This window comes from Panicum virgatum, chromosome 4K (assembly GCF_016808335.1).
Source record: "Panicum virgatum strain AP13 chromosome 4K, P.virgatum_v5, whole genome shotgun sequence".
Taxonomy (NCBI): domain Eukaryota; kingdom Viridiplantae; phylum Streptophyta; class Magnoliopsida; order Poales; family Poaceae; genus Panicum; species Panicum virgatum.
In genome coordinates this window covers 28342205-28412571 of record NC_053139.1, presented here as the reverse complement: position 1 = coordinate 28412571, position 70367 = coordinate 28342205, and the positions used below count along the sequence as shown (strand labels likewise).

The following is a 70367-nucleotide window of genomic DNA, read 5'->3' as shown; positions in this document are numbered from 1 at the left end:
CCTTCTTGGAGCCCCCGAAGTGCAGGAGGCGCTGCTGGACATGCTGGAGGAGTACAACAACGCGAGGAAGGAGAAGGAGCAGGAGCGGAAGAGGCAGCGGGACCAGAGGCGGCTGCAGAGCGTGGCACCGGAGCGGGACGCGTCACCGGTGGGCGGTCCTTGACGCACTCGTCGACGGTGCTCCCGTCGATGCCGGCGGCCGCGGCGGCCGTTCCCGACGAGGTGCCTCTGCGCGGCGACGGCGAGGCCGAGCGCTTGGCCGAGCCACGCGGCGCTGGTGCACGGCGCCAGCGGGTCGCCGCGGAGCTCGTCGATCTAGGCGGCGAGCCAGCGGTTGTACGCGGACCGGACCGTACGCGACGAGCCAGCGGTCGTACGCGGCGGCGGGGGCGGGGTGGGGGCGGCGGCGGCGTGCGGAGCGGGGCGCTCGCCTTGGCGTTGGGATCGGGCACCGTGGAAATGGAAAAAAAAAAGAAATCGGTGGGGTCCACAGTTGGCAGCTCAAATAGAAAGCCACTAAATTAGAGGGTGGGGAGAGAAATTTGGAAGGCCTACCAAAATGGTAGTCTATTTGCTCCCCCTATTGGAGATCAAATTTTTGCACCCACTGAATAAATATGGAAATAGAAGCTAATTTAATTACCCTGCTAGAGTTACTCTAAGTAGCAGGTCTCGCCGTCGCGCCCGCAGTCCATGCTGCGAACATGAACAACACCTACTGCTGCTGCCTCCATTGTTGTTACTACAGTAGGCTTGCTGCTTTTAATTATCTTCCTTCTTCCTGTTTTCTTGCCTTTTTTTTCTTTGTTTCGTTTCCTTTTCTTCTTATTTCCTGCATTTTCCATTCCTTCCAATTCTTTCTGCTTCTTATTTGCTTCCTGCGCCTGCGGGAGGAGAGAACGGAGTGTGGGGTGCGACGCGAGGGCGGGAACGGGGCGCGGTTCGAGCGTTCGGCGACGTTTTTTTTCCGTAGCGCGAGCGACCATGATCAGCCCCCGGCAAGAGCGACTCGGAGAGGCGGACGAAAGAAAACAGATTTAGAAATTTTCTCACTTTCTACAGCCTACTTATTTTCAGCACGGCAAGGAATCACGGTCATAAGCAGATATGCTCACATGTTGGGGTGTTTGGTTAGGAGAGGCTTGTTATAAACCTCTAAACCCTTCACATGGAGCTGACTTATACTATACTCAAATAGGTATTTGATTATATGGGCTTATAATAAGCCTATTCATACATAATGACCTTTTTACCCCTCATTTGACTTTTTCCTCCCCCTCCCCCGCCAGCTCTCCTGCACTACTAAAAAAGAGCTATATGCACCGGTTAAAATGAGCCTTAGGTACCGGTTCTATAACCGATACCCGGAAACCGAGATCAATGAAGTCTGCTTTTGGCATCGGGTAAATCACCCGGTGCCTATGACCTCCTTTAGTACCGGTTGGAATACCAACCGGTACCAAGGACCGCTACGCCATTCGCTTGCATCCTCCCCCGTTCCCCGCATTCTCTCTCCGTTCCCACAAAATACTGAATTATTCATAGATCCCACAAATTATTCAAAAAATTGTTCCCAAGATAGATGCAATCCATACAACATGCATCTCTATTTCAGAAATCAGAAAAGTAAAAGAAAAAAGAAAAAAATCACCCACGACCGTCGAGGTGGTCGCACTTGCCGTGGGCGTTGCAGAGCACGGCCGCGTTCTAGCTGAAAAGTGGGTAGGGCGGGGAAGCTCCCGCAGCTCGTCCGTGACGGGTCCCAGCTCCCGCAACCAGGTCGTGGTGGCGAGGAGGACGCGGCCGTGGCAAGCGCCCATCAACTCCTCCTCCGCCATGCTGCCTGCTTGGCCAGACCCGGACCCCCGGCGAGCGCCCGGTAGCGGCGGCCGGCGGCGTCCTGCGTCGGGTCATCGCGGCCGGTGCCGGACGCGCCCGCCCACGCGTCATGTCTGTCGAGGCCGGCGAGGAGCTGGTCGACGAGGACGACCCGCGAGGCGGGCAGCAGGGAGCCGAGCTTGGGGGCGAGCTCGGCATTCGTGAGCGCGAAGAAAGGCTCCGAGTCGCGGGCCTGGTCGGCGAGCTCGCCGGGCGTGAGGAGCGGGTTGGCGGTGGAGAGCACAGCGCCGAGGGAAAGCACGCCGAGGGAGACGACGGGGAACTGGAACGAGCTGGTCGTGAGAAGCAGGGCGACATGGCCGCGGCAGAGGCCCTGCTCGTCCATCAGCGCCTCCTCCGCCATGCTGCCTGCTTGGCCGGACCCGGACCCCCGGCGAGCGCCCCGCAGCAGCGGCCGGCACAACCCGCAACAGCACTCGGCAGCGGCGGCCGGCGCGGCCCGCAGCAGCGCCCCGCAGCGGCGGCCGGCGCGGCCCGCAGCAGCGCCCCGCAGCGGCAGCCGGCGCGCCCCGCACTCCAAAGGATAAGGTAGAGAGATGAGAGGCAGAGAAATGAGAGTGTGGAGAGATAAGAGCGGCGCCCAACGCTTAAAAATATCTGGAACGGCCGCCCATAGTCTTTTGGTACCGGGTGGTTGTTTCCACCGGTGCTGAAACTCGACTTTTGGCACCGGTGCGTGCTATCACCCGGTACCAATATACATCTCTTTTATTGGTTCCGGATTTTGGCATAAACCGGTACCAATTTTTAATGATTTGTACCGGGTTGTGCCATTACCCGGTGCCAAAGGCTCTTCTGGACACCTCGAGCTATCGGTCCAGATCAAAAATTACCAGTTGTCATTGCACCCGGTACTGATGTTCGTATTAGTACCGGGTGAAACAATAAGTGGTACTTTTGGTCTAGACCGATGGTTTATTTTCTAGTAGTGCTGGCGCCCACGCCTCCAGCCTGCCGCGCGCTAGCTGCCGACGTCGACGTGCCGCCCATCTCTGTCCATCTCCCGACGAGGGCACACGAAGGCAGTGGGACCGATGCAGCAACAGACAGCTGACTTCTCATGTGACGGGCTACGGCAGGGGCGGTGCCAAGGGTATGCCCCTGTATGCCTAGGCATACCCAAGATTTAGACAAAAATACCAATGTGTATTCATACATGTATACTATCCTATACAATTTATGGGCTCCATTGAACAAAGCCAAGCTGCTCAGCAAGAAGCCCAAGAATGGGAATCGATCACTGCCTCTAGCTCTCACTCGTCTCGCTGCGAACTGCGCCCCGTCCATTCCCCCTCGCTCCAGTCCGCGCCGCCGTCCGTGTAGTCCGGCCCCAGCGCGCCTCCGCATTCGTCCTACAGCCCTCCGCCTGTCCGGCGTCCGGCGACCTCCCCAACTCCGGCAGGGACAGCCAGGCAGGACCCTCGCTGGTCGCCGCGATGCCGCCCCGGCGCCTGGCGCCCCAACAACAGTGAGGAGCCAGCGCCCCTGGCGGCTTCCTGCTCCACCCTCGGCCTGCAGCTTGCAGGACTGAGTCCCTGCACCCAGGTGCACCTCGGCCCTTCAATTCAAGCAAGCCAGCAAAGGTAAGAGGAACATCCTAGATCCACATCAATTCACTTATCAGTGTAATATTCAAGATTTCCTTTTCTAATTCTTTTGATTGTGTTCTTAATTCTTGTAATGTAGATGAAGAAGAAGAGTAGATTTGGAAGCACTTGAGCATGGTCCTGGGAAGCGGATTCCCATCTCAAGGTATGATGTCAATGACCGAGATAGTGTTAGAAGGAGATATATTGAGTTAGGGCCGTGTCAACCAAAAAATCATGATTTTAAATACAGAAATATAGGTGGCAATCCACGTCGCTTTTGCCCAGTTTGGTTTAAGGAGAATAAATGGCTCGAGTATAGTGTAGAAAAAAATGCAGCCTTTTGCTTTGTTTGCTATTTGTTCAAGGATAAAATACAATGCCCTGGTGGAGATACATTTGTGAATGGTGGATGGAGGAACTGGCACCTAAAATCAAGATTGAAAAAACACATTGGTGCTGTCACTAGTGCTCATGCTGAAGCTCAAGAAAAATACGATAGGTTCACTACACCTAGAACATCAACTCGGGAGTCTATTGCTTTGAACACCACCCAGTACAAAGCTTTATATATACTCCGTTTGACATGGACACTCAAGTGCTTGAGATTTTTGTTGCGCCATGGCTTGGCATTTAGAGGGCATGATGAAAGTGAAGAGTCACTGAACAAAGGAAATTTTTCTGAGCTTTTAAATTGGCTTGCAAGAAATTTTGATGAGGTTGACAAGGTAGTTCTAAAGAATGCTCCACAAAATTGTAAGATAACATGCCATGAAATACAACATGAGCTCATCAAGTGTTGTGCCCAAGAAACTACTAAGCTAGTCATTGAAGAACTTGGCATACCCACCCGTAAATTTCTAGCTCCGCCACTAGGCTACGGGAGTAGGCGGCATGTGCGGGAAGGGGGCGAATGAGGATAGGGTTGTTTCGTGGAAAGGGTAGGGGTAGGGTTTTGAAAGTATTTGGTTGTTATGGGTCACACTAGAAAATAAGCCATATATCACCCCTAAAGGGGCCTATGGAGAGGCTTATAATAAGGCTCGCCTTTAAGCCTTGATATTAGGATGTTTTGGAGCTTATAATACACCTCTCCAAACCAAACACCTCATGATTGGATGTTTTGGGGCTTTATAGCCGCTAGTGACCTCGTGCACGTGGAATTGACCGCCATTTTTTGCATTTTAACCCTTCTTGCGAAAAAAATTCACATTTAAACTCCTGAGGAAACTATATGCGACTTTGGAGCCCGGGGTCAGCCGTAACTCACGGTCCTGACGTAACACAGCCAGGGTTTTTTTATCCGACCGTTTGGACCGAACCGCCGGCGCCCGGTTCCGGCTAACCGGTCCGGGTTGACCGGTTACCGGTAAAAACCGGTCAAACTCAAATTTGAATTCAAAACCCGTAGTTATACCGGTTTCGAACGGCTAACCGGCCGGTTAGACCGGTTTACCAGTCCGGTTTGACTGGTAACCGGTCGGTTTGACTGGTAACCCGCTAAATTCAATTTTTTTTCTTTTTTTGTTTAAATTCAAATATCCGCAAAGTATACTAAATGAATGTTTGTATAACATGTTTTAGCCTAAATGAACCCTCCAACCCTTTTTTGTACTACTTTTACATTGTATTTGTATATTTTTGTATGCACGTTTTTTTGTTTAACTTCAAATGCTCGCAAAGTATACTAAATGAACGAATATTTGAAAAAATTTGACATTATTAAATTCGTCGCAACTTGAAGTATTTTTAAGATTTTTTGGGATTTTTCTATTTTTTAGAATTCAAATTTAAAATTTGAATTTGGGCCGGTTTAAAACCGGCCGGAACCGGAACCGGTCCGGGCCGGTTAGACCGGTAACCGCGGTAACCGGACCGGTTCCGGCCGGTTTGGTGAACCCTGAACACAGCTCGACGCCATAGGCTATGGCGCTGAGCCGCGCGACACAAGCCAGGGTGGATACTACATGGCTGATGGCTCGGCGCTATGGATCATGGCGCCGAGCTTGGCGGCATGCCTCAGTATAAATAAAGCCGTTCCAGTATATGAGCACAAGCCTCATCTAGCCCAGTAAATAAAGCTGTTCCAGGATAAATAAAGCTGTTCTCAACTTGGCAAACTATTAATTTTCAACCTCTAGTTTAAATATGAGTTCAAAATAATTTTGGTCAAAATTTGATAAAAATAGGTTCTTCATGGCTTGAACTATCCTCATGCCAAGTTTGAATTAAATCCGAGGTTATTTGCTATTTTTTCTAAACACTCAAACATTTAAAAAAAAGCTAAAAATGTTTTAAATAAAGGGCGCCTGCGTTCAAACCAAGGACGTTAGACCCAGAGGGAAGCGCCTCCACCAACTGGGCTAGATGAGACTTGTGTACACATATTGGAACAGGTTTATTTATACTTAGGCGTGCCGCCAAGCTCGGCGCTATGATCCATGGCGTCGAGCCATCGACCACGTAGGATCCACCCTGGCCCGTGTCGCGCAGCTCGGAGCTGTAGCCTATGGCGCCGACCACCGGGGTCCAAAGTCGCATATAGTTTGCCCAGGGGTCTAAATATGAATATCTTTTGCAAGAAATGCTAAAATGCAAAAATGGCGGTGGAATTGAACAAGCCAATGTTTGGATCCAAGAGATTGTTTCTAGCCCGCCTCTTTTTAGCTCAAAATCTCCAAACATGAGAGCTACTTCTTGGCCTTTTGCAAATAGCCAATCCTAAAAAACTATCCCACCGAAGTGTGATTACTTGGGCTATTTTGGATGGAACCCACACATTTCCCTCTTTCCCATGTACTTTTGTGAGAGGATGAAGGGGACCAAATGGTTGAAAAAAGTGAATTAAATACAAAATAGCCCTTGAATCTAAACATCTCAAATGCTAGTTTATTGGAGAGCTAGGCTAAATAACTCTAGCCCAAATAGCCAAAGGCCAATGGTTTGGCATGGTCGTGTTTTGGACGTACAGGCTATTCTAGGCAGCTAGCAGGCCCATTTGTTGTGTCCTGTGTGAGAGACGGGGAGGAGGTACGGGCCTGGGGGCCATGGGAACGTAATCGTTTTCGGTTTGGCGAGCGGAGAGGTTGAGTTGGTCATGATGTCATCAGGGATCGGGTGAGTTGCATGTTCCCCTTTGATTTGGTGTTTGTTCCTCTCATCCCGCCTGACTGTAAATATTGCCGAGTATCCGTCGTAATCATTGGTTGAGCCAAGAACACGCTACAATCGTAATTGCCTTACAATTACACGAGGAGGTAAGGCCATGGTGGATGAGCTGAATCTGTAGGAAACTAAAGCCAATCATGGCCGGCCCCGGCCGTGCCGTGTGGTACTTTGGGTCTGCAGGTCCAAGAGTCCGTGCATGAATTTTCATGCATGTACAAAATCTTACCACTTCTGGGCTGTGGCGGTGCCGTGCCAAATGGTTGCGGCACGTCTGTAGGATAGGTTGAGTGGGTGGAGCTAAGCCAGCAAGATGGCTAACCGCTCTCAAATAGGGGCGACATGCAACTCGCGCACGCGTTACCGGTGCGGCGGTGCTCTCAAACGCTCGACCCCTGGCGGCGGTGCACGTACGCCGCGCGCGCATCCAATCCACGCCCCGTGCGGGCGCTCGCGAGAACAGCAAACGCGCTTGCGAGCCGGGGGCGGCGGGTGCGTGGGCAGGGCGTACCGCCCGCGGCCGCCGGCGCCGGGCTTTGGCGTGCGTGCCGTCCGGTCCGGGGACAAAGTCTGTGTCCGGCTTTGCAGTTGTTGCAGGAGCAGTACGGGGGTGTCACGAGTGAGCCAGGCATCAGGCATCTCGGAGAGAGGAGGGGAATCAGTTGTGTCTTGTGTGTTTTGGCCAATTGGCCACCGGCCGGCGCCCTTTGCGCGTGTTTTTTTTGGGTGGGAGGGGGGGGGGGGGGGGGGGGCACCCTTTGCGTATTTGCGTTGGAGGACAGGATCTCATCGTCCCAAAAGAAAACCTTGGAATAGGTGCGGCTCTGAGCGTTTCGTAGGCTTGGAAAGTTCGTAGTCTTTTTCCACCCAAAAAGAAAAGGGGCGCACTGTTGGGCACAGCAGCGGCAGACGCCAGGGCTAGGCGGACTTGCGAGCAAAGGTATATGTCAGCCACATCCTGCCTGCTGCCGTGCTCTCTATCCAGCCCCCAGCCCAGCCAAAAAGAAAAGGGGCAGTGAGCAGACCGGCAGAGCAGCCCCTCCCCCGTGCCCCCCACGTTCCATCTCTTAACGGGGCGGGGAGGAAGGCGGCGACTCTCTGTTCTTCGCCACGGGCGCGCCGCCGTTCGACAACAAAGGTTCGCAAAGCGTAAACCCTGCTTCCCTCCCATTTCTATCACAACACAAATGTTCGATGAATTGCGCAGGATGTGCCGCCCTAATGGACTCGGTGCCGAAGGAGGCGGCGGCTATGAGGAGTGCGGCTACGCGGACGGCAACCACAACGGCGGCGGAGGCGGCGCACCCACCGGACAGAGCCAGAGCACCTACCTGCACCAAGCCGATCCGCCCGTCGCGCTGCGGAAGGAGTTCGGGGCGCTACGCGTCCAACTCCACCTCATCGAGGCCATTGACAACCCGTCCCGCCTCGGGTACGGCGCCGCGGGGAGGCCGTGCTCCATCAGGGCCAACCGCTTCCTCGCCCACGTCACCGACGGCGGCCTCCACCACTACGAGGTAAGGCCTCTTCCCGCTCTTCCACTCCCCGTCCTCGGAGTTCACCGCGCACCGTTTTCGGGTGTTGCGGTGCCTGTGGTGGTTCGTTTGATTGTTTCGTTGCAGGTGACCATCTCGCCGGAGCGGAAGCCGAAGGGCCTGGTGTCCGAGCGCGCCAGTGGACTTGTTGCTGAAGGAGGAGGATGCTCCGAGGACTACATCATCGGGGAATGCAACTACAACGGCGGCGGAGGCGGAGCGGGCTACTTCCGCAACGGTGACCGCAGGCGCGCCGGACAGAGCCAGCGCACCGATCCGCACCAAGCCGAGCCAGCCATCACGGCCGCCGCCGCCGCGCTGCTGCGGAAGGAGTTCAGCTTGCTACGCGTCCACATCCGCCCCATGGAGACCCTTGACCCGTCCCGCCTCGCGTACGGCGCCGCGGGGAGGCCGTGCGCCATCGGGGCCAACTGCTTCGTCGCCCATCTCACCGTCGGCGGCCTCCACCACTACGAGGTGAGGCCTCTTCCCGCTCTTCCACTCCCCGTCCTCGGAGTTCAACGCGCACCGTTTCCGGGTGTTGCGGTGCCTGTGGTGGTTCATTGATCGTTTCGTTGCAGAGCGGCGGCCACATCCCCGTGTACGACGGCGGCGACTCTCTGTTCACCGCCGGCACGCTGCCATTCGACACCAGGAAGTTCGAGGCCATTGTCTATTCTGAAGACGACAAAAGGTGCGTAAAGCGTAAACTATTTCGCTTCTCTGGATCGCTGAAGTGATGAGATGCCAATATTTGATGAATTGTGCAGTAAGGGTCGGCAGTACAATGTGTTGATCAAGCACGCCGCTGCGATCAGCCTTCTGCAGCCGAGGATGCTCTTGGCGGGCTACCCCACGGACATCCGGGAGGAGGTGCTGCAGGTCCTTGACATCGTGGACGACATCTTCGTCGTAGGTCAGATATGACTTCGCTTCTGAGTTTGAATTTTGTTTCAATTATCTTCAGTACGGTAGGAACGCAAATAGGATTTAAAGTGGGAGCTGTAATTTAGTGATTGCTTCAAAGAAAAAAATTCCCAGCTACCCTTCACGTGCAGTTCAGATCTTGTTTCTTTGCTAGATGTTAAACTTTACATTTTCCACTGCAGATGTATCTTCAACAGTACCCATTGAACCCTTGCTACTGATTGACTTCGTTCAGAAGATTTTTAAGATTGATATCTTGAATGGAAAGTTCACTAAAGCTGAATATGCTAAGGTACACATTTTCTCCTGCCTGAGTACACTATCCAAAGTTGAGCTTGAGAGTTAAGATGTATATGCTGTTATCTGAATGTGCAGCTTTTGAAGGCCCTCAGTGGCATGAGAATTGAAGGTACAAACGAAGTAGTAATCCAAAACTACAGAGTTGTTGGGTTGTTGTCGTCCTCGAATTGTACTAATGATTCGAGGTTGGATTGTTCTCCTTTACCTTTATATTGAACAAAATATCCTAGTCTCTCTTGTTCAGATATGATGGCATCAATTCTATTGTTGGCACTTTGTTAATCAGATGTTTCTTGGACCCTTAATATTTCAGTTTCGAATCACCTCCTGGACCCATGAAAAAGTTCATAGATGATTCTAGAGAAAAATAAAGTTCATAGATGATTCTAGAGAAAAATACAATCTGGAACTGAAGTACAAGTTTCTCCCATGGCTTCAAGTTTGCAGTGAGCAGAAGATGAAATATCTTCCTATAGAGGTTGGATTTCTATACTCTTTACACTTCATATATTCTGCTCCTATTTCTGAACATCCATTTGGATTCAGGTTTGCAAGATAGTTCCCAGACAGCTTTATCAGAAGAAGCTGGAAGCCAGTCAGGTCGCAAGTGTAAGTCAACCTGCCTGCTTTGGACTGAACTCAATCAGTCGCAATTTTGTGTCATCTGTGAAATTTTCTCTAGCCCAACTTAACTTCCTTAGGTTCTTGATCTCAACCAGTGCAACAGCAACAAACTTGCAAAAGTTGATGCTAGAGTTCTGCCACCTCCAAATGTACTACTTCCATGTTTTCTAATGTAGATTTTGTCTAAAGTAGCTTGTGATTGTCTCGTGTGCTCTCTCTTTTTTTTCCTGTTGTTGTAGCTTGAGAACCTCTTCCAGTATAGCTACTTACTTTACATTATGTTCTTTACCAAAGGAATATATCAAGATAACATTTGCTTTAACTTTGCATGGGGTTTTGATTGATAAATATTTTTTTTCTTAATATGTCACCCTTGTTTGTCAATTTCATTTGGACTGTTTTTAGAAAGTAGAAAATGCTGTCCAAATCAGCAACTGGGCATGCATTAATTTTCTTTTAAGATTTGTCTAACCGTGTTGTTGAATAACTCTGCTCTAAACTGGCTGAAATGTCTCGTATTACTGGAGTGGTACTCAACTCTATTATTATTCTTTTTAGATGTCTTTTGGTTTTCATCTTCTTCTTCTTTGTTTTTTTTTCTGGCAGTGCTCCTAGCTTATCATTTTCACTTTTATTTCAGGACTTATCTGATTGGAAGCTTCCAATATTCATTGAATGCTCAGATAAAGTGGAAGATGACCTTCATTTGCGGTATGGAGAAGCTCAGAATGAGGTGAGCGATAAAAAAGATTGCAAATATTGCTATTGACATCAATGCCAACATAAACCTCAGCATCACCTCTTGTGAAAAAAGAGCTGCCGATCAAAATATTATGATACGTTTACCATCTTGACAGGGCGGAGGGAGGCACTCGGCCTTTGATGATGTACAAAAGAGTTTGCCGATTGTTTCGAACAAGCCACCAGTTATATTTGGTGCTGATGTTACCCATCTTAAACCTGTAGATGATTCTGCCCCCTCCATTGCATCTGTAAGTTCTCATTTTCTTTGAACAATGGACAATACCTTCTCTAATTTCATGACATTAGATTAAAAAAAGTTGCCTGGTGTTCCTTTAGGTCGGTGGCTCCGAAGATTGGCATGAGGTGTCCAAGTATAGTGGTATCCTTCCACAAATTTACCGTAAAACACTCACTGATGGCCTAGAAAATATTTTCAAGTAAGAACATCACTCTATTTGTCTGTTTGAAATTTCGTGAAATGTGATGTCATCAATTCTGTTGCTGGCACTTTGCTAATCAGTTGTTACTTGGAACCTTACATTTCAGAGAAAAATGCAATCAAGAGATGAACAGGCTCAACCTTACCACTGGCTTTGAAGGAAATGAGTTTGGACAATCCAACTCTGTGTTTGAAACTGACTGTGAGCCCATCAGAGTAAGAAAAATGCATAAAAAATGTAAGCAAACTGTTGTGTTCCTTTTGTGGCTTTATTCTTACATTTTTCTTAATTAACAGAATACAGTAACGATGAAACTTGATGGGAACAAAGAGAATGACTGGACAAGCTATTGCCAAACGATGGCTCAAGTTAAAGCTTGGTTCATGTCCAATGGTACTGCTGTGGATGTAAGTGAACTGGTGGGCGAAGAAAAGTACATCCATGTGGTGCCGGATAATGGAACGTTTCATCTTACGCTGACACACAGGGGAGAGTCCGTTGACTTAATCATAGATGCCCGTGAAGCATGGTTGAAGGGCGAAGCAAGCCCAGATCTGATATGCGAATTTAATAGTTGTGACAGATATATCTCCCATGAATTCGGCCAAATGCTGAAAGATTGCGATGGTTCTTACTCATCAGTGGCACCAGACCATCGCATTGAGTTAATTCCAGTTGGAAATCAAGCTCTGCTAGAGGCTTTTAGGATATTGAAGGCAGGACCAGGAGCAGATATCAAAGGAGAGCTGGTATCATCATTCGAGGAAGCCTGTGGCGTAATCATAGTTCACTTTCTTGAGCCTTTAAAATACCATGAGATATTTGACTTTGTTTGCGAGGCTTTGAGAGATGATAAACCAAGTTATTTGCCAAAGTACCTGGTCAAAGCCCTAAAAATATGGGGCAAAATGGGTGAGACTGCTGGTAAGTATGTCTTTCGGTCACTCACTGGATCCCAAGTTGATAAGTTCGATATATCATGGAGGGGGCTGAAACACTTAAATCATTTGAGGATGTGGTAAATAATGTATTCATTATGCCACAAGTTTTCCTTGATCATGTGTTCTTTAAGAAAGTACAGTTCAAGGATACCACTTTCAGACCAGTGGATCCTGGCCTAGGTGATCCTGATTCATTCCTAATGGTCAACTTATACAGAAGAATTGTGAACAAATCAAATCTGAACAAGAGGGAGAGGCAGTTCCTCCTGGATCACGAGTTCTATTTCGGAAATAGAACTGGAGGTCCCCCCGTGCAAGCTTGCAGCGGCAGTCCTTGAGAAGGGGAAAGATTCCAAACCATGGAAGTCTGTTCTGCCCTTCCGGGGCCAGGTAGTCCGCAACAGTGCCAGACTGTTGTCCATCTGGAAACATCATTTCAAGTGAGCATGCTGGAAATGCTGTAAACTTTTGGTCGCAGTAAGAACACATCAAATTTCTGTACATTTTGCTCTGAGTTGTACTGATTAAAATTCAATGGACAAGTTTTTAAGCTGTAGTGATTGAGTTGTATTCTTTCATGGTTACTTGTATGGGTTTCATGAATAAACTTTTGGTCGCAGTAAGAACACATCAAATTTCTGTACATTTTGTGTTGGATATTGAGGTGGCCCTAATACCCACTAAGTTGAGGATCTACCCCTATGACACACCAACTCACTCCAGAGTCGGTCAGCTTCTAGTTACTTAGTGTACCGGGTCCTTTTGATGGCAGAGCCGCCTTTTGCTTCCGGGAGGCAGAGCCTACCAACAGATGAAGCTGGCTTTCGGGTGACAGAGCCAATCTTTGATGAAGCCCAGACCCTTTTGTGATCCCGGGTGACAGAGCCAACCTTCGATGGATCACAACTTATACACTAAGTACTTAGGCTTAACCGGGAGACTAACACTTATAAATACACTTTATTGGAGCAACAAAGTTACAAAGGAACACACACCTTTAAGTGGCTAGCCTAGCACTCACCCTTCTAGCCCTACCACAACTCATCTACCTTGCTCATGGATGGATGCCATGGCAAGGAGGAGCTCTCTATTTATAGGGTTACAAGGCCATTGGATTATTGACATGTGGCAAAATCATAGCCCTTGATCTAAATTCTACACTCTTCCATGAAAATATCTAGTTCTAGAAATATCTTTGATTTACTTTATTTAGATATTCTAGAGAACTCCATGGAAAATATCTTATCCTTGAATTGTGGAGAAGAGTGTAGAAATTTGACTTGCTTCCTTCAACACTCCTCCTCAAGGAAAACTTCTATCCAAAGTAGTCCTGCAGACCATGCCGAGTGCTTCTCGAAATTTCTCGAACTTTTCTTTGTGAAGGCCCTTGGTGAGGATATCTGCAATCTATTCTTCTATCTTAGTAGGCACCATCTCAATTTTCCCTTCAATTACCTTTTCTCTTATGTAGTGATAATGAACTTCTATGTGCTTGGTCCTTGCATGGAATACCGGATTTTCCGCCAATCGAATAGAAGATAGATTATCACAGAAAATCCTTACTTGGTATTCTGCCGACAGATGAAGATCCTCCATTAACTGCTTGAGCCAGGTGCTTTCTTGTGCTGCCATTACTGCCGATCGATACTCTACTTCAGTACTAGACAATGCCACAGTTGGTTGTCTCTTATTGCATCATGATATAGCTCCAGATCCAAGACTAAAGAAGTATCCTGTAGTTGATCGCCGTGTGCAACTATCCCCAGCATAGTCGGCATCGCAATATCCCATAACTTGGTAGTCTATTGTCTTCTTATACATAATACCAAAGTTGATGGTGCCCTTGACATACCTAAGGATACGCTTGACTTCATCAAGATGAGGCTTCTTTGGTTTGCTCATGTATCGAGTAACTACTCCAACTGGATAGGAAATATCTGGCCGGGTTAGCGTAAGGTAGATTAGACTCCCGACCAGCTGTCGATACATAGTCATGTCCTCCAAGTCATTTCCTTCATCTTCCTGCAGCCTCACATTGGGATCCATAGGAGTAGATATAGGCTTGCAGTCAAGCATTCCATACCTTTGTAAGAGATCCTTGGCATATTTCTGTTGTCCCAGAAATAGCCCTTCCTTTGTGCGCTCCACCTCAAGTCCGAGGAAATGTTTCAACTCTCCAAGCTCCTTCATTTGAAAGCGGACTGAGAGATTTTCTCTTGTCCTTTGTATTTCCTCAGAGTAATCACCCGTGATAATCAAATCATCAACATAGACTAGTACTATTGCTAGTCTTCCTTCCTTCGCCTTCACAAATAAGTTAGAGTCTGATGGAGCGACTTTGAAACCACTCTGTACGAGAAACTCACCGATCTTCCCGTACCATGCTCGTGGAGCTTGCTTTAAGCCATAAAGTGCCTTCTTTAGTTTGAATACATAGTCGGGGTGGATCTTGCTCTTGAAGCCTCTAGGTTGCTCTATATAGATATCCTTATCAAGCTCACCATGTAGGAATGCATTCTTGACATCCATTTGCCACAAGCTCCAAGACTTACAAGCAGCCAATGCTAGCAAGACTCGAATAGTTGTGATTTTTGCCACCGGGCTAAATGTTTCTTCATAGTCTAGCTCATACTGTTGAGAGAAACCCCGAGCAACAAGTCGAGGCTTATACCTTTCAATTGAGCCATCCGAACGGGTCTTTACCTTGTAGACCCATTTGCAATATATAGACTTTACTTTATTTGGCCTTGGCACTAAATCCCATGTTTGATTATCATTTAGTGCCTTAATTTCTTCCTCCATCGCCTTACGCCACTGAGGACCTTTTGATGCTTCTTCATATGAAGATGGCTCAACAAGTATAGGCTCATCAACAAAGGCAGCATTTGCATACCTTGGATTAGGTTTGATCTTCCTTGTTGTCCTCTGTAGTTTTTGAATAGGCTCTTCAAGCTCCATTTGTGGCAATTGAGGGTCTTCTGGTGTCATATGATGTACACTGGTCTTCCATGGGCTCTTGGCTTTCACTGATGAACCCTCTTTATTTTCACTTGGAGTTTGTGCCTCCTCCTTGTCTTCTATGATTTCTTCTGGAACCTCCTCCAATCCTTGAGAATCAGGTAACTCAACCTTTTCAGACGACCACCAAGTAGAAGCTTCATCAAACACCACATTTCTTGAGGTATGGCACTTTCCTGTGGTTGGATCGCAGCATCTCCAACCTTTTCGTGCATCATCATATCCGACAAAGATGCACCGAATTGCCTTCTTCTCAAACTTGTTCCTTAGATGATCAGGCACAAACACGTAGCAGACACAACCAAACACTTTGAGATGGCTTACCACTGGCTTCAGTTTCCATAGCAACTCATGGGGAGATTTGAAACCCAGCTTTGGTTGAGGTAGCCTATTAATGATATAGGCTGCCGTCCTCATACACTCAGCCCAAAATCTTCCATGTACATTCTTGGCATGGAGCATACTTCGGCAAGTTTCAGCAAGGTGACGATTCTTGCGCTCTGCTACTCCATTCTGTTGTGGAGTATTTGGGCATATCAATTGCCTTCTTATCTTGTGCTCCTTGAGATAGATAGTGAACTCATTTGACAGATACTCCCTTCCATTATTAGTGCGGAGGCATAGAATTTTCGTGTTGAGTTCACCTTCTATCTTCTCCTTGAACTCCTTAAACTTTGTAAAAGTTTCAGACTTCTCTTTCATAAAGTAAACCCAGACGTACCTTGAGAAGTCATCAATAAACATCACCTTGCATCTCATTCCTCCAATAGATATTTACTTGACTTGGCCAAAGACATCTGAGTGTATGAGCTCCAAAGGTGCCTTCGATCGATGCTCTGACTCCTTGTATGGCAATTGATGAGCCTTGCCATACTAACAACCGGCACACACTATGTCTGTCCGGATGTCTATTTGAGGAAGCCCTTTCACCACTTGTTTCTGCATCATCTCCTTCAATTTATTATAGTTAACATGTCCAAGACACGCATGCCACAGATCACCAGTGTCATTTCTTCGAGTCTTGTCCACATAAGCAGATTCAGCTGAGAGGACATAGACCGATTGTCTCCTCTTTCCTTCCATGATGGGTGTGCCAATCACCTTTAATTTTCTAAAAATCGCCACACCTTCTGGCCCAAAGAGCACATATTTTCATTCTGCTGTCAATTGAGGGACTGACAGCAGATTTTTCTTTAAACCCGAAACATGATAAACCTTCTCAAGTTGGAGTTGCTGAGGACCATACCTTGGAATGACCACCTTCCCAACATGAGAGATAGATAATCTCGAGTTGTCTGCCATCAATACTACTCTTCTTCCCTTGTAGTCGGTCATATCTTCTAACTTCTTGTCATCATTGGTCATGTGATTAGAGCACCCAGAGTCAATGATCCAGTCCTCCGTATAATTAACTGCCGGATCAGTTATTGCTGCAAAAGCAGCTGCCTCCATGTGCTCGTCCAACTTATCTTCTTCAATTTCTTGAGAAAACCCAGCTTCAACATCCCACTCTTCTTCGCTGATGTATGCTTCCCCCTTCTCTTGTGTGGTAGTGGTCATATTCCCTTCAAAGCACCTCACATTCCCTTCAAAGCGCCTCCTAGGCAATCGACATTCTCGAGCAAAATGACCTTGCTTAGCGTAATTGTAGCATCCATCATTCTTTCTTGTTGGCTGTTGTTGCTGTTGGTCTTCTCATCCATGGGCTCCCCCTGAAGAACCACTTCTTTCCTTTGGGTGATGCTTGCCACCATCTGACCACCTTGGTTTCGGCTTCCATTGACTCCTAGGTGGACCCTTCTTCTTACTTGTGAAGAGCGCCTCCTCCTGCTCCTTTATAGTAATGGTGCCCATCTTCTTGGCTAACTCCTCCTGATTAGCCAACAAATTTTCTAGCTCCACCAATGAAGGTTGAGTAGGCCACCCTCTTATTGCGGCTATAAACCCATGATATTCGGGTCTAAGGCCATTGATGATAATTCTCCTCATACGAGACTCACCAACCTTCTCATCTGGTGCAAGCTCGGATATCTCTCGACAAATAGATTTTACTTTTGTGAAATACTGACCAATAGTCAGAGTGTCTTGAGAGATACCTGATAACTCCTTCTCTAAGAGTTGGAGGCGTGCTTCATTCTTCTTGGAGAATAATTTTTCCAGAGTCTCCCAAGCTTCCTTCGGGGTCTCCGCATCCCGTATGTGCTCTAGTAGATCCTCTTCAATGGTCGTTTTTAGCACAAACATAGCCTTTCCAGTCTTGATGCGCCATTTCCGCAAAGCTTCGGCTCCATCCTTCTTTCCAGAACTATCACCACTCTCCTTTGGTGGAGGCACAGTTTCGGTTCCTGCAACAACCTCCCATAGGTCCTGACCTTGTAGGTAGGACTCCATGCAGGTCTTCCAATAGCCATAGTTATGACTATTGAGCTTCTTGATCCGATGTCGATGAAATTTGACAGGTGACCTATTTAAATTACAAAGAATCAATTTTTCCAACCGAACTCAGAATTTGAATTTAAAATTCAAATTTGAATTTGAACCAATTTGTTAACTTTTTTTAAGGAAAACCGTGGGGGAGTTCCCAATAGCGCTTCATTTTCTCATTTTAGGAAAAAACAACTGTACAGGCAAGCAAACATAAGAAAGAAAAAAGAGACTTTCAACTTACAGCTAGGGGGGGAAGAAAGTGAAGAAGAAAATGAAATCTACACAATTTGTTAACTCTTGACAACAAGGCTCAATTAATTAGGAATTTCGATCCCAATTTAAATTCCAAGTTCACATGGAAGCAATTGAACTTGAAATTCAAACTTTTGAGACCTTTTTGCCACCAAGCTTATGCATGTACACAAGTGTTACAAGGCAATGTGACACAGGGTGTCACATGAGGGGTCCTATTTATAGCCTATGGAGGTTTCTTGGCCATGTGGAGATGCTTGGAATCAAAGGAGCATCTTCCATGCATGCTTGCCATGTGTCTAAGGCGGCTCCAGCAGTTTCAACGGTTACTTGGCGAATCCCCAACCGTCACTGACCTACAACTGACCTAACGAACCGACACGGAAAAAGGCCGGGCCAGAGGCCTTACCCCTGGGTCGGCTGACCCCTCAGGTCGGCTGACCTGGGGGTGGCCCCCTGGCCCAGTCCTTCAGCCGGTTGCCTCCTGGGCTGATTCTAGGCCAATCCAACCCGAGGATTTGTCGGATTTCCGGGATTTCTTCGGAATTTGGCCTTCACCCTTTTTGGCTGAATTTTAGGTTTTCCAGTGTCAATGGTTATATGCAATTTAGCCCCAGAACTTCCTGGAAATTACCTGCAAGCCAAAAATCACCAAAACTTGTGGAATTGGTTAATAAAAACCCCTACCACTAAGTTAGGTATTACTTTTATGCTCTTTTTGCAAGAGTTGACGGCCTAAACTAGTGCGATAAGAGCCATCAACAACCGGCTAATCAATCCGTCCGAGGGCATCGATATCCCCTTCGGAGAAACCACGCAGCGGGGTTCCGGGGGGGGGGGGGGAGAAGATGGGTCTTGGATAGTCCCATTTTGTCGAAAGTGCTGGCGAACAAGAGGTCGGTGGAATTTCTGTTGTCCAAGATCCTCCGCCCGTCTACTCCTTGGATGTTGGCGGCGATGACTAATGCGTCGGTGTGTGGGAAGAACTTGGCACACATATCGTCTTCCGAGAACTCGATGGGGACGTTCATCCACCGAGTCCTAGTGACCTGCGGGGAGGAAGCGACATGCATCACCTGTCGGAGGTTTGGATTCGAAGGTGTGCGAAGACCCTCCGGTGATGGTCATGATAACGGTGTGGAGTCCCACGATATGCTGGGTAGGTCGGGGATCCGCGGCGGGGGGCTCTGTCTTCGGGATGACCGGCAGCTGTGGGGCCAGAAGCGTGGCGAGGGAGGGAGGGGGGTTACTCCCGGTGGTGGTGGGGAGCACTGATCGCCAGCACCTAGCTTTGCGAAGGCTGCATTCCGGGCACCTATCCGGAGGCGGCGACGACTCTGGGTGAAGAGTGTAGGACGACTCTAGTTTGGGGTGGCCTTGCCACCACTCTTTGTGCCGCAACAGTGAGACATTGCGGAGTGGTGTGTGTTGACTCCTGCTAACGCACGCGACTAGGAATAGGGTAATTCCTAGCAATGGCGCCAGACAGGAGTCATGTGGGGTAGGTCGATGCAATTACAGAATAAATCTGCAAGCGGACGGATCTACCGCTGCACATTTCACCCGGGAGTATTCCACATGTATCGTATTTTTAATCCCAAGGGAAGATTGGTAAGAAAGCTGCATTGCTATTCTAATGCAAAACATTGATGTAAGACTTAATGTTCATACAAGGGTAAGTGATAAATAATATTGCAAGGGTAGGTGACACTAAGATAGGCGATCAAGCAGGCTCTAATAAGATTCTGTACTTCATTATATAAGTCAATTTTAGTATACAGTTATTAGTCTACTAAGGCATAACCAATACCCCCTAACAGTGCCCTCTTGGTTGATCGAGAAACCACCCCGGACTGCCGAGTTCCTTACGGCAGCCTGTCATGGCCATCCGACCGGATCCAGTACGGAGGAGTACCTTCACCAGGAAATTGTTCTTACGCCCGTAAGCAAACGTGGGGGCGCACACGTCCCGAGCTATCACCATCGGCGCCCAGACCCCACTACTCCATGGCCTATGGCCCCACTTAATGATATTTACTAATCTAGGCACCACGCCTACATTACTAAATAACACTCTATGCCCCAGCAGCTGGGTATGAGCTAAGCATAGAGCACCTACTTTCATAGGCATTAAACCACAACCAATGCACCTCTTCAGTAAGCTACCTATACCATTCGAGAATAACTTTATACTAATGTCGCTATTCGACGGCATATGGAAATAGAGCAAAGTATATTGACTATATAACGAAGATAATTATATTAAATCAGAGCAAAGTCTTACAAAGGAAGAACTGAATACTAGAGACATACCCAGAACTCCGGCGAGGCTTCTGCTCGATGAACTAAGACTAATTCTAACTTCTATCACACTAGCACTAGAACTATATGAAAGTGGAGAGAGCTTCTTTGCTTGGCCTTCTTGTTGTGTGTGTTGAAGAGAGGAGGGGGTCCCTTTATATAGCCAAGAGGTAACTTGGGGGAGTGGGTGGAGTAGCATGCACTCCACCTCAACTCACTCTCCAAGTGACAAGTGGCATGGCGGTTGCATGTAGTTGTGGTCGTTTCCCGCCAGAAACACTTGCTCAACCACCATCCCACCGACTTGGCGCACCGCCTCACCGAAATTGGGCCCGGTTGGCCCCATCGGCAGGTCGGCCGACCCAGCCTGGGCTCGGCCAGGCCTGGGCTTTGGCAAGCGCCCCTCTGGATCCAGTACAAGCCCACAGGTAAGTGTCTTTTTGGTCCTGGGCCTGGTCCACTTCAGGTTTTGGGGTCCTCCAACTTCCGGGCTTTGTATGTTGAGTTGAATTCGGCCCGTTTCTCTTCCATTTTGCGATAAAGTCCCTGCACTCAAATAAAATTTCAATACAAGTGGAACTACATTATTTTGTACCTCTATGCATTGCAAGCATTGCTAATTTCTCTTGTTTTGTAGACATGTTGACGGGCGAAATCGTGCAATAACGACCATCAACAGTGTGCCCCCCGTGATGCTCGTGGATGACGAAGAATAGGAGAGGATCCTGCGGACGCCGCTCCCCATCGCCGCTTTCTCTTCCTCCCGAGGACTGACCGCACTCCTTTGGGGCGAAGGGAGGCCTTCTGTCATACCCCTCGGGTCATTCCTTCTGGTCGTCCCTCTGTGGTGAGATGCAGTCTCGACTTTCCTCCCATCGGGGATGGCTCTGCTCCCGGCTAGACCATTGCACGTGGGAGACGTTGTGGTACAATCGGTGAGACTTGTCGACCTACCGATACCTTTCGTCTTTCTCGCACCCCTTCTCCTACCTATCTCTAGTGCTTCATTCAGCCTTTTCCTGCGCCCGCTCCTTGTCAGCGATGCGCATGTCATCGTCTTCCGCCCTGGCATATTCTTCCATTTTCTGGAGAAGGTCTTGAACATCGGTGAAGGGCTTGCGGGACATCCAGCTCCAGAGCTGTCCAGGTTGAAGGCCTTCTTTCGCGGCGTCGATGATGGACTGGCTCCAGAGCTCCAGAGCCTCCATTTCACTCTAATGTGTGCAATTTGGTTTTTTATGCCTAATTTGGGAGTTCAAAACCCTATCCACATATTCAAGGGAAGCTCCAACATCCAATGATCAAATCTCGTTTATAATTGATTATTTGTTGTAAGCTCTCATAGTGTTTTCATCAATCACCAAAAAGAGGGAGATTGTAAGTGCAATCAAGCTCTAAACGTGGGTTTTGGTGATAATGACCACACAATGAGGGGACTAACGAGATTTATCAAGTTGACAAGTAGGGATTAAGAAAAAGAGGTACATATTGAGGTGGTGGAGTACCCCAATCCAAAAGGATGCTTTTTGAACGACAAGGCTTTTTTGTTTTCTCTATTGTTTTACTCATTGAGTATAGGAAAAGCTGCACTATCAAGGGGGACACGGTCGTTTGCTAAAATGCTAGATCAAGTGCTCAAGCTATTCCACCACATATCCTCCAAAAGCATAGCCAAAGCAACAAGCCACAAAATTCCTATTTCCACTGTTGCCAGGCAGTGTGGCAATGCCACTCTCACTCGTGGAAATTCCGCTCCGCGGAAGTGCCGCACTTACGGTTTCTAGAAAAATCAAAATAGCCGTTGGGAGGCTGGATATACACCCCATCCCTCCCCCCCCCCGCCAGAAACACTGCTCTTCTTCCTACTCGAGCTCTCCACTCCCTCTCACTCCATTGGAGCATCCCCAAGCTTTCCAACTCAAATTCTTGAGAGATTAAGCCTCTAATCATAATTTGAGAGCTCTCCCATCTTCGTTCTTCAAGCAAGAGCACTTTGTTTGCGTGAAGGCCGGCGGTTGTGTTTGTTACTCTTGGAGCTCTTGCTCCTAGCTGGCTAGGCATTGCCTGGCGAGCTTCCCCACTCTTGTGGTAGCCCCGGGAGGTTTGTAATCACCCCATCTTCATAGTAAACACCTCTCATCTCTTAGGGTTCATCCCTTTGACTTGAGACCGAGGAAAGCTCTTAGTGGGTGATACCTTCATGGTCACCTTAACAACGTGGACGTAGGCAAGCCTGTGTGGCGAGCTGAACCACAAGCTAAATCTTGTGTCCTTTGTGCTTGAGATTATTGTTTGTGTTTGGCTTACTCTTGTGTTTCTGGTGATCCTAGGGTTTGGTGCCGATCTACTCGCTCAAGTAATTCCGCAATCATTCAACTGGTAAAACAGGTTCCTACCCTTCCTGGCAACACTTCTATTCAAGTGAAATTCTCAATTGCTACTCAGTTTTTGAACTAAGATCTCGGGTTGCTAGCGGCAGTGCCGCATAAGTTAGCGGAACTTCCGCACTGCGGAAGTGCCGCTTGGTTGTACGGAAGTGCCGCACTTGCCAACTGATAGAAAAGTTGGAGTTTTTAGTGTGCAGGCCTATTCACCCCCCCTCCTCTAGGCACAGCGCAAGATCTTTCAGGATAGAAGTCCAAACAAGTAAGAAGAGGGGCCCCGAAACCCGGAGGGGAGTTCCGAAGGGCTCTAGGAAAAAGAGTATGAAACTTCCAGTAGCGCTTGAATGTATCTCTTATTGAACTGCCCCCTTACATACCCCGGGAGGGGGGCTATTTATAGTTGGGCGGAGGGGGCACCCTCTATCAATTTACAATTATACCCTTGCCTATGCTCTTTGTGGAAACTAGAATCCTATGTTGTCCTTCCATGACGTAAGTTGAGGGTACATTTGTCCTTCTGCCTCCCTCTGTTGTCGTATATCGGCCGCAGTGCGATCTGTCATCACCATTGTCTTTAGGGCATAAGTCGCTTGTACGGAGCGGAAGGGTGGTCGGAAGCCCTTCACCCCCTTAGGTCTTCCGGCCTCCGAGCGTTCCTCATAGCTTCTTGTGAGCAATGTCCCCCGGTAGTCCTCCTTCCCTTCTGAAGTCTACACTGGAAGGGTCTTCCTCCTTCTGGGTACTTCCGGGATTCGGGGGAGGGGGGAGGGGGCGTTGCTTGCCTTCTGGTCATCCTCCGTAGCCTCGCTCCAGGTCTGGGGCCAACCTACTCCCTTATATCTGGCGGAGGGGCCTTCCAGAACCCCTTCCCGGGCTGATTTCCCAACAGCCGCGCCAGCCGGCACAGCCACGCCAGCCTCCATGGTCAACCTCCGTGGCAAGCCAGCCGGCATGGCAAGCCCCTACCACAATGCCAAGGTGTCGTCCAAGGACAAGCCTGCCGAGCTTGACATAGCGGTGCTGTCCCCACCGCTGAAGCCGCACGGTATCCTGCGCGCCACCCATCGTCGCTCAGACGTGGCGTCGCGCCGGCCAGCCGTCGCGTTGGCAGCCCGGCACGCCGTCGTGCAGCCCTAGGCCCTGGCGGCAGGATGAGGAGGCGAATAGATAGGGTTGAGAGGGGGAGTGAGGAGGTGAATAAGGCTGGCAGAGTGGTGAATAGATAAGGTAGAGAGAGACGCGGGAGGAGAGGCAATAAATGGATGGATACGGACCGAAGCGAAGAGTGAAAAACGAGCACGGCGCCAAACATATATTTGGATGTTAAAATAATTTCAAATAAAAATATTATTAACTGCAAAGTTATAGATCTCGGCAAGCTTTACAATTTTGATATGGATTTTATTTTTATCCGACATTATGTACAAAAGTTATGATTTTTTTAAAAGTTTTAGCTTCTCTTGATTTACAAAGGCGGACCAAAAGTTGTCCACCTCTGTAAATCGATTTATAGAGGTGGGTATATTTTGGTCCGTCTCTATAAATGGCTTTATTTACAGAGGCGTATCTAAATGTATCCGCCTCTGTAAATAGATTTACAGAGACATGTCAGAGAAGGTTGGCTTTCCCGCGAATTGCACAAGCGGTTATTTTCTTGTCCGCCTGTAGCGTCCGGGGCTAAGTGCCTAGTAAAATAGTTTTTCACGTAGTGCCGTACACGAACTTGCCTAACAAAAAATATCTAAACTAAAGGAAATATTAAGATACATGGACTCTAACTTCCTTTATGTAGAATCTTTTTGATGAAGCCAATCAACGTGTGTGATTAGCATGGGCTTCTCCTTCCCATGCGGCAACCTTGCTTTCTTTATTCTAAGGGTGAAGTCCAATTTACCCCCCCTGAACTTGTCAAGGAGTCTGAAAACCCCCCCGAACTTGAAAACCGGGTAAACTGCCCCCTTAACTACTCAAAACCGGACAAATTAAACCTCTAGCTGGTTTTCATGGTGGTTTTTGCTGCGGGCCCACATGTCAGCCCACGGCACCCACATATCAGCCTCTCTTTCTCTCTCTCTCCCTTTCTCCTCTCTCCTCTCTGCTCTCTTCTCTCTTCTCCTGCTCGCCGCCGCTCCTGACCCTCAGTGCCGCCGCCACTTCCGTCCCTCAATCCCGCCGCCGCCGCCCCTGGGATGCCGTAGGGCGGCGCAGCCGGCTCTGGGCGAGGCGTAGGGTGGACGCCGTGGCTCAGCTCGTTGCGGCGGCCTCGCACGTCGACGATAGAGGGCGACGCATCCATGCGCTGCGGCTGCCCAGCGCATCGGCGGCACAGGCTGGGTCGTAGCTGGCGAGGTGAGCCGGCAGCGTCAGGTGGGCGACGCCCGGACGCAGCGGCGGCGCGGTCCGCAACGGCCTGGGCGGCGCTGCCGAATCCCGTGAGGCGGGGATGATGCTCGGACGCGGCGGCGGCGCGGTCCGCCTCGAGCGGGCAGTGCGGTCGGAGCTCGTGGGCGGGGCAGCGGGGAGGCAAGATGCGGGGGGGGGGGGGTGGAGAAGTGCGGTGCCGGACGTGGAGGCGAGGCGCTGCGCCGACGGCGGAGGCGAGGTGAGGCGCGGCGCCGATGGGAAGAGCACGTGGCGGTGGTGACGCCCGGCTGGTCTGGGCGCGGTGAGGAGCTGGACGAGAGGGAGAGAGCGCGGTGAGGGGCTGGTGGGAGCTGGCCCGCCGCCGCCGCCGGCCGGGATCCGGCGCACCTAGGATTAGCGCGAGGGGAAAAACAAAGAGAGCGGGAGCGAGACAGAGAGGGCGGGCGGCTGACGTGGAGGGAGGCTGACGTGGAGGTTAAAACAGGGGAAAATAGGGTCAAGGGGGGTTGGTTACACAGTTTTGGCAGTTCAGGGATGTCTTTTGCCTGGTTTTGTAGTTTCGGAGGTTTTCTAGACTTCGTGACAAGTTGAGGGGGTAAAGTGGACTTCACCCTAATTCTAATCACCTTGCCATGCATGTGCTGCCCCTATCTTCTTGCATGCATCTTTTCTTTATTCCACGGACTCATCAGCTCTCGCATCTTTAACTAGTAATAGAATAATCCGGCCATGATGCTAATCATATTTGATTCACGGAGGACCCTTCGTGATATGACCATATATGTGCATGCGAGTCTTACTTTCTTTCCCTTCTCGCGTGGATCAACAAGACCTCATCTCTATCGGCAACTCCATCGGCTCCCATGTTGATGCTTAATTAGAATAAATTCAAATACGATAGAAGGCTCGCTGCCCACGACTCATGCGGGGACTCTTCTCTTCTCGGAATAATCTGGATTTGTTGGCCAAAATCCGGTGTCAACAGTACCCACTTCAAGTTTATAAAGGAAGTCGTTTTGGACAAGATTTAGATCAAATTTGGGAATATAAATCATGAATAACTTCTAAGTTATTGAGCTTCAAAATGTAAAAAACCACGTGAATAGATTTATCTTTAAAAATACCAAACTGGGAGCACATGAGGTTGTCATGCCTGTTCTGCAGATTCAAATTTAACAGCAAATTAATTTTACACATTAGTTTGATATAGAACCGGCCAATTGGTAGCGAGGATGGAACCCTATCGACAACAAAATGACAAACAATCACATGAATGGTGTTGGCCTACTGTTCAATATATATTATTCCGCCAGTTCCAATGATGATAATTGTATTACGCATTGATATATTTTGTGAAACATGGGAGAAGAAGAATTAATATATATTACTAGTATATAATTGCAAACTGCATTATAAACTCACATAAAATGTTAGTCATGAAATCTAATTTCTGTTGGCGAGTATAAATTCAGAAGAGCAGCAGCATCTGTCTAGTACTCCTTCCATTTAGGTCTATTGTGCAGTTTTTCACTTTGTGCTGTTTCCTTCATGAATGCAGTATTATGTGCCACGATGCTTCTGCTTTTCAATATATGCCTCTGTTATTTAATATTATCTTCACTATGGAAACATATATTGACAAACATTAGCACAAGCAAACTATATAGAAAGTAAAATACATTCATACAGTTTTAACCCATAACAATGTACGGACATTTTTGCTAGTCAATACAAATGTGACATTATTATTCTCTTCAACCAGATTACATCACACTGTTCTCATTAGTTTATTCCAATGTCGACCCTGTGACCTTCACTGAGATAGAGACGACTTCAAGGTCTATTTGCTGTATAGCACATCCATGTACCTTAGCTTCAAAGAAACAGCAACGTTCTAGTACTCCTCTAATTGTGCTTCTGGCTCCACCCATGCTCACTTTGTGCTTCTGCCTTCATACTGTGTTTCATTATTTTCAAATTTTCAGCACACGTTTTATGCACATACTCTAGCCTTGAGGATTTGGATATAACATGGCATATCCCATAATTATTGCTATATTTGTTATGGCCTTCTCTGATGTAGAAAGATGTACCTGACTGTTTCATTACATTAGTTTTTGGCTATTGTGAAGGGGGGTAGCGACAAGGAAAGATAATAGAGAAAAGGCAGGATAACTTTCTGATTGCTGGCCTGCTACCGCTTCGGACTAGCAAAATTGGTAGCCCATGCCTTATCTCTTCAATGACATTTGATGTTGACCACCTTGCTAGGCTCTCTGGTCAAACTCCCCTCACTAGTTCCAGTGCACCTCACTATGTCCATGTGTCGATGTGGGAAAAAAAAATGTGGACACGTGAGTTCGTGTAATGCATGTGCAAGCTATGCAATAAATACGAGACCTTTTTGAAACCCGAAAAGGGACTGAGACTTGAAATGGCTTCAAGTTTCTTCATGATTTTGTGTAACAAAAAAGGGGAGATATTCACATGACAAAGTATGTACAACACAAACAGTAGTACACCGAGTATGAGCCTATAGTTCTGTGATAAGAATCACTTATTACTCTGCATAGTTTATCTTCGTTTATGCTTACAGCACAAAAAGCAGTAAACCAAGCATGAGCCTATACTTGTGCAATAAGTAACACTGCCCTCTGTCCAAGCTTTTATATTGTTTAAAAGACACTATTAGTAGTATGCCAACATAAGTAGTAGATTAAAAAGTCATTTGTTCTGTGCATGTAATGAGTTATTATAAATGTATAGATATTTACCTGCTGCACAATGATGGGGTCATCCCTACTACGATTGAAAACATAATTAAGCATTAAATCCAAATCATCTCTTGCTGCTATGTATCCATAAAATTGCATTGAACCACTCATTATAGGAGATTTAGCCAACTTCAATGAGAAAATCTGCATCATTGTACATGGAAAATGGTATCTACAATCCTCCGGATCCGGATAGCAATTTTCAGTCACCGCAGTTCTCCTCATAGGACACAGCATAGCTTCACCAAAAATGAAAATGTTACAATAGTTACTTATTGTAGTAGAGAAATGAAAACTACGAAATAAACTGTTTTTAACCCACATATTAAATGCTAGCATCGGGATTCTAATTGGGTCAATGAGACAACCCATAAGCCATAGCCTCACAGCCACAGAAGCAGCAACAAAGACCACTGCTCGGGCCTCAGCAGCAACGTGGGAAATGCATCCACCTATTTCCAAAGTTGCCATAAACCACCTTTCCTCTCCAGTTTGCACTCACCAACAGTTATATATATTATTAATTTTCCTTTCAGTTACATTATTGTGTTGCACTCTACTAAGTTGTCTATTTGAATATGACGATTTATCAGAAAATAGAGGGAAAGGGTCAATAATAATAACAAATAAGTCAGGGGTTCCCTACCTATAAATATAAATTGTATATCAGTACCATGTATGAGAGGCAAACACCAAAATGACTCAAAAATTCAATGTTCAACTGATTTGTTCTTATCTCTTGATGTACATGTGGCTTTCCATAACTTCGGAAAAAATAGCTAGGGCCAACTGTGACATTTTAATGAATATAATGAAAATAATGGGAAGATAAATTCAAGTTTGTAGAAAATACACCAAATAATCACATAGCCTTTCCAAATGTTCTAGAACAAGATTGATAAAAATAGGAAAAGAGATGCAGGTCACTTACTCTCATTACGATCATTGACATCGACACAATAATATTCTTTCCAAAAATGGCTGTTCTTGTATATAATACCATCACGGTGGCTACTATATCCAAGGATCCTTGGAGACCATACACTATCTTCTGCAATGTCCTGGGTATCTTCCTCAGTGGTTTCTCTAACTGGATTGATGTCAGTAGTTCCTTTATTGCCTCTTCTCAACAGAAAGCCCTTACCAACCTTTTTTTCAGTTTTTACTCTAGTGCTCCAATCTCCATAAAATGCCGATCTGACACACAATAACATAAGAGGCAAACCTTAGCAACCAGCTAAACACGATGTATACTATCACAGGATCAACCCTAACGAATAAAATATTTAACTAAACGGGAACACTAAAATTGAAACTGATTTGTAAGACTAGATCTGATTGTCACATAATATTAAAGTAAAATTAATACTCCCTCCGGATAAAAATAGATGACACTGTTGACTTTTGGTTATAAGTTTGACCACTTGTCTTATTCAAAAAATTTATGCAAATACATAAAAACATGAATAATGCTTAAAATACTTTAGATGATGAATTGAGTCATACATAAGATTTTTGAAACTCACTAAATTTTTTAATAAGACGAATGGTCAAACTTGGAATCAAAAGTCAACGGTGTCATCTATTTTGATCCGGAGGGAGTAACATTTTCCTCAAATACTAATAACAAAATAATAACCAGTTCAATCTTTTCCGCTTTTAGTAGGAGTAAAATAAAATTATCCTTTCTCCATTGTTAAATGTATAAAACAATAAAACAATCGCCTTTTCCTTTCTCCGTAATAGATCAGCAGAAGAACTACCTGCCTTTCAGGGAAAAAAAAGTTTAGGGGAAAACCGTAGATCAAAAGTTTGTCAAGATTCAGATCCACAAATTCATCTCAATGCGCATGGTTCTCACGAAACATTTCATACAATTGCTGATGTAAGCAAAGAAAGGAGGTAAAAACTGACCGTGAAAGAAGTAGAAGCTGATCTGGGATGCTAGATGCTGACGCCATGAGTGGAACATCTCGTCGAGGATGCCACCAATAACGCGAAGCAGGGCTCAAGAAGCTGACGTTAGATCCTAGAGTCCACCGCCAGAGGCGCTGCATCTGCGCAGACAGCGCGACGTGGCGAGAAGGATTTAGAAGAGGGCAAAGAGCGAAAAGAACAAAATGGGGCAGCATCCGTTGGAGCCGACCCCATGGATTTTGACCTGACGGAAGCGATTTGCAGCCTGGATGAATCTGGGCGGAATAGCGTCGCGTCCGGAGGGGTTGCGGCGGGAGCGGCTGCAGCTACGGAGTGGAAGGGACGTGGGGAGAGGATAAGAGTTAGGGTTAGAGAGTGGCTTGTATACTCAGACTAATGGGCCTTATTTTCTAGCGGGCTGACGGGCCAAATCTCTATCCTACGAAAGCTACACCAAGTGACGGCATCCGGCGCTCGCACGCACACCTCTATGGGCCACGGCCCACTCTCTCCGCCGCATAGAGTGAACACCGAATTCTCTTTTCTGCGCACGGCCCAGTGACGGAACGATCTAGCTTCTGCCCCTTTTGCACGAGGCCTGCGCTGCCATGCATGCATCATATACGCGCCCTCCTTGCATGCACTTTTTTTACAAGGATTTGCATGCACATTGTGGCCATGCTTGCATGAGCTTTCCTTTTTCTTTAGGGAAAATTCGATTCATGCCACCACAACTTCTTGGGTTTCACGTTGAAAATCATGCCACTCAATGGCATGGATTTCAACATGAAATCCAATTTCAAGAAGTTGTAGTGGCATGGATCCAACTGACTTTTTCTTTAAGGATCTGAGCGCATGCTGTCCGCTCACATACGTTACAATAGCATAAAGTCCAAAGTGACTATGAATAAAAAAATCATAATTTTTAAAATGGTATCCAGATTAATTATTTATTGCACCATTATGTTTTTCATGGTAATATCTTTGAAATACGATTACACTTAATTATATTTGGATGAAATGTTTTTAAAACAAAATTTTCAAATGTTTGAATAATTTTTTCTTCAACCTATGCTCCAACTTCATATTAAATGATTTCACCTTTACAAAATATTCCACATAAAAAATTATCTAAATATATCTAAGTGTAGTCTTGTCTTGAAAATCTTGTTATGAAGATTATAGTGGTGCAATCAAAATTCAATTTAGACACATGGTTTGGAAACTACGAGCTTTTTTTCTTCGATTGAACAGTTTGCACAGTTTTTTTTAAAGCATGGAGCGGTGGGTAATGGTGGGTTTCCTCTGGATCAAGGCACTGAGCTGAGAAACGGCCAATGGGTAATGGTGGGTTCTTGAAAAATGTGCCATACTTTAATTTTGAAGAACGAAGCATATGATTTCCAAACTAAATGTCCAAATTAAATTCAAATTACACCATTTGATCCTAATGACAAGATCTTCAAAACAAAATCACTCTTGGATATATTTAGATAATATTTTGTGTGTAACATTTTTTCTGAATACAGGACAATTTACTACAAAGCTAGAACAATTGTTCCTGGTTCACTGAAAATTATTCTAGCATTTAAAAAAATTGTTCAAAAAATTCTGATTGCACAATTATGAATCTTATGGTGATAGCTTCAAAATAAGACCAAATATTTTTAGAATTTTTTTTAAAATGTTGGAATACTTTTTCTTGAACCTAGACCAATGTTCCAGCTTCATAACAAATTGTTACACCTTAAGAAAAAATGTTCTACATAGAAAATTTTTACTCTATTTGATTAATTGATTATATTCAGCTACAAGTGGACTTTTGTTCTCAGGTTCATTTAATTTGTTCTTGGTCATTATAAAGTTTGTTCTTGAAATAATTTTTCTAATCCTATTGGTTTGCTTGAGTATAATTTTTTTTCTTGACTTAGATTGAGTATCAGTAGTTAGTGTTCTGCTTTGGATTTTTTATATCAAGTTGTCGTGGTTACATATGATTTTGTTAGTTCAATTTATTCATATGATTAATTGAAGATATTTGTTGATCTCTAAGTCATAATTATTATTCTGCGACGAGAATACTTGTTATTCGATTGGTCATAATTATTGTTTTAGAGTGTAAAATTATTTGTTCATCAATTGTTTCTGTAATCCCTTTACTTTACTTGAGTGTATATTTTTTCACTTACACTACTACAGATCAGGCCATTTGTCCCGGTTCCAAAGGGCTATTTGTCCCGGTTTTGGAACCGGGATTCGGCCGCCGGGACAAAAGCACTGGAGGCTTTTCTCCCGGGTGGTAGAACCAGGACAAAATGTCCCTCGCGCTAAAAAATATTTGCGCCCTGCGGGATTGGAACCCAAGACCTATTGCCTAGCGCATGGCTTCCTTGCCAACTCAACTAAGTAGTACATGTGACTCAGTAAAGAATAACTCTCTTTTGAACTATCACGTGGAGGGGCCTTTTGTCCGGGTTGGTAACACCAACCGGGATAAAAGGGTCATCCTTTTGTCCGGGTTGGTGTTACCAACCGGGATAAAAGGGGTTGGACCTTTTGTCCCGGGTGGAGCCACCAACCAGGACAAAAGGGGGGCCTTTTGTCCGGGTTGGTGGCTCCACCCGGGACAAAAGGTCCCTGTCCCCCCGCTGGCCCAGCTAGCCTTTGGACCCGGGACAAAAGCCACCTTTTGTCCCGGGCCCAAAGGTAACCGGGATAAATGAGCTGGAACAAAGGCCTATTTTGTAGTAGTGTTACATTGAGTTTCAGCATTTACTATTCTACTTTGAACTTCTTTGCTATCAACTTATTTTTATATGTGGTAATGGATACATATCACTATGTTATCTGAATTAGTTTATCTGATTAAGAGAAATTGTTTCTATTTTTTCCTTAACTTATGATAATAATGTTCTAATAGTAAAATTTTATTTGCGTGTACAAATATATTGTTAGTCATGGATATATATCATTTTATTAGTTGAATTAGCTCATATGATTTGGTGAAATCATTTTTTACTTGGTTATGCTGTGAGAGTATTTTTGTTCTTTTGGTCGTAATAATGTTTTCTTCTTGAAATTTTTGTTCTTCAATCTTTTTTGTAATCCCTTTGCTTTGTTTGAGTGTAATTTTTTTAAACTTACATTGAGTATCAACAGTTAATTTTCTTCTTTGTATTTCTTTTCTATCAACTTGTTTTTATATGTAGTGGTGGATACCTATCATTATGTTATTTCAATTAGTTCATATGATTAAGAGAAACTGTTTCTACTCTTTTTACTTAATTGATGACAATATTCTGCTACTAGTATAATTTTATTCGCATGTACATATATATTGTTCTTGGCAATGATATATTTTGTTCTTGAATTTTTTTTCTCTAATTCTATTCATTTGCTTGAGTATAATAATTTAGTTAGTATTTTGGTATAAATTTTTGGAACAATTTAGAATTTTGGAATAAATTTTTGGAACAATTGAGAATTTTAACAAAGCTTAAGTAAATTTGGATGAATTTTTAGGTAACCCCGTTGATTTCTACTCATGTGAAATGATCAATCTTTTTTAACCTTAACTATTCAAATGTGCTTTGGATGTGGAATGATGAAGTTTTTGGAACCTGAAATATTTAGAATGAATTTTTGGAAAAATTGAAAATTCTATGACTCTTAATTATTTTGGGATAAATTATCGAACAATTGATAGTTCGATGAATTTTCAGTATTTTGGGATGAATTTTTAGGACAATTGAAAATTCATTGAATTTTGAGTATTATGGGACGTATTTTGGAACGATTGAGAATTCAATGAAATGAGTATTTTGATATGTATTCTGGAACAATTGAAAATTCAATGAAGCTTAAGTATTTTGAGATGAATTTTTGGAAGAAATTGAGAATTTGATGAAGCTTTAGTATTTTGGTTTGAATTTTCGGAAGAAATTGAAAATTCGATGAAGGTTTATTATTTTGGAATAAAATTTTGAGAGAAATTAGAAATAGAAAATATTATTGATTTTCACGCACATGTTGGCCGGCGGGAACATTCACACGCGGGGGCCGCGGGATGGTGCAGAATCCGGGCGCAGGGCGTGGGAGCGCAAATCTTCGATGCCACATTGGTGTGCGGCGACGCATGCATGCACACCCCCATTGGATGGGCCGCGAGGGCTGGTGCGCTTTTTCCCTTCGCTAACCATGCGTATTGGCCTCCTAGAAAGCCGCATGCGCATTTGGGCCCGCGCTGGCTCCGGTGGATGCCACATGCAGCATGCATGCACGCATCCCATGCGACAGTAAGAGGCATGCGGCAGGTATTGGCCTGGATTAATGGTTCAGAAAATAAACATTGGAAAGCCATCAATTTATCTACAGAAAGTTGCAGCATCTCTCTAGGTAAGGTCTACACGTAAAACTGATAACTACATTGAGAATGATGAGGTCATGCAATCTATCACTTGTACACAAAATGTGTGCAAATATATGCATCAGCCTATGAAACGTGAATTTCCTAACCAGCAACCAATTATTAGAATCAAAACTTTCCAGTCCTCGAGGTTGCACTTTAGAGAGGACTTCACGCCTCACTTTTACGGATGATTGACAAATTAAGCTCCTTATGCCATGCATGCTTTCAGCTCCTAGAGTAGCTTCCTTTTCTGTCTTTGGCTGACTCTCCTTAGGCCTCCTTGTAGCACTTTCGAACTTGGTTATTCACCCTTTTCTTTTTCTAATAAAGCTCACAGTAGGAGATCCCCCTACTATATTTCCCGTAAAAAAATAACTTTCAGGTTGGCACCAACCACATAGAAAACCAAATCAGTACTCCTTGTAAGAAAGCTTTTCATATATGCTCTTGTTCCTCGATGCTGGCCAATATAGCATTTTCCCGGTCACGCTTGAATACATAGTACAATGGGGTGTAAAATATGAGGCATAAAGCAAAAGGAACAGCCATCATAATCAATAGACCTCTCGAGAGTGCATAAGCTCCATCCACCGATCCATTTGCTAGATCAACAGTCTTTGTATTATATCCATAGATCTTTTCAGAGACTATGCCGACAGCAGGTGCAGCCAATGAGCCAAATGATCCCTCCAATGCACGATCAAAGGCATAGATCATTGTGCGGTGCTTGGGAGCGACTACCTCTGCAAACATGGGATTATTTGCGCAACTAGCACACCAGCTTATTGTAATGCCCGTTAAGAATAATGTTATAGCATAGGCAGACCAGTAATCAACAGATTGGGGAATGACCGTGAGGAGGATCCATGAGAAAGGGATTCCCATGAAGGTGCTAAACTGAGCACACATGATGCGAGCAGAATCTGGATAATACATTGATAGGCGATCTGCTATAACACCACCTAGAAATGATCCAATGGCGCCTCCAATACCAAAAAAACTGTTTAGTGCTGCTGAGCTGCTGTTATTGAAACCTACGAGGGTTTAGGGCTGTAAATGTTGTACTGAAGATAGGGATACTTATTAGTTCAAGTATAAGAAAAAATTGTATTGTTTTCGTACCAATGAGTTCAAACCACATGGTAAAGAAAACTACAGCAGCCCATGGCAAAGATCCAACAATGCCTTGCAACACAATGATTTGAAACGTCCGCACTTTCATTACTGATCTCGCTGCTATCCATGACTCCATCCAGATAGTATGTGGAGGAAGGATACCATTGCTGACCAATTGTTATCTGCCATTTGCACAAGATCATACTGTTATGCTGATAAGCAGAATTCTAGTGATATACATCGTTTTGCTGGAGATAAATGTGCAGGGTTATGGTAATGCGATGTATATACATATAATCATCTACAATCATCTCGAATGACAAAAAAAAATCAATATGACAAATTAAATCTTCCACTAAGATAAAACTTTTCCTGCTGAGTAGTGCTACATATGCCTTCCTCACACAATTTCCTATCATTTATCATGTAGAGAAAAGGCAAGTAAAGACTTTTTCTAAAATTAGAAGAAACCATACCTCTTATTGTCCTCATCACCACCAAAATGGCTTGGAGTTGTTTTCCTTGGATCAACAGTGTAAAGATACACAAGAAATCCAATCAACAAGCTAACAAATGCAACTGATATAAATGCAAGTCGCCATCCTGGCAAACCATAATAGTCCCTTCCTGCCACAATTGTTGCAAAAACACTACCTCCTACCTAGTTTTTAGTTTAGGGTCGTCTTTAAATTAGACATGGGTGCGTCTGTTTCTTGAGGTTTTTCTATTTTCTGTTTGTTTGTGTGTGTTGGCGTGTTTTGGGAGTGTTTCGTGTTAGCTGGGATCTCTCCCCTTTTTCATCTTCTTAATATAATGATGCATAGCTCTCCTGCGTTTTTGGATAAAAAAAGAAACATGGGACCTTCTTTTGCTCATGGACAAGATATGATCAGTCCAAATGACATGAAAAATCTGCATTGGCCCTGGTAAGGTCCTGCTGATACACCCCAAATAATCAGCATGGTTCTTGGATTGCCACATGTATAGCTAGTTCTGGGTTATCTTTGTTGGTCTGATCTGATAGCTAGTTCAGCTAGTTATTTTTTATTGATTACCTGTAGTTCGGAGCATTGATGGATTTTTTTTACTAACATCCCAAATTTCTCTCAGAATGGTGTGTGATTATATGCAATAGGTATATGTGCTAGCGCTAATTTCATCGATTTCCATGCATATGTTTGATGAAAAAGTATGGTTCATTGTTTCAACCAAAATCTGCAACTGAACAAAATATGCTTAGTTTAACCAAAATGGTGGGATTTTTGTTTTGGTATCATCAAGGATAAAATGATTGTGTTTTTGGAACTAATCTTGTATGTGGTACAAGATTGGGTTCACGGAGACTGTACGGAGCTATAGAGTTTTGATTTTTTTTTGCCTTCTCTTCCATGATTTTTCATAAAAATACACATATGCTGCTGCAATTTTGGTGGAGGATCTATGATGGGTGGACGATCAAGGAAAAGCAAGCCATTGAGCTTAGAAATGGCTGCAAGCACACTAGCCTCAGATCCAGCGACTTGATGCAAAACTGCAGGGCTGTTCCCTGCAGGCAAGTTCTCCTTGGCATCTCATGGTGCGGCCTACCTCCTCTGGATCAGTAATAACCAGCTAGAACATTTTGAAATTATCTTAATACGCCGAGTCTATGGAATGATCTTTCTCTGATGCAGCTAGTGATTTAATTCCTGCTCCTAATTACCTTGGTGTTTTGCACGTCGGTTAAACCGGCGTGGTGCCCTCTGTGCACGTCGGTTTAATCGGTGCTCACAGGTCTGTTTGAGCTGTCTCTGGACAACTGCACCGGCGGTTAAGTTTGAATTATGTCGGATCAACCGGTGTTTTGTCTTCCTACTGCTGCCGGCTCTGTGATGTCGGTTTGACCGGTGTTCATATACCAAGCTGTTTTCTGCTGTCTCGTTGCTGTTCTTTCTCTAATCTATTCTCGTTTGTTCCTAGAGATTTGCTTTGGTGTTTAGCTCGTTCGTAGCTACATCAAGCATCCTTTAGAAAGAGAGGGCTTGGGTTTGAGATCGGGATCTTGGCCGAACTTCTGTTTGCGAGAATTTTTAATAGGCTCCCATTCACCCCCCCTCTGGTCGCTTTTTCGGTCCCTTAATTGGTATCAGAGCAAGGTTAAGGTTTTCATTACCCTAACCGATTCGAAAATCATTTGGCGACCATGGCAAGTCTTGGTAAAATCACTGTGTTTACCGGCGAGGACTATGCTTACTGGAAGGTTCGCATGCGGGCCTTCTTGCAGAGCTTGGGAGCCGAGGTTTGGGATATAACCAAGAACCAGGCTTACGAGGTGCTTGCCGTTCGGGTCACTCCTCTTCGAGTGACCGAGCACGAGACTAACGTCAAGGCTGTCAATGCCTTATTCGCTGGCATTTCTCGTGCGGAGTTCTCACGCGTCCAGGGTTTTCAGGAAGCCCACGAGATTTGGACATGCATTGAGAACTACCACGAGGGCACACCTCAGGTTAAGGCTAGACTTTTCGAGACTCACAGGTGTGAATATGAGAACTTCACACAGGGGCCGGGTGAGAGCATTGGCAACATGTTCAGTCGGTTTCAATCGATTGTGAACAAAGTCAGTGCTAACAGATCTGCTGATGCCCTTGACAACACAGAGCATGAGAAGGCTCTCAAGTTGCTCTACGCACTTGACCGCTCTGTGTGGGATCTAAAGGTGAACACGATCATCGAGTCTACAGGCTATGAGACTCTGACCGTGAATGAGCTCTTTAGCAAGCTCAAGGCCACTGAGGTGGATAACCAGACACGAGCCAAGCTCAATGGTGCCCCTCCATCCAAGAGCATCGCTCTTGTGACTGGCCCAGGTGGATCGAGCTCTAACGCTAACTCTGCTCTTGGCTTTTCTCTTGCCTCTTTGCCTTCTGTTACAGATGAGCAGTTGGAGACGCTGGGCGATGACGACTTGTGCCTCCTCATCAGCAAGTTCCAGTGTATCTACCACAACAAGCAGAGGAGAAAGAACCCCGGGTGCTACCACTGCGGCGATCCGAACCACTTCGTCGCCGACTGCCCCAAGAAGTCCGGCGGTGGCCGGAACAACAACTTCGACTACTACCGCCACCGCGACCACGACGAGGGAGTCTCCAACAAGGAGCGTTGGCTCCACAAGAACCACAGTCGTGACCGGGACAAGGGAGGGCGCTTCGACAAGGAGTCGCTCAAGAAGCACTTCCAGTACAAGGCCAAGAAGTGGGAGAAGGCTTTCTTGGCGCAGTTCAGTGACCTCGACCAGAGTTCCGACACCGACCGCTCTTCTTCACCGACCTCCGATGACGATGACAAGAAGAAGAAGAAGAAGAAGCGGGACAAGAAAGCCACCGGCTTCATCGGCCTTTGCTTGGCGGCCGGTCGGCGCAAGAGTTTCTGCACCATGGCGGGTGAGGCAAATGGTGCTCGTGCGTCTCCAGGTGGACATGCTACACCGACGCACGACGACTCTTCTCCTGGATCAGAGAGTGATTCAGAGGTAAACTCCACTATCGACCTGCTTGATACTGAGATTAGGGAGTTGTACGCCACTATTGACAATCAGAAAATGCTGCTTAAGGAAGCAGATAGAGAGCGTAAGAAGCTTAGGGCTGAGCTGGCTTGTGCTAGAGAGAAATCTGGTGAGGATGAGTGCGCTGGCTGCATATCTCACATGGATGATCTTGTTGCTCTCCGTGCCAAGCATGATGAGAACGTAGTGAACTTGGATGTTGCTAAGACTTCGCTTACTAACGTGTCTCACGAGCTAGCCAAGGCCAAGCATGAGCTTGAACTGGCCAAGGACACTCCTATCGTTAGTGATGTAATTGAATGTGATGAGTGCTCCATCTTTATGTCTGATCTAGCTTATTTGCAGTCTAAGTTTGCAACTGTTGTGTGTGAGCTAGAGGAACTTAGGTCTAGGCCTGTTCTGCTTTGTGCTTGCAAGGTTTGTCCCACGCTTAGGTCGGAGCTAGAAAAGAAGAACTCTTTGATTAAGTCTTTGGGAAAGACTAAGGTTGGGGAGTCTAGCCCACCTATTGATTGTCATGTTTGCCTTGGTCTGATTTCTAATCTAGATAATCATGCGGTAGAGAAAGCCAACTTGGAGAATGAGAACACATATCTTAGGGCCAATCTTAGTTGGGTTTCTAGTAGTGAGCCACAGTTGGGCATGATGATCAAGCAGTTTAAGCGTGGTGATGGGTTTGGGGTCGGTTACACCTACACGAAGTCAGACTTTGACAAGCTGTATGGTAAGATCGGTAAGGTTGCTGGAGTTCCTAGTACTCTAAACACTGCTAGTACGAGCACGCAGCCTTCGCTTGTCGACCCCGTGGATGGTGTGCTGAAAGAACCACAAAAAGCACCTCCACAGAATCAGGTTTGGGTTCCAAAGCCCAATGAGCTGAGGAATCCCCTCGATATGCTCCCTGTTGCCATAGCCCAGGTTGCCCAGAAGAAGGGGGCTGCTCCTGTCCGTCCAAAGGCGGGGCCTCCACCTCCCAAGAGAGAGGTGAGGCACCACTGCGAGTACTGTCACAGAGACGGTCACCTGGAGGAGTTTTGATTCAGGAGGAAGCGGGATGTGAGGCGCGAGCAGGAGAGACGTAACTCAGACATGTACACTACTCGAGTGCATGGTCCTCTTCGGTGTGGTGGTAGACAAGATGCTAGGGCGCGCCATGTAGGTGGAGGGCAGGGAAACGATGGTGCTTACCATACTCCAGCGGGTGGTCGCTTTGCCGGTCGTGCTCCAGGTCGTCCTCAGTACGGCTATGGACCACGGGACCGAGGCTTTGGAGGAGGTTACGAGACACCACGCTTTCCTCGCGGTGGTTGTCGTCAGCCTCGTGGTAGACGGGACGGGGGATATGCTTTGCCTGATCTTGCTAACCCTTCTGTAGAGCAAATGACTCGACACTGGTTTGCTTCACACTTTGCTAACCCCAGTGTTGAGACATTTGCTCACCCTTTGTCTCGCTACTGATGTGCAGGTTGGAGGCTTGGAGAACAGATGGATCATGGACTCCGGTTGTTCGCGCCATATGACCGGGAATGACAAATGGTTCTCCAGCCTCACCCCGATGCGCTCAAAGGAGTACATTTTGTTCGGGGATAATGGAAAAGAAAAGGTTCGTGGAATTGGCGCTGTTCATGTTTCCGATCGCTTTACCCTGAGAGAAGTTGCTTTGGTTTCAAACCTTGGGTTCAATTTGCTCTCTGTTTCACAACTTCTTGATGAGGGGTTTGAAGTTCGCTTCAAGGAGGGTTGTTCTCGTGTTTTATATTCCAGAGGAGATTTGGTTTGCCGGATTTTACCTCGCGATCGGATTTTCTTGGTTGACTTCTCTGGAACTTCTCTTGGTCCTCCTTGTTGCTTGTTGGCTGGTCCTTCTTCTGACTTGTGGAAGTGGTATAGGAGACTTGGACATCTGAGCTTTGACTTGTTGTCGAGACTTAGCTCACTTGGCCTAATCCGAGGATTGCCCAAATTGAAGTTTGAGAAGGATCTTGTTTGCCATCCGTGTCGCCACGGGAAGATGGTTGTCACCTCTCATCCGCTTGTTAATCAAGTGATTACCACTCACACTGGAGAGTTGCTACATATGGACACAGTTGGTCCTTCTAGGGTGATGTCGGTTGGTGGAAAGTGGTACGTTCTTGTGATCGTGGATGACTTTTCTCGTTATTCTTGGGTCTTTTTCATGAGAACCAAGGATGAGACTTTCAAGTTTGTTCGAGACTTGATCTTGAGGTTGAAAAATGAGCTACCCCATGCCATGAGAGCGATTCGCAGTGATAATGGCACAAAATTCAAAAATGCTCGTTTTGACACCTTCTGCAGTGATCAAGGTCTTGAACACCAGTATTCTTCCCCCTACACTCCACAATAGAATGGGGTTGACTCCAATTGGGTCAATGCCATGTATGAGATACTCGAAAATTTTGAAAGGAATCAGGTTTGGGTTTTGGTTGAGCCTCCGCCTGCTTGTAACCCCATTGGAACCAAGTGGGTTTTCAAGAACAAGCAAGGTGAAGATTGGTTGGTAGTGTGGAACAAGGCTCGACTTGTAGCCCAGGGATTTTGTCAAAAGGAAGGGATAGATTATGAGGAAACTTTTGTCCCGGTAGCACGCTTAGAAAAGATTCGAATTTTTCTTGCTTTTGCTGCTTCCAAGGGTTTTAAAGTTTTCTAAATAGATGTGAAATCTGCCTTCTTAAATGGTTTTATTGAAGAGGAAGTTTATGTGAAACAACCCCCTGGTTTTGAAAATGCCAAATTTCCAAACCGAGTTTACAAACCTCAGAAAACTCTTTATTGTTTGAAACAGGCGCCTAGAGCTTGGTACGATAGGTTTAAAATTTTTTTGCTTACTCAAGGTTTTAAAATGGGATGTGTTGATAAAACCTTGTTCCTCATGCGCTTTGGCTCTGACTTTTTGTTGGTTCAGATTTACGTGGATGATATCATCTTTGGTGGCTCTTCTCACGCTCTTGTTTTCAAGTTTTCTGAGCAGATGTCCAGGGAGTTCGAGATGAGCATGATGGGTGAGCTGCAGTTCTTGCTTGGGCTGCAGATCAAGCAAACTCATCAGGGCACGTTCGTCCATCAAGCCAAGTACACCAAGGACTTGCTGCGGAAGTTCGACATGAGTGACTTGTCTCCTCAGCCGACTCTAATTAGCACATCGACAGCGCTTTATGCGGACATGGACGGCGAGGCGGTGGACCAGAAGGAGTACAAGAGCATGATTGGCTCCCTTCTGTACCTGACGGCAACCCGGCCGGACATTCAGTTCGGGGTCGGCCTCTGTGCGCGGTATCAGGCTTCACCGCGCACCTCCCACAAGCAAGTGGTGAAACGCATCTTCAGGTACCTCAAGTTCAGTCCTAAGTTCGGTCTTTGGTATTCTGCGGATTCATCTCTTGTTTTGGTTGGTTTTTCGGATGCCGATTTTGGCGGGTGTCGGCTGGATCGCAAGTCGACTTCCATCACTTGTCACTTTCTCGGAACATCTTAGGTTTCGTGGTCCTCTCGCAAGCAAGCTAGTGTAGCGCTCTCTTCCACAGAAACCAAATACGTTGCCGCTGCTAGCTGCTACTCTCAGATTCTTTGGATGAAACAAACTTTGCAGGATTATGGGTTGAGCTTTGGTAGGGTTCCCATCTTTGTAGACAATATGTCTTCCATTTGCATTGCAAAGAACCCAGTGCTCCACTCCAGAACCAAACACATAGACATCAGGTTCCACTTCCTGCGAGATAACTATGAGAGAGGTCACATAGACATGATCCATGTACCATCCGAGAGGCAAACCGCAGATATCCTTACCAAACCACTTGAGCTTGAGACTTTTGCTCGCTTGCGAGGGGAGCTTGGGGTTTGTTACCCCTTTTAGTTGCTAGTTTTTCTTTGGTTAGCTTTGTAGGTCTTGGTTCCTTGTTCTCTTCGTTTTTCTAGGTTTGGTAGCTGCATTTTGCACTTGCATTGTACATTTCAGCATTTTTTCATTGCCTCACTTGCACTAGCATTCTTGTATACATTGCTATGATCTACTGGTGCTTGCTAGTGTGAGTTTATAAACGTGATCATGTTCAGCTTGCTCTTCTGTGTATATTACATCCTCTGAGTATAGCTGCTTTTGTTTTGAAAATCTGAAAACATGGTCACCCTGTCTTGGCTACTAGCATGTTAGGGCGTGTTGATATGCTTTGCTATCTTATTCATGCTAGGGTAGCTTCTTGATACTTAACTTGTTGCAATTCATCCTGGTTCAGCAATTCATATTTGACATGATCTAAAATTGATAAAATTGCTTGAATTGTGCTTGAAATGGAATGGAAAGATCCAGGTGGGATTGCTTGTCGCACTGACCGAGCTTTCGGGATGGCTCACTTTGCACTTGTGGGAACCCAGGCAAGGCTGTGCATGACTAAAACGAGTGTCTTAAGCTTCTGATTGCCTTTGGCATAGGCTTGGCCTCGTTGCTAAGTAAAGCATGACAAGCTTTCAACCCCTGACATTAATAATTGCTTGATATAATTTGATTGCAAAATGGGTGTTTGCAACATGTTTTGGCTGTTTTTGGCTAACCTGTATGAGTTTGATTAGCACTGATTTCCATTCCCTATTTGTTAGTGCTAGATCATGGGTGATACTTTTATTTCTGCTAAACTGAACTTGCTAAGCTCTAGACATGATTTGATATACCCTGTTGAGCTAGATGCAGGTCTTGTTTATGGATGCACACATGCTTGTGACTAGGTATTGCTCATATCCTTGTATCCCTGAATGCTTTCACTTACACCTCCTGCATTGCATTCATTGCATAGCATATTTTCCGGGGGAGTTTTAGGTCTGTTTAGCCTTGATGTGTGCATGTGCCAACAAGGGGGAGAAGTTTAGTGATCGAACAAGGGGGTGAACTGTTTGATTTTTGAGAGTTTCAAAAACTTGTTGTGCACAGGGCTTTGAGAGTGCATACATGTGGTGAGAGTTACACTGGTAAGGGGGAAATGCATTCCAGTGGGAGTTTCTGTTTTGTTTAGCTCTTGGTTTTCTCTTTGCTTCTGGCATGACTGTGTCGAGCCCTGCCTCTGTCTTTGAGGAGTCATGTTTGTGTTTGATCGATTGCGTCGAGCCGTTGCCCTTGTCTTAAGGAATCGATCTTTGCTTGGTCAAGTGACTTGTTCTTGATTCTTTCGAGTTTTTGTCACTTTTTCAAGTTCTTCATCTTCTTTGTTCTTCTCGGTTTTTGCTTCTATCTTAGTTTGTTTTTGGTTCGATTGTGGTGTGTTGACAATGCACTCATCAAGGGGGAGATTGAGGAATGTGGAGTACTCACTCCTGGTTGTGATGAGTGAATTGTCAACCGTGCGGTGTGATCGTGTGCTTGGTCTTTGGTTGCAGGTACACGGGCGTCGAGTGTCGACGGAGAGCTGCCGTGGAGGTGCTGTGGCCGATGAACCGTGTGGTGGACGGCGGTGAAGGGCAGCCGGGACTGGAGCTCGGGTCGGGCGGCAGCTGTGGCGTCCACTCCTGGATCGAGGGCGCAAGCGCCGACGGAAGGCGAGTTTCTTGGTTTGCGCCACAAAACCAAGTCATGGAGGCACGGGCGTCGGTTTCGGGACTGGCGGAGGAATGGGCGTTGACGGCGTCTAGGGCCTCGCTGCGGGCGAGGAGGTGACAGGCGTCGGGCGGCATCTAGGGCCGTCAGGAGGCCGAGGCGGGAACGGCGTCCAGGGCCACGGCGTGGAGGCGGGAATCTTCCCGCGCGTGGAGTTTTGGCGGTTTTCTCAAAAACCCGGCCACCTACCCAGGTTTCGCGGACCCTCCAAAACCGCGGACCAGATCTTCATCTACGTGGCGGCATCGCGGAGAAGATTTCGATTCGAAGAAAGAACCTCGACCGTCGGATGAGATCATGTAGATATTTCCGATTTAGCCCCTACGGGCGTTTTAGTCTCTAGTTTAAGTCTAAGGGTATTTTGGACCCCTGTGTGGGCACCATAAATACCCCCTCACCCCCTCTCCTCTCTCTCTCTCCTTTTTTGGCCTGGCGCCCAGAGAGCAGCGCATCCGTCTCCTGTGCGCTTCCTCCCCCCTCCTTTGTTCTTCCTCCCTCTCTTCTCTAGGGTAGGATTTGAACCATGGATTATTGAGACCTTGTATTGAATTTGACTGGGAAAGGAGGCCCTATCCTCCTTATGCCCTCCGGGGTTTCGATCTTGTGTCAAATTCATGAGTCGTTTTCCTCTCGTGTGATGACTTTCGTTTTTGGTTTGACGAGTTTTGGTGCACGAGATTTTGATGGCTTTCCGAGCTCTTTGTGATGGATTCAAACCGCTTTTATTAGTACAAGATCACTAGGATTCACGAGCTCCCTCGATTTGACGTTCTTGTTTTTTTTTGAAAACCCCGTTCTTGCTCAAGATATCAGCGATTCCTCCCATCTCATGGAGTGATTCATCAATTACTTTCGTGGACATGTTCACAAGGTCTTTGTGATCGTGCCTATAAATTTTCAGCTCATTTGGACTTGATTTGATAATCCAATCGTCAAGTTTTTCAAAAGATCACGTAAGAGCTAGTAAACCAAATCCTGCTCCACGTGTGCCATCTTCGTAACTATCAGCGATGAAGGACTGGACAGCTGGTAGTACAATGGCAAGTCCAAAACCATTGATAGCTCTCCAGAATGCAATCTGCCCAAAATGCAGGCTGACACCAACAGCCCCCGTTGATAAAGCCCAGAAAATGGTTCCTATTGCGAGAACGGCAGGGCGATAAGGACACCTGCCAAGGGAGATGCTATGGACTTTAGAAAGTTCATCATAAATGTAAGGTACCCCAGATCAGTAGGACCAGCACCAAAAGCAGCACTGACTTCCTTGTAAACAGCTGGGAGAAGATTCTCATCAGCCCGTTCCAATACGGACACTAAGTTGATTAGGATAAGGGAAATAGAGAAACCAAACATCTTCTTTATCTGAAACAAAGGATAAGTTATTATAGCACGACTGAAAAAAAAAACTTGTGTGTGTAATTCAGGCGGATTACAGTTCTAATTGGCAATAATATCCTGAATCAACGTGATGTTCATGGTACAGAGTCCAAAGTCTCGGTGACATTCCCCTCCCACGTATGACGTATCTGAATCGGAGCCAGGTCCCCCACCTAAGAGTTAGATTGTCGTGCTCTTGCTCTGACTTGTCCTTTGTAAGCATAAAAAACTTTTTTTCAAAAAAACAACGTGGTTTTTGAACCACAAGGGCAACGTGAGCAAGAATATTCCCTGATTACATGGTAAACCAGAAGCATTAATCAAACAATCTATTTTGTTTTTGACCAGATAAAAAATCTGATTCATTCGAGACTGCAAGATGGAGAGCAGGTGGCAATCCAATTCGATCAGGTAGCATCTAACCACCAACCCAAGAGTCCCATTTGCCCTAAATGTATGATGAACTTGACGCCAATTGAAACCATTGCTTTGGACCCCAAGCAAACAAGGTGGAAGCAGAGCAATTTTCTTGGCAAGAACTTGCTGGGAACACGGGCGAATGCGCGCAAGAGGCTAGAGAGATCGTCTCTGGAAGAAAGAATCAACAACGCACCTCATGTTGCAGACGGAACAGAAGTGCCTCTGCTCCGAAGAGCAAAGCAGGGATCTCGGGAGGGGGAGCAGAAAATCCCCAATAACCGCTGCCATGCCCGGGTTCTTCGCTTGTTTTTCGTCTCCCCCGGGTGTGTCGCCGGTCGAATTGCACGGTCGGGGGAAGGGGGCACGTCGGTAACGCTTATGCATGCCAAATTTGGCGCACGCACACCCTCCCCCCTCCACTTGTGCCTGCTGCCTGCTTGATGTGAATGTGAGGAGAGAGTAGTCTGGGGCCACAGTTGCTTGCACATGTGTGTGCTTACGGTGGTGGAGACGTTTGATGCTGTGTTGCATATGTCTGTGGGCCCCACGTTGCAAACTTTTCAATCCAAAGAAAAACGCTCGTAGTTTCTAAACTAGGTGCTCAAATCAAATTCTAATTGTATCAATGTGATCCTCATGACGAGATCAATTTACTAATTGTATCAAATTCTAATTCTAATTTAAACAAGACCACGCTTGGATATATTTAGATATTTTTTTGTTTGGAACATTTTTTAATTAAGGTGGAACAATTCATTATAAAGCCAGAACAATTGTTTCAGGTTCAAAAAATATTTGTTATGTCTTAAGAAAAAAAATGTTCCAAGAATAAAATTCACTAAAAATATCAAGTGTGGTCTTGTTTAAAAAAATTCATGCATAAATCATATCAGGAACTAGACTACTCGTCGCAGAATATTTTCATCGATTTAACAAACAGAGTAGAAATAATATTGATTAATCGTATAAGCTAATTGAATTATCAAAATCACATGTATCCATGACTACATATATAAACAAGTTAACATAACAAAAATCAAAAGTAGAGCATTACCTGCTGATACTCAGTCTAAATCAAACAAAAAATTTCATGCTCATGCAAATGAATAGGATTAGAGAAAAAAATCGATGAACAAATTATATCATGGCCCAGACATTGAAATGAATATGCGAACAAAAGTCTACTCGTAACGGAATATTCTCATCAATTAAACAAACAAAGTAATCATATATACTAATTGAATTAACAGAACCTTATGTATACATAACTACATATATAAATAAATTCATATAAAAGAAAATTGAAACTAAAACACTAATGACTGATACTCAATCTAAGTCAAAAAAATTTAACACTCAAGTAAATCAATGGGATTATAGAAAAAAAACATGAACAACCTATATCATGGCCATAACATTTGAAATGAATACGCAAATAAAAGAAACAAAGAAACGAAGGAAAAAAGAAAGAAAGAAAGAAAAGAAAAGAAAGAAATGAATAAAGGAAAAAAAGGAAGGGAAAGAAAAAGGAAAAAAAGAAAAAAGAAAGAAAGAATTGAAGAATGGAAAAAAAGAAAGGAAAAAATAAAGAAAAAATGAAAGAAGAAACAAAAAGAAAGAAATAAGAAAAAGAAAAAGAAAAAGGAAAGAAAGAAGATGAGAAGAGAAACCACAGCCGTTCACTAAACAGGTACACGTCTAGGTTTAACGGGATCTGAATCTAAATCTTAACTTCACACAGTGTCGTATTCAGGCGGATTACAGTGCTAATTGGCAATCATATCCCGAATCAACGTGATGCTCATGTTCTCTGGCTTGTCATTTGCAAGTTCACAAAAAACTTTTTTTTAAATAATATGATTTTTGGACCACAATGGCAACGTGAGCAAGAATATTCCCTGATTACATGGCAAACCAGATGCATTACTCGAACACAATCTATTTTTGCTTTTGACCAGCTAAAATAATCTTAATTCATTCGAGATTGCAGAATGGAGGGTAAGTGGCAATCCACAAAAGACTACTCGTAGCAGAATACTTTCATCGATTAAACAAACAGAGTAGAAATAATATCGATTAATCGTGTGAGCTAATTGAATTAACAAAATCACATGTACCCATGACTACATATATAAACAAGTTAACATAAAAGAAATCCAAAGTAGAACACTTTCTAGTGATACTCAATCTGAATCAAACAAAAAATTTTATATTCATGCAAATGAATAGGATTAGAGAAAAAAAATCGAACAACAAATTATATCATGGCCCAGAACAATTGAAATGAATATGTGAACAAAAGTTGTAACAGAACATTCTCATCAATTAAACAAACAAAGTAGAAATAGTTTCAATTAATCACATGAACTAATTGAACAAACATAATCATATGTATGCATGACTATATTAAACAAGTTCATATAAAAGAAATCCCAAGTAAAACACTAACTGTTGATACTAAATTTGAGTCAGCAAAAAAATTATACTTAAGCAAATCAATGGGAATACATGAAACAATTCAAGAACAATTTGTATCATGGACCAGAACAATTTGAATGAATAAGCGAACAAAGGTCTGTAGTACCAGGATATATTCATCAATTAAACAAACAGAGTAGAAATAGTTCCAATAAATCATATAAATTAATTGAACTAACAGAATCTTATGTATACATAACTACATATATAAATAAATTCATATAAAAGAAAATCAAAACTAGAACACCAATGGCTGATACTCAATCTAAGTCAAAAAAAATTTAACGCTCAATTAAATCAATGGGATTATAGAAAAAAATACATGAAAACCTATATCATGGCCCATAACATTTGAAATGAATACGCAAATAAAAGAAACAATGAAGGAAAAAAGAAAGGAAAAAGAAAGGAAAAACAAATGAAGAAAGGAAAAAAAAGGAAGGGAAAGAAAAAAAGAAAGAAATGAAGAAAGGAAAAAAGAATGGGAAAGAAAAAAGATTAAATGAAAGAAGAAACAAGAGGAAAGAAAAAAGAAAAAGAAAAAGAAAAAGGAGAGAAAGAAAGAAAAAAGGCAGGAAGAAGAAAAAGCAAGCGTAGCCCCTGTCCTGTCGGGCATCGCGACCCAGGAAAGAAAAAAAGCAACGTGGGTTGCGGCTAGGAGGGGTGTGCGTGCATGCGAGCGCTGCCACACGCATGTGCTGCATCGACGCATTTTGGTGGGTGTGCATGTGGCCTTAGACGCACACACATGCGGCACCCCCGTTCCTGATCTGATAATCCTGCCGCCGGCACGAACTGTGGAAAAAGTCCATTAGTGGTCCCTCAACTATCACTGGACTCAAAAACCAGAAATCCGTGGCCCCTCAACTTTGAAAACCGTTCACATGTAGCCCCTCCGGCGGTTTTGATAGCGGTTTTTGCTGACGTGGATGTGGGGCCCACATGTCAGATTTCTCTCTCTCCCTCCTCTCTTCCTTGTCTCTCGCTGATGCGTGGGCCCTTCCTGTCAGCACCATTTTCCTCCTCCCTCGTCTCTCCCTCTCTGAACTCTCTGCTCTCTCTCGATCCCCCTCCCTCTCCCACCAGCCACCACCACGCTATAAAAATCCTCGCTTGCCGCTGCTGCTACTTTCACATCGCCATCGGCCAGCCACCGCGTCCTTCCCCCATCCATCTCCCAGCATGGCACGCCTCCCTAGTGCTCCCTTGGCCGCTCTCCTCGTCCTCTGCCTGCTCGCGGCCACCTCCAGCGGCGGCGGCCCGGGCGCAGTGGTGCTGCCGGTGAGCAAGGACGACGCGACGCAGCAGTACGTGATGGCGTTCCGGCAGCGCATGCTGCAGGTGCCTGTGAAGGCGGTGGTGGACCCGAGATGGCAACGGGTAGAAAAAACCCGCAAATCCGGGGACACCGAACCTGTTGGGCGCGGATTCGGGTCTGGGTTCGTACCCGCGGGCGCGGGTGCAGGTACGAATTCAAACCCGACGGGTATTTGCTAACGGATTTCAAAATTTAATACCCGAACCCGCAAACCCACATACCCGCTGACATGTGGGTCCAAATACATGAGTATATATAAGAGTTTCTAGGGTTTCCCAGGCTCCCAGCCGCCACTCACCCACCCCGAGTCCCCGACTCCCAGCCGCAAACCCCATCGCCCCCTCGGGCGCTCAGCCTCCAGGGCCACCGGCTCCCCTCCGGCCGCCGCTCTCCCCTCCGGTCGGCGTCTCCCTCTCCGGCCGGCGCTCTCCTTAGCGGGCTCGGCGTCTCGGCGGCCAGCAGCTCCCCTTCGACTCGGCGTCCCGGCGGCCAGCAGATCCCCTCTGGCCGGCGGCCGGCAGATCCCCTCCGGTCGGCCTCTCCCCCTCCGGCCGCCGCTCCAGACCCCCTCCGGTCTGCGCTCCCCCTCCGGCCGGCGCTCCACCAGGTCCTCCTCCGGCCACCGCTCCGCAAGTTTCCCTCTGGTCAGGCCTTAACCTTCGGCCGCTGCTCCCAGGCCCCCAACGCCAGAAGCTTATGCTCCTGCACAGGCACAGCTCCGCCAGGCCCCGACGCCAGGACCAGAAGCTCCTGCACGTCCACAGGTACGTCCGCCGCTCGCCCTCATGTATGTACTGCAGTAACAGCCGCATGCACTGATATACTCTTGTGTACGCTAGATCTGCTCTTGTATATGCTTGATCTATTCGTATTGGCATGATCTGAACATGTTAATTGTTCTGCAGTTGCAATGGCTAGTACACCAAGTAGCTCCCAAGTTCCAGGCTCCCAAGCATCAGGTGTTGTAGCAGCTGCAACTGATACAACAGAAGAAAATGTTGTGCACATTTCAGATGGAGAGGAACAAGCTGCTGGTCCTGGCAAAAAGAGGAAGCAATATTCTAAAGTGTGGAATGACTTCACCCAAGTGTGTGTTGATGGAAAATGGAAGGTCAAATGCAAGCATTGTGGCAAGAATCTTTCAGCCGTCTCAAGGAATGGTACAACCCATCTGAAAACCCATCTCACATCTTGTCCTTTAAATAACAAGAGGCCAGGGGATAAAATTCAAACTAATTTGCGGTTTGGAACCACTGAAAAAGGAGCAGTGAGTGTAGAAAACTATGTGTTTGATCAAGAAGTAGCTAGGAAAGCTCTTTATTCCATGACTATATTGCATGAGTACCCACTGTCCATTGTTGATCACCATGGTTTTCGTAAGTTTGTTAGTGCCCTGCAGCCTTTGTTTAAAATGGGTACTAGAAACACTATTAGAAGGGACATAATGCATTTCTATGAGGGTGAGAAAAGGAAAGCTAGGATATTCTTGCAAAGGACCAATTGCCGTGTTGCTGTTACAACTGATCTTTGGACAGCTGATAATCAAAAAAGAGGTTATATGGCTGTCACTGGACATTTTATTGATGACTCGTGGATGATGGTGATAGGTTCAATAGCTTTTGGTCCTGCCTTGAAGACATTCAGGAAGAAATGAAAGAAGATTCTTGCATCACTCCTGCTGATTCCGACTGATATGAGTTCCATTTGGTTGGTTCAACAGAACTTTTTATGTAATAATGGTGTTGAACAATAACTCTTGTATGGTTGTATGTTTTTCTTTGTGCATCAAACTATTTATTTGTTGGCTTGTACTTGTATTAAACTATTTATTTGTGGGCTTCTACTTGTATCAGACTATTACATGTTGGCTTCTACTCTTCTATTTATTTGTTATTTTTTGCTGGCTGTTATATATTTGATTTCCCATAGTTTGCGGGTGTGCCCGCGGGCATGCGGATATCCGCGGACAGCGGGTACGGGTATTGTTTTATGCCCGTAGTGGGTTGCGGGTGCGGATTTTGGTTTGCGGGTGCGGGTTTATCAAACCCATATCCGCGCGGATTTTACCCGTTGCCATCTTGAGCGGGCACCACGCTCTGGGTGGACTGCGAGCCCGGCCGGTACACGTCCACCTCCTACACGTGCGTGCCGTGCGAGTCCAAGCCCTGCCGCCTCTCGCGCTCGGGGGCCAATGCCTCAACGACACCTGTGCCGGGTTCTCGGAGAACACGGCTACCCGGGTCAGCACGGGCGGGAACATCATCACCGACGTGCTGGCGCTGCCCACCACGCTGCGCCCGACGCCCGGGCCGGTCCTCTTCACCTGCGGCGCCACGTTCCTGACAGAGGGCCTCACGGCGGGGGCCGCGGGGATGGCGTCGCTCAGCCGCGCCCGCTTCGCGCTGCCCACATAGCTGGCCGCCATGTTCCGATTTTCGCAGGTTCGCGTTCTGCCTGCCGCCGCAGGCGCGGCGGGCGCCGCCATCTTCGGCGGCGACGGGACCTACGCGTTCTAGCCTGGGGTGGAGCTGTCCAACGCGTCGCTCGTCCACGCCCTGCTGCTCGTGAACCCGGTGAGCATGGCGGGCGTGTCCACCAAGGGCGACAAGTCGGACGAGTACTTCGTCGGCGTGACGGGGATCAAGGTGAACGGCCGCGCCGTGCCGCTGTACGTGACGCTGCTGGCCATCGACCGGAGGAGCAGGACCAAGCTCAGCACGGTGGCGTCCTACACCGTGCTGGAGTCGTCCATCCACCGCGCCATCACCGACGCGTTCGCGGCGGAGATGGCCATGATCCCGCGCGCCCCGGCCGTGGCGCCGTTCGCGCTCTGCCTCGACGGGAGCAAGGTCGGAAGCACGCGGGCGGGGCCGGCGGTGCCGACCATCGAGCTGGTGCTGGGTAGCGACGCCGCGTCGTGGGTGGTGTTCGGGGCGAACTCCATGGTGGCCACCAAGGGCGGGGCGCTGTGCCTCGGCGTGGTGGAGGGAGGAGGAAGATGGTGCTGACAGGTAGGGCCCACGCGTCAGCGAGAGACAGGGAAGAGAGGAGGGAGAAAGAATATTCTGACATGTGGGTCCCGCATCCACGTCAGCAAAAACCGCTATCAAAACCACCGGAGGGGCCATATGTGAACGGTTTTCAAAGTTGAGAGGCTATGAATTTCTGGTTTTCTGAGTTGAGGGGCCAAACTCGGACTCCAATGATATTTGAGGGGCCACCGGCCAATGGACTTTTTCCCACGAACTGTCTCCCTTCCATGGTCCATGGACCATAGATCAGCCCACGTCCAACTTCTTCCCGGACAGAGAGTTCCCACGAGGCATCCGCTGTGTAGGCCCATCCACCTTGGATCACGCGAGGCATCCGATGTGGAGGTGCCTTGTTTTGTTTATGGGCCTTCTTAGTTGAATCTCACACCCATTACAAGACTCCTTTATTAAAAACCCCGTTACAAGACTCAGTGATCAGGCATTGAGAACCAAGTGGGCAAGGCAACCACGAGTGGTACGCACTCCACAACTGCACTGTTGCTGATTAAAAAATAATGTATTTTGTTTTCAAATACCCTCGCAAATGTACGCATATTCGCCGATACAAGTACAAGCACTCAAACATTACCCCTATAAACGCCTTGAAAAGATTGGTGAAGTCATCACGGACATCTTGTTGTCGACAGAAATGTCATCGGCCACCGAAAGCATGCCCCGATGAATCCAGAAAAATACAAGTAACCGTACCAAGTCTAGGACTTACTCGGGTGCAAGTAACCGTACCAAGTCTAGGACTTACTCGGGTGCGCAGGTTTCACCACAAGTAACCTAAATAGCTCAGTTTTCTTAGCTAATTTTTTTTTAGAAAACTACATTGTTGCTGTATACCTGACTACCTATCGACCATACAAACTTCAGTCAATCTTACTTTTTTTATAAAAAAAAGCATCCGAGTCATACAATGGCTCCAACCTCCAGATGTTGCATCCTGAAATGTTCCTATTTTCCATAGGAAATACCAGTGTAGCTAGCGCCTGAATAACAGAAGCGAAATTCAGAGAGATTACTCCCCCGAACATGGCTACTAGTATTCAGACGTCACACCTATGGTATGTTCGCACGCCATCTAATGACATCAGGGGAACTGGTGCCCGGATGTCCGATGGGGATAACCCCCATCGGACGCCCACCCCAACAAAAATGAGTGTTGCATGCAACACTTTAAAGAAAAACCTCTTCAATCTTTCTCACATTCCGGTCAAATGCACAATATACAAAACTCCTCCCACCGCAACACTCTCCCATGTTGCATTCAACATCGTTGTTGTTGCAACATAAATAAACAGATGCAACAAATAAAAATCACTACTGCAACATTGTAAACCAAAGGATGCAACAATGTTGATGTTGCAACAAAATGTTGATGCTGCAACAAGAAAAACCATCTTCCGCAACAAACCAAATGCACTACTCCAACAAAACAAATGCACTATTGCAACATTCACGAATCCGCGAAGTCTGCAACAACCTAAATGATGAATTGCAACAACCAAAAATCATTTTTGCAACATCAAGAAAATGCTACTGCAACATTCACGAAGCCACCAACATCCTGAAGCTCGATGTGGAGAGCACCGGCCAGGTGACGCGCACGAGCTGCAAATCCAGCAAGCCGCTCGCCGGTGGCCCTCGCGCCGACCTCGCCGCGCCCTGCCACCTCGCGCGTCGGCGCCTCCGTCCCCTTGCGCACCGTTTGCCTCCGCCAGCAGCCCCCTCGTGCGTCGTCGCCTCCGTCCGTCGCCGGGCCGCCCTGCCACCCGTCGCCGGCGCTGGCCCCGGTCCCCCCCTAGCGCCACCCTCTGCCTCCCGCAGCCCCCTCGCACCGCCCCCGGACGCCCTGCGCGGCGGCGCCGTAAATCCAGCCTGGATCCGGCCGGCGGCGGGCGCATGGAGGAGTCGGCTGCGATGTGAAAATGGGGAGAGAGAGCAAGAGGGTATAGAGATAAGGACATGCAGGTGGGGAGCACTGGGTCCCACATTGTCCGATATTTTTTCGGGTGTGTCGGACGTCTGGTTTGGAGCATTACCGGCCCCGTTTGGTTGCGCGATGTAAATTTTTTGAAAAGATATCTTTCTATATTTCAAGTACTAAACATAGACTAATCACAAAAATAATTACAGAACTCGTCTGTAAATCGCGAGACGAATCTAATGAGCCTAATTAATCCATCATTAGATGTTGTTTACTGTAGCATTAATGTAGCAATTTAGCGTCTGATTACCGCCTAATTAGGTTCATTAGATTCGTCTCGCCATTTACAGATAGCAGTCGCAATGCGTTTTTTATTTTATCTAGATTTAAGTCTCCATGCAGGTGCCGGAAAATTTTTTTGGAATTTTGATTTTTGTAACTGAACACGGGCCGCATCTACATTGTGTTTCTTGGAGCGCCAACCATGCGTGGCAACAAAACGGCCGCAGAATTTTAGACTGTCTCCAATGGTACCCTCTAAAATCCACCCCTAAAAGGAATATTCTTCTCTCTCTAAACAGATTCCGCACTCCATATCAAAATTCTCTCCAACAATACACTCCATACCACACCCCCTATACCGCACCATCCAATATTATATTTATTTTTTCCTCAACATTATCCAACGTCCATTCATCCATACTCCTCTCTCTCTCAACGGTTGGCTGGGCGAATCTCATCGGGCCCACGAGCGCAGGGTGGAGGGCAGCCGTACACCTCCAGATTTAGCGATTCTCTCTCCTCCCCCTAAATTTGCCGGCTCCTTTCCAGTTCACCGTTGGAGCGGGTGGCGGTCCACGACGCCCTCTAAAAACAGGTACCGGACCGTTTCCAGACCACCGCTGGAGACGGTCTTAGACTAGCACACTTTGCTTGGATCTGTCGCCTGGGCAGGACAAACTGCAATACTGCATCAATGGCTGAACGGCGTGATTTGGCTGCATACGTCAGCCTGAGGGTTATCGCCTCTTATGCATCAGTCTCTGCGATTCATTCAGGGCCGGGAAGTGTTGCTGGGTTGTTTGTACTTTAATTCGGATCGAGCCTGCTGCCTCGCCCCCATTGCCTACTGACACTGTCTGGTTGAATGGTTGGCAAGAGCCAAGAAGCATGGAAGTGAGCATGGAAGAAAAATGTTAGCAAAGTCACTTGTTGATAGAGTATACATACGACATTTCTCTGGACATGGTTCAGGTCGCCAACGACAAACCGTCCTTGGCAAGAGGGCAAATCATCCCTGGCCGGCTCCAGGCCATCTCTGCTGTTCCAAGTGCATGGCACACTAGCTACAACATGTTCACATTCTGGGTTGTACCAAGATGTACCACAGCCATACAATTTCCGAGTTCTAGTATTATGTTTTTCTTTTAACGTAAAAGAGGGCAGCGTAGACACCAAGAAGAATATGAGTATATATATTAGGTGAGCTTAGGGCAAATTACTGCCACACAAAAGCTCTTCTTCTTTATTTGGTCGATTTCCTCTTTAGTGCACTCTGTCACTTAAAGTACTGTCACGATTTAGTTTTGAAATATGCGGCGCGCGGTTGCACTTCTTTCTACACATTCCGTTTGAAATACGAGCAGGAAGGAAGGCCGGATCGGAATGAAATATCTCATCTGCCGCGCGCGTACGTACACAGCTACTGCTGCGATCCGATAGATCCCGGCGTCACCGTCATCGGCTCGGGCACGTCGGCCGCCTGAGCTGCACGCAGCCATGGGCTGCCGGCGCGGGGTCTGGCGCCCGCGCTGCGCCACGTTTTCCGGCGGCAGGGGGACGAGGTGGTCGCACCGCGGCCCTACAGAGTGCGGTCGCGCGCGTGGAGGGGAAGAGGAATTGAAGCAAGCTAGGCAGGCAGGTTCCATGCAGCTAGCCCAGCGCGCGACCAGCTCCAACCTGGTAGCGGATCGACCGGGAATGCCAAAACGGGGCCGCGCCTAGGCAGGTGATCGCCGAGGGCGCGGATGGCGACGCGCGCCGGATGGGATGGCGAAGACCGCGCGGCTTTCGCCAAATCATTGCCGCAGCGCGGGATAGGATAGATGGAGCGAGCCGTCCGCGTCCCGCCTCTCCCTGTCTGCTTTACTCGCCCGGCGGCAACTTGCGCCGAGATCTTCTTTCCTCCTGTTTCGACGAACCACACGATCGAACAACTAACGGCGCCGGCGATCCGCGAGCTCCTCCGATCCCTTCCCTGCTGATTATATTGCGGAGCTGGCCGTCGCGGTCCGTCGCCGGGTAATATCGATCGGCTATCTAGCTAGTAGCCGGCTTGCCGCCGCCACTGTCAGGCCTGGCCCCATGCATCTATCATCATATCGTCTCGGCCGGTGCAGTGCAACTGTGTGCAAGTGCTAAGGGCCGGCCGGTGTGTGACCATGCATACAGATGCTGGCGTCGATAGTCCATTTGCGCTAGCTCGTCAGCATCATCAATCGTGCTCTCCGTAGATCGATAGATCCCTTGAGCAGTATAATGGCCGACTCCACATCCATAAAGCTAAGCCAAGGTTGTGGCAAACACGATGGCGCGCGGCAAACACTAAAAGCAAGCAATGCAAGCAACCGCGCACATGAAAAGCTTCAAAAAGACTGGCTGTCCTGTGAGCACCCTTGACAATGAAAAGAAAAGTTGTTCTGGCTATGATTCTACGAAATGAATCCCACCATGACTGGTAAAAGGAATATTTAATTTGACTGGTTCGTTACCGGCGGGTACCTAGCATTACGTAAGAACGAAGCAGGACTAGTATTATATTCTCGACTGTTCTCAACATGTTGCCTTCTGCAACTGTCAGTAGGTATGTACGGTGGTTGATGACGACCTTATTATGCTTGCAAATAGATCACTGCTGCATTCTTAATTTGGAAATCGTATTTTCTTGCATTGCTAGCTTCTGGATAAAATTACAGCTAACTGAAGCTGATTTCTTCTTACTAGCTATATATTCTACCGAAACATACACATTTTTTATAAAGGTACCAAAGCATACACATGCATGCACTCCGTACCATACGACGTCCATCCTCGGCACCTGCAAACTACTCCCTCCCTTCATAAATAGATAACACCATTGACTTTTGATCATAAGTTTAACCACTCATCTTATTTAAAAAATTTATACAAATACATGAAAATATTAATCATGCTTAAAATATTTTAGATGACGAAGTGAGTTATACATAAGATTTTTGAAACTTACTAAATTTTTTGAGTAAGACAATTGATTAAACTTGTGATCAAAAGTCAAAGATGTCCTCTAGTATTTACGAACGGAGGGAGTAGATCTCAAATAAAACACTGATGCCCCGCTACGTTCCTAAGAGCAACTCCAAGAGCAAGGCTATCCTAAAGGGTTTGCAAAAAAAAAGCTCCAAAACATAAATCCAACAGCCCTTCTATCTAGGGAGGCCGGCTATCTGCCTGGCCATATTCCTCCCCTCCCTGGCCATATATAGCACCTCTCTCCCCTGGCTATCCCAGGCCTCGCGCGCACTTTTCACTCTTCCCGCCGGTCCCCCCGCCATTCCCCCCGCTCTTTCCCGCACGCGCGCTCCCCCCTCCCGACGCCCTCGCGCCACCAGCGACTTGGGCACGGGCATGCGGTCGCGTCGGCGTCGCCGCCTTCCTGCAGCCCCGCGCCGCCGCTCGCCGCTGCCACTCCATCCCACCGCCACGCCACCCCGCCGCCATGCCATCTCGCCGTCGTCGCCTCGCGTTGCCGCCCTCTCGCAGTGTTCGCGCTCGCGCTCTCATCGGTGGCGCTCGCCCTCCCGCCGCGCTCTCCCTCCCGCATCCTCCATCCAATCGGCGGTGGCGCGCGACCCCTCCTTCATCCCCTCCCCTGGCCGACGCTATGGCGGCAGGCGGGCTGCTGGCGCGGTGGGTGTCGGCCCGGCGGGGGGGCAGGCGCAACGAGTGTCGACCCAGCGCGGCGAGCAAGCACGGCGGCCCGACGCGGCGAGCAAGCGGGAGGGCGGCGCGGTGGCCTCCCGTCGTGTAGCCATGGGCAGCAGCAAGGAAGGTTGGAGATAGAGGCTGACGGAGTGGGCCAGAACTGATTTGAATATAGAAACTCAAGATTATAGCCAGGCTGTTAGGTTCCCTCTTGTTTGGAGGGCTTTCCATAGTTTTAGAAGCTTGCTAAATCTCCAAATTTAGCCAAGGATTTGGTCAGGCTGTTGGAGTTGCTCTAAGAGAAGCTATTAAAAGTAGCAGTTTCTATATTTTCCTTGCTCCCTGACCTTTTTTGGCCAGGTGGACCTCCTCCTCTATGTATATGAAGCATGCATGAACTCTGTGCTTCCTTATTACACATATATCTAAAAAAAATTCTTGCAAGGCCTGCGTGGAACATATGCACGCGTTTATTCCGCATTCTAAATGCGTGCAGTTTGGCCACATGTACATCACTTTTGTCATGGCTAACATTAATTCTCCCTAGCTGCAAGTGGCGGGCACTCATTCAGGACCTTGGCTAGTATATGTGTGTTTACGTTGAATGCAAGAAAATGATGTGGAATCTCAAACGCGTCTGTCCAGTAGCCATACATCGGATCGGAGGCCTATCAGACGAGAAGACGAGACCCGGCCGGATGGAAGCAAAAAAATAAGACTCGATATGACGACTACAGCCTGCTGCTCGGCACAAGAAGGGCCAACCTTCTTCTCTCGTGTGTTACCTTTCCGATCCGGCGGGTGTTTAATTTCTTCCCGTGCGATCGCGAGCTCCAATCCGTCCGCGTCTGCACAATCTATCATAGCTTTCTCGGAACGAACGGATCGGAGCAGGAAGGTGCCCGCGCGCAGTGTGGATCATATCGTCGAATATCTATGTATGCCTCACGGTCACGGCTCGAGCCGGTATTGGTCTCCGCGAGAATCTATCTATCCTCGACGTCCTGCGCTGCGCGCTGTTGTATGGTCTTGCGCTCGCACACGGATCGAAGGCAGCTGCCAGAGAAGCCCAGATCGAACTCTGGTGGCATTCAGGGTCGTTCTCCACAGACGACGGGCAAGCAAGTTGATACGCCGGCCGAGAGCTCTAGCGATCGAGGCGACCGAGCCAGCGCCGTCGTCGGCACGTACAGCATATATAGTACGATTCGATGGAGCATTACGACGACGTCCCCTTCCGTCCGTCCATCCATGGATCCATAATAATAATTCAGCTCATCCGGATCCATCGGAGCTCTCAGCGGCGAGGTAAAGATGATGGTAGATAGAGCTAGCAGCTGTCGACCGGCGCGGTGAAATTGAAATCCCGGTAGCTTTATCCCGGCCGTCCTGTGTTAGTCCGCTGTCCTGGGCGCCACCCACGTGACCGAGATTCCGCTAGCAGCGACCTCCACGACCGACCGCGCCGAGCGATAGATCGAATGTAGTAACTGCCTCCATTCGTGCGCTGCGATGGCCTAGCTAGCTAGCTGCTCCGATCTTCCGTTGCACTTGCACCGTCGTATGAGGAACATGGCATTGTTTGTGATTTTGGTGATTGAGTGACAACATAATTAATGGGACTAATGAGTTTGTGAGATCACACTTGTAAGAGTTTTAGGTCCCATGGATATGAGTCAACATATCTAATTCATCGTCAAGACGCAATGTCCAATCTATCGTCGAGACGCCAAGTCCAATCCACCATCAAGATGACAAATCCAATCCGCCGTAGAGATGTAAAAGCATAGTGGAAATCCAAAGACAGAATAAATTTGAAGAATCAAATTGATCGTTGCGATGCATTGGACGAGTTCGGCAGAAAACAGAGGCACCGGTTTAACCGATGCATGAGCATCGGTGCATCCGATGGTTGTCGGAAGATCCGACGCCCTGTCATCGGTGCAAGTCTGAGCGCCTCTAGAGATCAATGGAAGATCAACTGAAGAAAGAGTGCAGCACCAGTTGAACCGACGGTCCATTCAGAGGCATCGGTGCAATTGATGTACCATGTTCCAGAGACGATGTTAAGCGTACAGCAGCCAAGCCTTCAGCACCGGATGAACCGATGGCCATCGGAGCAATGCGTCGGTGCAATGACGTCAGCAAGGTGTAACGGATATATGAAGATCAAATGTCACCGGAAGTTCCGACGCTATAGCATCGGTTCATCCGATGGTCCCTGAAGTTGCTGCATCAGTGTCAGAGAGGCCAACGGCTACTTCAGAGCGCAGAATGACCGGAAGAACCGATGCCCTATGCACCGGAAGTTCCGATGTCTACGCAGAAAACTGGCCAACGGCTAGTAACGGCTCTCTTGAGTTGGTGGCCTATATATACGCCTCACCCCGACTATTTTGAGTTTGCTGGAGTTGTTAGAAGTCATACACACACCCAAGAACACCTCCAAGCCATACAAGAGCTCATTGATCATATCCTTAGGTTTTAGCACCAGCTTTGTAAAGTGTGAGTGCTATATTAGCTCTTGAGTGAGTGAACACGCAAGGTTGAGATCCTTGTGGCTAGTTCTAGAGTGAACCATACTTGTATTACGGTGCGCCGGCCCCTTGGAGCAATTGGTGGCTCGCCGGCAAGTCAACGACCCTCCAGCTTGGTGTGGAGCGGCGTCGACGACATTGTGTGGGGGACGGAGACCCCTCCTTCGTGGGCAATCTCCCTTAGTGAGGATCGGGATCAAGGTGACCGTGATTGTGTTCACGGAAGAGACTTGATTGCCGGGAAGCGATACTCTTCGTGAGTGCTTCAACAACGTGGACGTAGGGACGCCTTTGTGACAATCCGAACCACATGATAAATCCTCGTGTCGAGAGTTCGCTTCCTCTCATCCCTTTCTTTAACTTCCACATTTCATATTGCAACTTGTGTGCCTTTACCTTCTTAGTGTAGTATCTTGCTAGGATTGGCTATATGTTGCAAAAAAATTTTGGGATGAGGGTTACACACTAAGGTGAACCGTAGTTGCACATCTAGTTAGTTTGTTTTAGTTTAAGTTTTGTGCAAACTAGTTGGAGCCATAGGTGAAGATTTTAATATTGTCTAATTCACCCCATCTCCCTCTTAGTCCAGAGCACCCGATGGCTTTGACGTCGTCAGTCACAAACATGGGCGTCAGTCGTCACCCGGCCCAGCCAGCAGCTAGGCCAGCCGCCCTATCTCTCTCTCTATATGTGTCTGGTGTATGGTGAAAAAACCACATGCACATGCGACTGCCGAGCATATCTCTGCCATCCATCCACCTCGAGATTCCATCTAAAATACAACTTTAAATGTATTTTATTCCATCTGTGAGTTCAAGTTGGAATCTCGAGATGAAATGGAATGCTTGAATATGAATAAGCCCCATCGGTCGCATGTACATGAGGAGATATTTTTCTGTTCTATATGTTCCTTCTCTGTCAGGATCAAATTAAACGTCCGTTTAACATTACACTTGCGAAGAATCTTTAACTGCAGTTGATTGCCCTCATCTACTAGCTAGTACTGTACTATACACACTACCACCATATCCTCCGCACCTGTCGATTTCTGGTCGACATAGAGCAGCTGTAAAAGAGGAGGAGCGATCATATCGACGGGCATCAGAGCCGCCGGCTGCCGCGCCGTAGAAGGGTCACAGAAAAGCGGCAGAGCGCGATGGGAATGCGACCAACAAATAGGAAGCTAACGGCCGGGGCCACCATGCCTGCCTCTGCGGCTCTCTGCCGGCATGCGATACCGTATGCCGCCCACCGTGTATAAATAGCAGCGGCAGCTGCCATCCACACATGCACCAGAATCCCAACAGCATACTACTAGCTAGCTACATACTCTTGCTAGCTAGAGAGAGAGAGAGTGAGAATCGTTCTGAACTCGATCGATCGATCAGTAGCTACCAGCTAGCTTAGCTTCTTGTGCTTAGCTTGCATGGAGGATGACAAGAGGGAGGGCAAGTACCGCGGCGTCCGGAAGCGGCAGTGGGGCAAGTTCTCGGCGGAGATCCGGGACCCCGAGCGAGGCGGTGCCCGCAAGTGGATCGGCACCTTCGACACCGCCGAGGAGGCCGCCAGGGCCTACGACCGCGAAGCATTCGCCATGAAGGGCGCCACGGCCGTGCTCAACTTCCCCGTCGAGGCCGCCGGTAGGGGGTGCAGAGGCGCCGGCGGCGCCTCCTCCTCGGCTCCGGCGACGACGGGCGCCGGCAGGGGCCGGGTCCCCGACTCGGAGAAGGTGGAGCTGGAGTACCTTGACAGCAGGGTCCTGGACGAGCTCCTCGCGGAGGGCAACAACAAGAACTACTGATGATACCATGATACTACGAGAGCTACGGGAAAGAAATCAAGAATGGATGGTCCTCCCTCGGTTCTTTCGGTGCACGGACTGGAGCATGGCCATAACTAACTAGGGTGGTAATGGACCATGACTCTAGTGATCTTTTCACAGCCAAATAAGATCCTTAAATTATTTAGTTCAAAATTATATAAAATTAGAGTCCGATCCTTTTAAGGCCCGGCCCTTAGATTTTCTAGTTCAAAATCTTGGACTCTTTACCACTCCTAGCCATAACTAGTCATGATTTGCATGCGTGGACACACGTGTAGACTAAACATCCCACACGTCATTGTTCCAGCTAGCAGCAAGATCATGCGGCGTGCTTATATTATTATATTATATACTACTAGCTGCTTGCTTGTCACCAGGCCATGAAGACGGGATGAAGTTACTAGAGACCATCCATGCATTCGGTTCAAACGCCAGTACGTTGCCACTGCTATATAGTCCCTCGCTCCATCCGTCGTATATGCATAGTGCACAATGCTATGTGTATTTTGCTTAAATAAAAATGCATATTATTATACTTCCTTTCTATAAAAAAGAGATATGAATGCATACAGTACAATTGCCTTGCTGTAAATGAATATGCATACAAACTTATTTTAAATAGTGGCGTCGACTCTGGAAATACTACCAGTAGTTGTTTGTTGTGAAAGCCCCCAGATTTGATCCAGCGACATCTGGTTGTTGTGAATGAAAGGGAGTGGTAATCAAGTCCATGCATGGGCCCTTCTTCTCGAAAATGAAAGGATAGGGATCAGAGAAAATGACTGGGAATATTCTTATCGCAAGATCTGAGGTTTTTCCTGTTCAATTCGTGCGATCTATAGAAAATAATACAAATATTTTTATACCACACTTTATAGATATCTATGCATATTGCTATGTTCGGAGTGTCCATCAAAAGGCCTACATACACGTAGGTAGGTTTTGCCAATGACGCCTGTATAGTGGCACTACATCAGAGCCGGAGAGGGAGATAGTACAGCAGGATTGCCAATGATGTGACAAATCAAACATGCAATTAGATATTTATTTCTCTCTTTTTTTCAAAGTGGACGTGTTTTCTTGTCGACCCATAAATCTATGCGCTGTACAGTGGTAGATCGACGGAGCTTGATCAAGATGGAGCCACGTAGTGACGGGGGTCAAGGAAGAAGCTAGAAAAATATGTTCTAGAATTTTGAGGTTTTATTAGCATGGGGTGTGTGGCAAAACTAAATATATACTACCTCTGTTTTCAAATAAATGGAGTTTTAAAATTTTGCATGGAGATTAAGGCAGAGAAAGCGAGGAGAGATGGAGAAGGAGAGAAAAAAAAGAGTTGCTAATATCTCATTTATTTTAGAATAATTTTTGAATGATAAAACCTTAATTATTTAGAAATGGTGGTAGTATTTCCTTACAATTCAACGGCCTTCTTATTCTTCCAGTCTCAATTATTGGATATATATATAGGCTCCGCCCATGGTTACACAAAAGGAATAGAACGCCACATGCGCACGCAGCAAATATTTGATTCGTTCCAACTAAAGTCAAGGTCGATTGCAGTGGGGAGCCGTTGCGTTTTTTTAATTCCCTCTCTCTCTATATATATCTAATATCTCTCACTCACTCACTCACTCACACACATCAGTATCTCGTCTTGAGAATTTTGTCTACCTATTGCCTCTAGATTAACTACTAGTACTTTTTTAAAATTTTATTTTAGTGAGTATTTGAAGCGGCTCGGACTTTATTCGCAGTGAGAATTTAACAAGCTTGGCTGGATTGACCATATGTCCATATGGATCTTTATTCTGGGCTTTGTTGAGATGATGCACCCACCGACAAATGGCGAGTGCTCCTTGTAGCACAAAGATCCCCTAGCAAGCAGCCTTTTGCCTCCCCGTCTCCACTGGAACCATCCGTAGTCAAAAGCTGATGGGGACGGTGTTGATTCTCCACTGCAAGTGATGGAGGAAACCCACTACTGTGTTTCCCTAGGATTATTTGTTGTTTCCTAGAGAAATAGTGTTTCCCTACAGTTTCTTCAACAAACCTAGGGAACTATCAATTTCCCTAGGAATCTAACTTATTTTCTAGGGAAACATCGGTTCTTTCCCTAGGAATTTACCCATATCGTAGGAAAATGACGTCCAACGCGCTAGTCTAGTTCAAATTAAAGCATCACCCCAATCTCTCTCTCTCGTATCCTCTCGTCACTTCACTCCTCTCTCCTCATCTCTCATCTCATCCCCTCGCTGCCTTCTCTCTGTCGTGACAAATCAAGCAGGAGTGTGGTGGCCTGCGGAGCTCACGGCCGGCGAGCAAGAGGAGCGTGGCACCGGCGAGCTGGAGGAGCATGGTGACTGGCGGAGCAAGGGGGCGCGGCGGCCGGAGCTTGGAACCGGTGAGCAAGGGGAGCACGGCGGGGCAGCGAGCAGGCTGCAGAACCGCGCGGCGGAGCTGGGGCACGCGGCAGGCGAAGCCGAGGCAGGCGGCATCGAGGCTGCGGCGGTGCACGGTAGTCGGAGCAAGGGTGCTAGGCGACCGGGCTGCAGCGGGCGGAGCAGCAGCACGCGGCGGCCGATGAGCAGGCGCCGGCGCATAGGTGAGGCGCTGTTGCGCAGGTGCAGCGTGGCGGCCGGAGCACGGCAGGCGGAAAGCGGTGGCGCGCGGACGGTGGTGCAGCAGGGCGCGAAGGCTGGGCCGCGGCGGGCGGAGCAGCATCATGCGGCGGCCGGGTACGGCGGCGCGCGGCGGTCGGAGCAAGGCGACAGCGTCGGCGGGCGGAGTTGGGGCCCTTGGGGCTGCCATTTTTTTTAAACTTTTGCATTGCAGTTTCCCTAGGGTTCAAGGATTCCTAGGGAAACATTCCCTACGGTTTTCGTCGGAATCGTAGGGCACTTCCTCTTTTCCGTCGGAAATATCCCTAGAAACCTTCCCTTACCAATTTTCCTAGGGAAGTCTTTTCCCTAGGGTTTTTCAACCATTTCCTTAGGGTTTTGGCCCTAGGGAAACAGGTCGATTCCAGTAGTGACCGTACCCCAGGCTGCGTGAGCTTCCGAGCGCCCATGTAAGCAAACCCAAAAGAGCTGTCGTCGTGTTGCCAAAATTGGCCGGACCGCCACGGTCCTGCTCCTGCTACAGCTGCCGCCGCCGCTGCGATTGCGGCTGCTCGTGCTCGGCACGGCAGGCCTGTGTGCGGTCTGGATGCCCGATGGGCCGGCCGGCGGCCCTCGGCAACGCCCAACGCGGATAGATGCCTCGCGCGCGGCCTGCCTCTCGCGCCCGGTGGGCGTGCGCCTGCTCGGCTCGGCTCGGCTATCCCAGAGAGAGCAGGCCGTCGGGGCGATTTTTTCTATTTTATATTTAAAAAAAATCAAAATTTCAAAAATATATGTCCGTTTCAAAAAAAATTCGAAAATATACCCCGGTCGCCCGCCCCAGGGGCGACAGGACCTTAATGTATTTTTTTTCTTCTAATTTGCAAAGATGTCCCTGGCCGGCGGCGCGTTGGGGCAAGGGTGGCTTGTGCCCCCCCGGCGACATGGGGGCCTGTCGCCCTCCCCCCTCGGGCGACTGGGGTCCCCACCCACAGGCGACACGGGGGGCCTGTCGCCCCCCAGGCGACCGGCTCTATATAAGCTCTTGACCCCCCATTCCCTCCTCATTTGAGCTCAAAAATTCTACCATAAATCCAGAAAAAAAGAGAGGGGTGAGGAGAAGGGAAGCGGCGAAACCCTGCCGGATTGCGCACTTGTGATCTGCAGGTAGGTACATTTAACTTATGTATTTTTCCATTGGTATTGTAGAGTAATTTAATTTAATTAGTGCTATAGTAGAACCATTTAAGTAGGAGTTTAATGATACTTTAGTTACGTAGTAGTAAATTAGTTTAGAAAATTAGTACTACGCGTTTATTATTACAATTGCAGTACTATTAGAGACGTGTTTATAAATTAATTACGATTTAGAATAGAATTTCGCATATGCAGTATAGAATTTGAGTGTCATCACATAGTTATGAATACTCATATGTTGTAGTTGAAATCCATACTTAGTTTTTACGGATTATTGAATAAAGTAGTGAAGTAAAGAGTATAACTCGATAAGTATTCTGTGATATACACATATGTCGAGCAAGATGCAGTTTCAAGTTTTTTTTGGTGACTACAATGTTTTGTATGGGCCAAATGGAGTAGATCTTTTTGTCTTTAAGTGCACATCTGGCGCCATAGATAAACCTCTGGAGAGGAGTTTTGGTTCCATATATAAGTGGCTGCAGCGTGGGTTCCGTGTTGATCCGGAGACACATGTGATGACCGTCCAGTCTCTTATTAATTGGGAGGTAGAAAGTGATTTATGGGAATTGATGATGATACACAACACTGATGACTGGCAGAAGTACATGCAAGCAGCTATAGAGCGTGGGTGGCCTCTGGCCATTCTTGTTCAAACACTGGAGAAGACACAAAATGAAATCCAATATGGTGCAGATCAAGCAACTCCGAGTATTCGAAGAGAGGCCAACTATGTTGAGCAAGATGAGTCAGAAGAGATAGAGAACCAAAACATCAGACCACAAGGCCTTGCTGATGAGGGAGAGAGGATACATAGCATTGTGGACGAGATGGAGGCTGAAGACCAAACCGCAATGGAGATGGAAGAATATGAGGGCTCATCTGATGACGAGCAGTACTCATTGCCAAAAGAGTGGAAGGAGCATGGTTTTGGCAATCATGTCGTAGAAGACGTACGAAATCAGGAGTGGGAGTACAGAGGGAATGAGGTAGTGCAATGTGCAACATATCCAAACATTGAAGCCGTAAAAGATGCTGTGAGACTATGGACAATATCATTGAAACGAGAATTTAGAGTCGTAAAGTCTGTCAGTAAAGAATATGAGGTGAAGTGTGTGAATGATGGATGTCCATGGCGAGTACATGCATTCAAGAGAAAATGGAAGTTGAACTAAAAATATTCCATTGTGACAGAGCATACTTGTTTGCTGTCAGAAGTTCTTCCCTCGCATCGCAATATAACATGCGATTTTGTTGCAAAGCAAATATATGGGTTGATTATGGACAACCTAAATTATGAGCCAAAAATGATTGTTCGACACATTGAGCAGACTTACCAGTACACCATTTGTTATTTGAAGGCATGGCAGGCTAAACAAAGGGTGTTCGAGATGCGGTTCGGCACATACGAGGCATCATATGATAACCTACCTCATATGTTATCTCAGGTTGCTGCTAGAAATCCTGGAAGCTTTTATGACACATACCTCGTACCAGCCGTGACTAGGGGGCAAAGCATTCTGCAACGAGCCTTCTTTTGCCTAGGTGCCTGTGTTAGGGCATTTCAGTGTTGTCTTCCGGTGATATGCATTGATGGCACATTTGTGACTGGAAGGTATAAAGGTCAAATACTCACCGCAATCGGGGTAGATTGCAACAAGCAAATAGTTCCGCTCGCATTTGTATTTGTTGAGAATGAGAACTTAGATAGTTGGTATTGGTTCCTTGAACGAGTGAAGGTTCATATTGTTGCTGCACGTCTAGATGTGTGCCTTATTAGTGATAGGAATGCAGGTCTGCTACAATCAATACTGGAATTACAACGTGGAACTGCGACAACGCCTCCATTGTGGCCCGATGTCCAAAACAGGTGGTGCATTAGGCATATGTGTGCAAACTTATGACCACTTTAAGAACAAGGATCTTAAAAACATGTTTAAGAGATTGTGCAAACTTCTATGACCACTCACCCGTAGGCACACAAGGCGAGGCCTCAGGATGGCTATACCCGGCACCACGTGGAGGCACTAACTGGCGCGGTGAGTCTCTTGATCATATATATATATATTCATAAGATAATTCATGTGTTACTAACTGTTCTTTTACTCAATGGATGCAGTTTCTCCTTTGCAACATGATGGAGACGGACTGCTCGACTTACCTGATGAGGGTACGTGCCGGATCCCCAATGACCCAGTTTGAGCAGACAGAGGCATGGTCGAGGCAGCGTGACCAGTTGCGTTCAGTACTGCACAACTTGGGAAGCCGTGTGCAGTATGAAGACAGCCACGGGTCGTCCCAGGCCTCGTCGTCGTTCCCGTGTCCGGCGACTGTGCACCGGCCGACGTCTCAGTACTACACAGCTGCAGGTAACGTAGATATCTCTTTAAAATTAGATCATGTGTTGCTACATATTTACTAATATCACAAACAGGATACGATCCAACTACTGCGTTCGTCTATACTAGAATGTTTAGGGGGTACTACCAGTTGGCGGACCGTATCTAGAGATGGTATCGGAGCCACAGATACCGGACTACACAGGTTAATTTATGTTTCGTATTTCGGTTTGGGGGGGGGGCATGAAGTCATCCATGTCGTCATCCCGGTTAACACAAATTGGTGGTTGAGGTGCTGCAGCATGACTCGACGAACCTCCGGTCATCTGTTCTTGCGCAGGTCATCTAGTTTGCGGCATAAGTCCACCGAAGATACGTACCAATTTACGGAAATTTGTTATCTATTTGTTAATCAACTCCGTGTCCTTGGGGTAATCCTAGCATATAATTAAACAACAATGTTACTGTTTCATAAATATGGATTCCAAATGACGGACGAGATTAGAACTAAATGAGAGTTACCTTAATGTGCATCTCATACACCTCTGGCTACATCCATATCTTACAAGAACTTTGTAAGAATCCAATGATATTAGTATGATTCGCTAGTTCACATACTCTCATGTATATCTTCCGACGTTCTAGCAGGTGTCCCTTTAAATCTTGCGTAGTAATACCTCGAAATAATATGAAATATTTAAACTCTACTATTTTGGACAACATTATCTCTATCGTATCATCCGCTAACGGATCCAACTTCTTACTGATAACAAGATGGGTCATGATATCAAATATTATACTAGATTTTTCTTCGGTACATGAAAATCCTCCACAATTGGAGGCAGTCATTGCCTTATGCTGCAATATCAATAAGGTACTGTCATAATTCTATTATAATTCATAATTAATTTAAAAACAAGTCTGTAATAGTACTGAAATTGTAATACTAAACGAGTGTTCTAAAGCACCAAATCTAATTCAGCTAATCCGCTAATTAAATTAAATTGTTATACAATATCAATGGATTCATACGGAAGTTACCGGTAAATCACAAGTGCGCAATTCGGCAGAGCTTCGCCGCTTTTCTTCTCC

General features: G+C 46.8%; 4 protein-coding genes and 2 pseudogenes across 5 annotated transcripts; 4 read left to right on the top strand and 2 right to left on the bottom strand.

The window, feature by feature from the left end:
• The first annotated feature begins 7448 nt into the window (after window positions 1-7448).
• Window positions 7449-9751, top strand: LOC120702087 (protein argonaute 18-like). Its single transcript, XM_039985857.1, has 7 exons — window positions 7449-7788; window positions 7858-8662; window positions 8767-8879; window positions 8956-9101; window positions 9295-9404; window positions 9488-9521; window positions 9726-9751. The coding sequence occupies exons 2-7, from the start codon at window positions 7859-7861 to the stop codon at window positions 9749-9751; spliced, it is 1233 nt and encodes a 410-aa protein (XP_039841791.1). The 5' UTR covers window positions 7449-7788; window position 7858.
• On the top strand, window positions 8768-12668 carry LOC120703609. Its single transcript, XM_039987740.1, has 11 exons — window positions 8768-8879; window positions 8956-9101; window positions 9295-9404; window positions 9488-9597; window positions 9726-9890; window positions 9959-10021; window positions 10677-10769; window positions 10894-11028; window positions 11117-11217; window positions 11327-11435; window positions 11517-12668. The coding sequence occupies exons 5-11, from the start codon at window positions 9870-9872 to the stop codon at window positions 12240-12242; spliced, it is 1248 nt and encodes a 415-aa protein (XP_039843674.1). The 5' UTR covers window positions 8768-8879; window positions 8956-9101; window positions 9295-9404; window positions 9488-9597; window positions 9726-9869; the 3' UTR covers window positions 12243-12668.
• A 14276-nt stretch (window positions 12669-26944) lies between these two features.
• On the bottom strand, window positions 26945-29786 carry LOC120703608. Of its 2 annotated transcripts, XM_039987739.1 has the most exons (4): window positions 29596-29785; window positions 28613-28878; window positions 27682-27920; window positions 26945-27220 (listed from the first exon to the last, which is right to left on the bottom strand). In XM_039987739.1, the coding sequence occupies exons 1-4, from the start codon at window positions 29736-29738 to the stop codon at window positions 27218-27220; spliced, it is 651 nt and encodes a 216-aa protein (XP_039843673.1). In that variant the 5' UTR covers window positions 29739-29785; the 3' UTR covers window positions 26945-27217. The 2 variants fall into 2 exon arrangements, with proteins under 2 accessions (XP_039843673.1, XP_039843672.1); XM_039987738.1 differs by having other exon boundaries at window positions 26945-27920; window positions 29596-29786.
• Window positions 29787-34441: 4655 nt separating this feature from the next.
• Window positions 34442-46347, bottom strand: LOC120702085 (annotated as a pseudogene).
• A 3308-nt stretch (window positions 46348-49655) lies between these two features.
• Window positions 49656-52863, top strand: LOC120702084 (annotated as a pseudogene).
• Window positions 52864-62618: 9755 nt separating this feature from the next.
• LOC120703607 (ethylene-responsive transcription factor ERF098-like) lies at window positions 62619-63731 on the top strand. The gene has a single exon (XM_039987737.1). The coding sequence runs from the start codon at window positions 62744-62746 to the stop codon at window positions 63116-63118; it is 375 nt and encodes a 124-aa protein (XP_039843671.1). The 5' UTR covers window positions 62619-62743; the 3' UTR covers window positions 63119-63731.
• The last annotated feature ends 6636 nt before the right edge of the window (window positions 63732-70367 follow it).

What these genes read in the sequence shown, in the direction of transcription:
- LOC120703608 (XM_039987738.1), bottom strand. Translation starts at nt 29,738, where the DNA reads ATGCAGCGCCTCTGGCGGTGGACTCTAGGATCTAACGTCAGCTTCTTG. An exon ending in CAGCTTCTACTTCTTTCACG is followed by an intron (nt 28,879 to 29,595) that starts GTCAGTTTTTAC and finishes ATTGTGTGTCAG; the next exon opens with ATCGGCATTTTATGGAGATT. An exon ending in TGTCAATGATCGTAATGAGA is followed by an intron (nt 27,921 to 28,612) that starts GTAAGTGACCTG and finishes TTTTTGGTGAAG; the next exon opens with CTATGCTGTGTCCTATGAGG.
- LOC120703607 (XM_039987737.1), top strand. Translation starts at nt 62,744, where the DNA reads ATGGAGGATGACAAGAGGGAGGGCAAGTACCGCGGCGTCCGGAAGCGG.
- LOC120703609 (XM_039987740.1), top strand. Translation starts at nt 9,870, where the DNA reads ATGAAATATCTTCCTATAGAG. An exon ending in TGAAATATCTTCCTATAGAG is followed by an intron (nt 9,891 to 9,958) that starts GTTGGATTTCTA and finishes ATTTGGATTCAG; the next exon opens with GTTTGCAAGATAGTTCCCAG. An exon ending in CTGACTGTGAGCCCATCAGA is followed by an intron (nt 11,436 to 11,516) that starts GTAAGAAAAATG and finishes CTTAATTAACAG; the next exon opens with AATACAGTAACGATGAAACT.
- LOC120702087 (XM_039985857.1), top strand. Translation starts at nt 7,859, where the DNA reads ATGTGCCGCCCTAATGGACTCGGTGCCGAAGGAGGCGGCGGCTATGAG. An exon ending in TATTCTGAAGACGACAAAAG is followed by an intron (nt 8,880 to 8,955) that starts GTGCGTAAAGCG and finishes TGAATTGTGCAG; the next exon opens with TAAGGGTCGGCAGTACAATG. An exon ending in CTAAAGCTGAATATGCTAAG is followed by an intron (nt 9,405 to 9,487) that starts GTACACATTTTC and finishes CTGAATGTGCAG; the next exon opens with CTTTTGAAGGCCCTCAGTGG.